The sequence below is a fragment of the Tachypleus tridentatus genome, chromosome 13 (assembly GCF_004210375.1).
Source record: "Tachypleus tridentatus isolate NWPU-2018 chromosome 13, ASM421037v1, whole genome shotgun sequence".
NCBI lineage: Eukaryota > Metazoa > Arthropoda > Merostomata > Xiphosura > Limulidae > Tachypleus > Tachypleus tridentatus.
In genome coordinates, this window is record NC_134837.1 from 164,455,393 (window position 1) to 164,527,481 (window position 72,089).

The 72,089-nt window shown below is 32.1% G+C and overlaps 1 protein-coding gene and 3 long non-coding RNA genes across 4 annotated transcripts; 3 read left to right on the forward strand and 1 right to left on the reverse strand.

Moving 5' to 3' along the window:
- The first annotated feature begins 9,597 nt into the window (after positions 1-9,597).
- Positions 9,598-19,780, forward strand: LOC143239846 (uncharacterized). Its single transcript, XR_013021403.1, has 4 exons — positions 9,598-9,771; positions 10,875-10,970; positions 16,876-17,024; positions 19,671-19,780. It is a non-coding gene; the product is annotated as an uncharacterized LOC143239846 (long non-coding RNA).
- A 2,916-nt stretch (positions 19,781-22,696) lies between these two features.
- On the forward strand, positions 22,697-38,944 carry LOC143239848 (uncharacterized). The gene is made up of 6 exons (XR_013021404.1): positions 22,697-22,832; positions 24,286-24,419; positions 24,877-26,289; positions 28,618-28,788; positions 30,146-30,182; positions 38,835-38,944. It is a non-coding gene; the product is annotated as an uncharacterized LOC143239848 (long non-coding RNA).
- Positions 38,945-40,287: 1,343 nt separating this feature from the next.
- Positions 40,288-55,399, forward strand: LOC143239847 (anoctamin-2-like). Its single transcript, XM_076481421.1, has 6 exons — positions 40,288-40,426; positions 41,850-41,902; positions 42,952-43,063; positions 44,973-45,078; positions 45,905-46,092; positions 53,471-55,399. The coding sequence occupies exons 3-5, from the start codon at positions 43,020-43,022 to the stop codon at positions 46,016-46,018; spliced, it is 264 nt and encodes an 87-aa protein (XP_076337536.1). The 5' UTR covers positions 40,288-40,426; positions 41,850-41,902; positions 42,952-43,019; the 3' UTR covers positions 46,019-46,092; positions 53,471-55,399.
- On the reverse strand, positions 49,134-52,273 carry LOC143239126 (uncharacterized). The gene is made up of 4 exons (XR_013021025.1): positions 52,045-52,273; positions 51,699-51,860; positions 50,131-50,248; positions 49,134-49,682 (listed from the first exon to the last, which is right to left on the reverse strand). It is a non-coding gene; the product is annotated as an uncharacterized LOC143239126 (long non-coding RNA).
- Positions 55,400-72,089: the final 16,690 nt, after the last annotated feature.

The following is a 72,089-nucleotide window of genomic DNA, read 5'->3' on the forward strand; positions in this document are numbered from 1 at the left end:
ATGTACATTTGAAGTCTTTCTGAAAAAGTGGAAACAGACACAGAAAACTGGAATTCACAACCATACTAATGATGCAAATTTTTAAATGAATTATACTTTAATATGAAAGATGTATTTGTTGCTGTAAATCAATATTAACTTTTGATCTGAGTGAAATTCAAAAACAAACAAACTTTCCATAACTATTTCTAAACATGTCGTGTGACCAATGAAAAGCTATTGAAAAACGAGGCATCTGAAACAATTACACATTATTGTTTAGGTTAGAGACAGGTAGCAAGACATTTTCGAGAGTATATTATAGAGCCAACATTCATTGAGATACAGGATGATACAAAATTAAATAAATACTGGAATAACATAGAAGATTGCTAGAATATTGGTTTTGTAATGTAAATAGAACAATGTTAAATGTAATACAAGTAAACAGTATGTTAAACATACTTTGATGTATGTCTGAAACAACTACTCGCATTTTCCCACTCCCATTTAGGAAAATAAATGGAGTAAGCAACAAGAAGTAATAAATGAAGTTACATCTTCTGTAAAACCTGAAATGTATATGAGATAAGCGTTATTTTAGGTTCAAAAAAATTTATGCCCCCTCCCTCCATCCACAAATATAAATGTATATATAAATATGAATGTAAAACCATTCAGTAGAACTTTGCATTCCCTTATTGTTCATCATTTTTTATTTTTTTGTTATTTAGCCCACAACACTCATGAGACAGAATTATCTCTGAATAATAATCAAGAAACAAGCTTCAAACTGTACCTAAACGTGTGGAGTTTGGTTTAACAAACCTTTTGAATTCTATGTTGTATAGTCATTCCTGGCAGATTGTTTTATTACCTATTAATTTATTGACAAGACTGAAATAAATTAATATACAGGCTTGTAGAGTTTTGTGGGTTTCTCAGGTATTTCATCTAAGTTGAAAGAGCCTTCAATAAGGTGAAACTAATGAGAATAAGACTTCTGTTAGCTGTGATGAACTGCAAACAGGACTTATTAATTATGGCTTACCAGTAGGACATCTTTGCCATTATCCACCAAAGTTATATTTTAAATTGTTGGGTGCAAGCTAACAAGAAAAATTTTTACATAAAATGTAATCTGTGATCTGCTGCTAGACGTTTTTAAGGAATTTGCTCACTGTAGGTCACACACATAAAACACTATTCATAAAATGGTCATGATACCACTATAAATAGCTATATACTTTTATGCATGTAAAGTTTATATCTTTCTCTTTCATTTAAAGCTATGTAATGTCAGTTCTATCAATCATTTGAAGTTGGCCAGTACATATTAAATAGATATTATTCAAAAATCATACATCCCACCTAAAAAGTTGAAAGTGGTACTTAGATTATTCAGACTACTTACCAGTAGCCAGACAAATGTTTCAAGGAGTTGTAGACATCTAATATATTTAGATATCTATCTGTGCCATTTGCAATAGGCATATTATTTCTTTATTATACCTAAATACAATAACCTCAAGATCCGCTTCTTCACAATTACAAGCTCTGGTAGGACTATTTCAGCTTGTCATTGGAAGATTACTGAGGTACTATTATTCTGGTATTTTTGCTTCCAAATAATTGACACATTTCCACAAAGAAGGCTATTCCAAATTTTCTCTGGTATGAATGAGGTTTCTTGGACCCTCCAAATCCTGAAACGAATTCATTGATGATTTTTGTTTTGCTTGAGTTTCCACTTCCTATTTGGTAACATAATATGCTTTTGCTTTTGTAGAATAATCCATCATAACCATGTGGATTTATATTTTACTATTACTTTGTGGCAGCAGACCAAGACAATTAACAAGAATTTTGTCAAGTGGTGGTGCTCCAACATCATAATGCTGAAGCCACCTGTACTGTTTCTTTTGTGGACTTTTTTGTTCACAGCATAGTTCACATGATTTATATCAATTCTCTACAGATCCTTAACATTCAACCAAATAAAAGGATAATCTTACTGTCTTCTTAATGCATAAGTATCTAGCTGTCATATCTCAGTGTTGAAGCAATTCAGAATGTAGACATTGGAAGTACCAACTGAAGTCATGTTTCTGTCCATTGGTATTTTTCAATTTTCAACATAGACTTTCTTGTGGGCATAATGAATCCCATTGTGCCAAGTACATCATTTTCTTAAGGTTGTACTTAAAAACTATTGGTATTGAGAGTTTTTCTACACTTCTTGATCTACTGAATAATTAGTTTCAGATGCATATCTTTTTCCTTAACATCTTCAAAGTTGAGTGTTGCACCACGTTAGGTCAACATCATTTGTGAATAATCTAGCTTTAGCTATTTCTACTGTAACTTGGGTTTGTTGTCTTCATTCTCGTGCATCTCACTTATCACAGTGCTTGCACACGTTCTTTATTAATAAATGGTTTTGTGAATAATGTATCAGTATTTATATAACTGTTCAAAGTGTTGCACAACATTTGAGTTATACAGTTAAAATGTTTATGGAGTCATCTTGCTGTATAGAACTCCGAACTACAACATTCCAGCCACCTACTTTGATCTTTCAAATAATAATAGTGTAGATGACGAGCTGTTTCAGAACAGTTTTACAGAATGACTATACTGAGAGCACAGCTCAAGAAATCCCCTTATTTCACACAGATTGAGTCTTAAATAGGTCTGTAAATGAAATTTATCTGCTGAATCTGTGTCCAAGGAAACTTTATTAATGAAATGATTCACACTTTTTCTTAAGATTTTCTATCTTCGATTGTTTCAGAAATGTTATTGGCCCGTTATAAGCATTAGAAAAGTTCACCCTGTATGCAGTGGCATTTTATGGTTCTTTAAAGAAAACACACACAATTAGTCAATGAAGTGCAGCAGGTTCATGACGTAATTCAAATGATTACACCAAAGATTGCCGTAAGCTATTCCCAGAGGTAAAGACTGTCTTCTCTCTACTTGCTTCATTGTCTTGAACTTACTGATATCCTCTCCAAAAATCCATTACTGAAAAACATGTTCATCCAGACAAACATTCCAATGTAGAGTAAATCCTTGGCAGTTGCTGGAATTATTCTTTGTGAAATTATACTTTTTTAATCTTAAAGATTGATTCATTCTTCTGTAACAATTCATAATGATGCACAAGGACAAGTACTCGGATTTTACACCCCTTGTTAATTAAAACCTATTTCTTTGTATGTCTCAGCCTTTTTTGCAAGTTGCTGTCATTAAGCCAACTGGCGTATTGTAGTTGCACTGCCAGTATTAATATTATGAGGTATTTGTTTTGCCTACATCATGAGGTCTAGTGGAGAAGTCATCTTTATTTTCCACGAGTAAGTGGTCTACATCGTTAATTAGCTGTAACTTTGCTATGTCTCCAGTAATACAACTCTTGTACAAATGATGGTAAATTGTAATTCAGTAAGGATTTGCCATCAAACTTCCTGCATCTTTCTCATAGGTGACTACTTCTGGCATTTTTTTATGTGGAAGTACTACACATTCAGTTTCAATTGTTTCTTTTAGACATGCTTCTTATTCTATGGTTTGATGAAATCGTGACCCAAATGGTGACATTATTTATTCTCTAGGTATTTGAGAGTTATACCAAGAATTAATCTTTCAGGAAATGTTGGAGTGTTTGTTTTTACTACGTCCTTGTCAGTAGTTGTAAATTATGGATAAAACGTTGTGTTTTTCTTGCCAAACAAGTCATGCATTTTTGTTGAAAAATGAAGCAAGTCATGTATTCCTGTTTAAACACAAAACAAAACAGGTAATGTGTTACTGTTTATTAAAGGCAAAATATTTTAGTTTGGTTTGTTTAAAAGTAAGCACAAAGCTATACAATGGGCTATCTATGCTTTGCCTACCACATGATTCAAAACCCGGTTTCTAGCTGTGCGAGTCATCAGACATACTTCTGTGCCACAACGGGCAAAGAAAAAGAAGAGACAATTTCAAATTTCCAATGATAGTGCTTGTTGTTTTGAAATCCTTTTAAGTGTTATTATTATATTCTTGTTGCAAAGTTGTTTCATGAACCATCCAAACTGTTTACCATGGGGAATCTCAAAACCAAATCTTAGTGCTGGAAGTCTGTAGGTTTATCACTGACCCAGTGAGTGGCAGTAGCAGTACTTTTCGGCTCATCGTCTGTTGTCACCAAGAGCAACTCGTCGGTAATACACGTACACGAAAAATACAGATTTATAACTAATGTTGATAAGGAAATAAACAACTAGCAGTGGCTCCATTTTCTAGTAGCACAGATAGCCCTCAAGTAGCTTTGCACGAAATTCAAAACAAACTATTTTTTCGTAGCGCAAATAGCCCTCAAGTAGCTTTGCGCAAAATTCAAAACAAACCATTTTCTCGCAAATAAGAGTGAACATGATCCAGAACGTGGCTCGAAAGCAAACAACAAAAATCATAGATTGATATAAAACTCACTTGTAGAGAACAATGTATATGTGAAAACGGCTTGTTTGGGTTGAGAAAATTTTTTACGTAGAGGAGCGAACAACGTTTCGACCTTCTTCGGTCATCGTCAGGTTCACAAAAAAAGAGGTAACTGACCAATAGCTGACCACATGTTTGAAGGGGTTGTGTAACTTAGCGTAGTAACGTAAAGGGCGTGCTTAGATGTTTGAAAGTGAAAGTGGGTTTTCTCGGGGTACTCCCGTTTCCCCCACAGCAAAATTTTGGGTATTTCTATACTCAGGCCCTGAAAAGAGGTACGTTATCATGTGTTGTACTATTTTTATACCTTTCTACACTCCTGTACTTCATGCAATACCTATGTCAATATGTTTCCCTGCCCTCTTTGCCTCCCCCCCGCCCCTGACACCCTTTTCCCTATTCTCAACATAGCGCGTCCTTCCTTTTCTCCTTCTACTTCATTTTTCTCCTTCACGATTATAACCAACCAAGTTCAAATCATTCTTCAAAAATAGTCCTAGACATAAACTATCGAAATATCCACTTTGCTCATTGGGAGGTCTTTTAACCCTCAGCCCCCTTGGTATGGATTCCTGTACGTGGTGAGGGGACCTCCAAGGGAAGGTTCTGTTCTTTCAGTTTACCTCCTCTGGGATCTAAACATCCACCCACGTGTTTACCGTGTGTGACGACTCGTGAAGGGGGGAGAGGATCCTGATGGTTGAGGGGTCCAACCCTAACACACTACTTTGGCCTTGAATTCCTGAAGACGTGCGGCCTATGGGTGGCCCCCCTTGGGTCATTCGGCAGGTCCAGTTGGGCTAGAGTCAACCAAGTACCAGTGTTAGAAGTTCTCAACAGGTGTTGTGGACATTGTGTCTGATGCTGGTGTTTGGGTATAGTGCTCACAAAACCCTGGCTTTGCTGCAATGTCCTTGCATGACATTGTAGTGTGTCCCCTCGTAGGGCTCCATGGTGGGTGGGGTCAGTGGGTACCAAAATTTTCCTTTTTTCTATGAATCCTCCAACAAAAAATTTAAATAAAATAGTGAAAAAACAGTCTATAGGTAAACGACCACGTCTTGAAGACTCTGAGCAGCAATCTTCAACATCTGTAACACCTGTACCCCATTTTCTTATATTACATTTTCTTTCAGAAAAACCTTTAGTGTAAATGTTCCCCTTGAATTCATCACGAGGAGTTATTATTGAGAGGGAATTCAAGAACGTCCCCGAGTCAGAGATTCTCGCTGGTCTCTCCACTCAAGGTGTTTCTGCAGTGAGGCGCATCTCCACTCACAAACACGAAGTTACACTGCCGACAAATATCCTCGTTTTGACATTTACATCACCACGTGCACCTGCCACCATCAAAGCAGGTTATCTAATTTGCAGAATACGGCCGTACATTCCAAACTCTCTTCGACGTTTCCAATGTCAGAGGTTAGGCACTCAAAGACGTCATGTCGTGGTTCCCTGACATGTGCTCGTTGTGGTGGCAAGAACCACGATGCCTATGAGTGTCACACGAACCCATATTGTGTAAACTGCAATGGTTCTCACCCTTCCTACTTTCGTTCTTGCCCAAAATGATTGGAAGAAAAAGAGGTGCAGCGTTTAAAAACGACCCATAATATTAGTTATCTTGAGGCTTGGAAATTGCTGTCCGTCACTCCATCTTGGACATATGCTGCTGTGCTTCGTTCCACAACTACAGTGGGAGTGCAGACAGATTTCTCTGTACTTTCAAGAGAAACGTTTTCAAAACAAATGAAAAGCCTTTTGACCTTCGTGGATAAAAAGGTTGATGAATCGACTTCTACACCCATCTCTGTTCCTCCCATACAGTCCAACAAATCTCAAGATCCACATCCTTCGGTTTCAAATACAGGCATTTCTTCTTATACATCTTTTTCTCCAACTCCACGATGCAAAACAATAATTTGTTCGCGTCCTCAGTCACTGGAATCCCCTTCCAACAACAAAGACCTGCCCAATCGACCCAGGGCAGGATTTATAGAGGTCGATAGACCTCCTCCGAATAAGGACAGTAAGGAAAAAAGACGTGGTCGTAAACAGAAGGGTTCTCCAGCCACTTCGCCTACCCGTCATTAAAAATGGCCACCTTGATACAATGGAACTGTCGAGGTTTACGTTCTAATCTGGATGATATCAAAACACTGTTGCTTCCTACCATCCTGTATGTCTTTCCTTCAATTTCTCTTCAATTCCCCACCATGTCTTTGTCACTCAACACACCCTTGGAGGCTGTAGCCATCCGTGTTTCCTTGGGTCATACCATCACTGTTTGTTCTCTCTACCTGTCCCCTGGAGAGACATATGATCAATCAGACCTTGATGCTCTCGATGAACAGTTGCCGTCTCCATATCTAATCCTGGGGGACTTTAATGGACATCATATCCTCTGGGGAAGTGCTGTTATTGATAGGATGGGTTGATCTGTAGAGCATATGCTCTCTGATCACAATCTTTCTCTTTTCAATACTGGTTCTTCCACTTACTTTCATGCACCTATTCAGTCATTTACTGCTATTGATCTCTTAGTTTTCTCCCCTTCATTATTTTCCCATTTTTCATGGAGGGTTGACACTAATCCACCAGGCAATGATCATTTTCCTATACTTTTGAGAGAGACTGGCCGTGGTCGAGGCCACCCTACCCGCGTGCCCAGGTGGAAGCTGGATCAGGCACACTGGTCTACTTTCACTGCTCTCTTAGAACTTGATCTTGCCATCGTAAATCAGCCATCAATAGACGACTGTGTGGCAGCGGTAACTGACTGTATTATACAAGCAGCTGCTCAGTGTATTCCTACAACATCGACACGTTTTCCACGATATTCTCGTCTGTGGTGGAATCCTGCTTGCCAATTGGCACAGAAGGCTCAAAAACAAGCCTGGGATACTTTCTGTAGACATCCCACGCTTTCGAACTGCATCGCTTTCCAACGGGCCCGTGCACATGCTAGGTGGGTAAGACGTCAAAGCCAGAAGGAATCTTGGATTAAGTTCACAACTAGCATATCTTCTACCACCAGTTCCAAGGTCATATGGGACAGTATTTGAAAGGTCAGTGGGCACTACAATTCTGTCCCCCTCTCCATATTACTCTCTGATGGCCAAGAGGTAGCTGATATCCAGAGCATCGCTGATACTCTAGGAGAAAGCTTTTGCCGGATATCTAGCACTTGTGCTTGTTCCTCCACCTTCTTGGCCATCAAGACTCGGGCAGAGCGTTCATCTCTTTCCTTTCGAACTGTCTTTTTTACTATAATTGTCCCTTTACACTGGTGGAACTGAAAATGGCCCATCATCGGTCAGGCAGTACATCTATTGGACCTGATAATGTACACTATGACATGCATCGCTATCTCTCTCCTGCTTCTCTTGATAGAGTAGTGTGTAGTTTGTGTAACACTCAAATCACTTTAAGACACATTTTACTTTCTTGTCATCATTATGACTTTCAACGACGGCACTATTTTAAACATGTTCCGTCCCAAGGTTTGTCTGCAACATTAGACAGTGTTATTGGTGACGGTGACTCTGTCCACCTTGATAAAGTTTTTAGTTTTTTTAATGGCTATTAATCTTTATAATGTCATTTAAGTGTTTGATATTTATTCATTACACCTTTTTAATTGTGGCTCCCTTTTAAGAGTCTCAATCTCTCTAGTTCAATTTGAAATTGGAAAATGGCCATAACATTCAATAGCTCGACAAAAGGACTGGAAAGACCAACTTCAGGTGAGTAACGTTGCTGTTTGAACTACCCGTAAGTCGTCCTGGCGAGTTGTTATTACAATTTTGCTGCATGTGTTTTAGCACTTTTATTACTTTACCTTTTGATACTGGCCATAATGTCACATAACCTGGAACCAGGACTGGAAAGGCCAACTCCAGGTGACTGACAGTGGTTCTTGTACGTACCTGTTAGTCTTCCTGGTGGGTTATGATCATTACCATTGTGCCAAAGAAAGTCCTTTACAACTTTGTAGACTGGATGTCAACATTGGTTTTATGCCATTTATGTTTTTAATTGCTGTTTTGTTTTTACCTTCATTTCCTTTTATGAATTTTACTACATTTACTTTACTTTTAACTTATTACTGGACATTTGGCTAATTATTATTACGATTTTACGACATGTCTTTTAAAACTTTTATTACTTTACCTTTTGATAATGGCTGTTATGACACATAACCCGGAACCAGGACTAGAAAGGCCAACTTCAGGTGACTGACGGTGGTTCTTTTACTTACCTGTTAGTCTTCCTGGCGGGTTGTGATCATTACCGTTATGCTAGAGAAAGTCCTTCACGACTTCTCTTACTCTGTTTTTTTCTCTTAACATTGTAAACTAGGTTTTAACTTTGGTTTTATGCATTTTCTGTTTTTCAATGCTGTTTTGTTTTTCCTTCGTTTTCTTTTATGTATTTTACTACATTCAATTTATTTTTACCTTTTTACCGGACGTTTGGTGCTGATAGCCTAGCTGCTTTGTACCATAACGCACTAAATCAACCAACCAACCAACCAACTTTTCTCCTTTTGAGACCTTTGATGGGCTGTTTCAAAATGAGTTAAAAATAAATGAAATGCAGCATGTGGTAAATTGGTTAATCCTCATGCTGAGGATAGGTAATAGGGCTTATGTCACGTTTTCAGTTATGTTTAAAGTGTAACTATCTCACTTTAATGTCATTGTATATGAATAAACGTGACATCAAAACATGTTTAATAATTAAAATATTAATGTTACATAAGTTTTGAATTCTTAATTTTATAAGGAAATACTTTTAAAAAATCTTCAAACTCCCATAGTATGAAAATTGTGTAATTTACCCTCTAGTTCTTGTCTCTTCTCATATTTATTTTTTTCTCCTAAAAGTAGAAGATGTGGTATAAATTATTTGTTGTGACATAGTTATTGCTCAAGCAAAGCATATTTTTAAAGCCTTCAATATAATTAGTTTACAGAGTCATAAATAAGAAAATCAGACTCACTTACCACACTTGCCTCTCACATTCTTTCTTTCACAAATTACCATTAGTTCTTTCTGATGTCATAAACTATATTTATTTATATGCAATAAAAAATCAAAGATTTAATCTAACAAATTATATATTATATTACATCTTTTTTTCTACAGAGAATTGTTTATTTTCTCTCCAGTTCAAAGATTATTTCTGTGTGAAACATTTTGATGAGTTTAGCTGAAGTTTTATATCGTAGGTGGAAAGCCAGAGAAATTGTGATAGTTGTAGGACATTGTGTGTTTTCCATGTTTTATTATTTTGTCTATGTAAGTGCATTAATTAAACAAATCAAAAATTTTTAATCTGTTTGTACTACCAATTCAAAACATTAGGCTTAAATTTTGTCGAAAACAAAAAAATTGAAGATCCAGTGAAGTACTGTAATTTCTTGTTTTTCACATCTATTTTTTATTCTTTAAAATGAAAGTAAATAAAATGAAAAAAGTAGAAACTTGTTAAATTGAAGAAGGTTTAATTAAGTAAGATACTACTTAATTATGTTGTAGTACAATAGTACTACAAATGCTTCACAAGGTATGCTTGTGAGCAGTTCATGAGTTGCATCATGTAATATATGATACACATTGTCATGGGATTTGCAACTTTTGTTGTTGGATTATTAGTTAGACACAGTTCAAAGAGCAAGAAAACAAAATATTTTAGTAGAAATTATATTATTACAATAATTAAGGTACTTATGATGAAATCGTAGTTTCTTGTTACAATTTGCAGTCATTATGGAAAGAACATAATGGTAATTTTGATTTGTTTCCTTTTTGTATCATGGTGGTTATGAGGAGTGTCAGACTGAACAAATGCATAGAGAATTAGGGTAGAGAAAACAGAAGATAAAATATGAAGCTTTACTGAGAAAACTTTTGATATTTATTTAAGAAGTTTTGGAGATTATACAAATGAAATTTGATCATTTTCAGATGAAGGAAATTATTTTTTATCTTATGTAAGAATCACTTTACACTTGGAGCAGTCAATACTTTGATTTCTTTCTGGTGTTTGTATACAAAAATCTTGTAATGTTTTCTGAAAACTTGGGAAATTTCAAAGATACACAAAAACATTAAATCACAGTATGAAAACTAAAGATCAGTTTGGGGTCACAAACAAAGTTGATTTTACTGAGCTCGTGGTAAGAGTGTTAAAATATGAAAAAAAGTTATTTACTAAAATTTAATTTACTAAAAAACATATTTTTGGACTATTATCATAAAATTTTCAAACTTTTTGAATTGTGTGAAATATGTTTTAAATTATATATGTATTTATATTTTTACTCAATACCATTTGTATTGAGAATAGATAATAAGAAAACTTCAGTAAGGTTACATCTTATATTTTTATGTTTCAATAGTGCACAGTTGATGTAAACTTTGTGAAAATTCATGGTCCATGGGAAGTTTTAACCCGATATGCTGAAATAATAAATATGAAAATGCCGATGAAGGAGGTAAGATGATTTAGTAATAGCTTGTTATATAGTTTACATGGAGTATTTGTTCATTGTTTTGTAAAGATATGTTAGCTTATAATGATAGACTGATGAAAATGTAATGGAATTTTTTACCAGTATTGAGAATTATGTTAAAAGCTTATACTATATTAATTATAACCAAATATTTATGTAATTATTCTTTTTGAACTTTGTATATTCTACTTCAAATTGTCTTACTGCTTCAACTGTATGCAAGTTTGAACTAAAAAATATCAAATCAATTAATTAATTTACATAAGTTAAGTATATTTATGATGTGATTAAAAAAGTATCTTCATTAATGGCTTGTTATCGTTTGTACCTCCCAAGCAAAACACAGCTTCACTGATATTATTAATCAGAGCTGAAGTTATTATACTATTACTGTATTTAATTGTGATACATTTATTTCTTTGTATATTCATGGATTTCCCTTTTTGTCTGGTGGAATGTGTTAAGTATGTTTCCTTTGCATGACCATAAAACACAGTATGATGTTCTTTCTTAAATGATGTTCAACAGCTGTGTGACACTACATGTTATCAATCCACCACTTGAAGTAATTCTTTAATTTGATCTTGTGATTGCACTGGAAGGCTGCTAAGGGTGTTAAGAAGAGATCAGCTTTTGATTTTCTCATTTTTGGATTTAGTAAAGTAAAATGCAAATAAATTCTGAGCATTTACAGTCATTTCTGAAGACATAATTTTAACATATCAAGGATCCTGAAAGGATTGTTTTTTTTTTCTCTACCATCACATCCATTCTAGTTGATAAATCCTTGTGTTGAAAAAATGTTTGTGTTGGCACAGAAATGTTACACACAAAGGATGGATTTAAAATCTTGTTTTTACATACTTTAATTTGGAATCTATAATATAAAATAAATATATTTAAATTAATATATTTGAGAAGTGTTTCAAATAACTGAAATGTTGTCAGTTCTTTCTTTACTGTTATGACAACACTTTATACAATCTTTATAATGCTGAATCAATTACTACTTGCCACCTAAGTTATGTAATACACTATAAAGCTGTGGTGTAAGATATGGATAGTTTTGAGATTTAAACTCTAAATGTAATATCTGTGCTAAGTTTGTTTGTATATAATTTATTTTTGACAAGTAGAAAGCTTTTATTAATAACAGATGAACCTGTGGACATTGGCTGGTAATTATTGGTTCTGAATTAAAGAATATAATGGGTGTTGTTGTTGAATGGAATTGCTTTAATTCTAGCATTGCTGCATCTTTTGCGTGTAATTAGACATTGATTTCATGGTATGGCTGAATGCTTTTAAACTTTCATGAACTTCATATCCTTGTTTATTATCTTTAGAGTAGAAGGGTACATTTTCCTAAGTCAAATTTTTAAGTTTGCTCTGCACTTATTTGGGATGTGGTTTTGAAGCTTACTGCTGTTTTTGAATGTATTCTTCCAAATTCTTTCATGGCTCTTAAATGGTTTTAAATTATTTTGCTCTTCTAAATATTCTGCATAAACATCTTTCCTCACAGAGGACTGTGATGTATTTCTTGAGTGTATTCAGTAAATCCTTTCACAGCTGTATTGCACTGTCAAATTATTTAAACTGTGTTGTCATTATAAACATTCCGTATTAACATTCTTCTTCGTAAAGGGCTTTGACAAACATTCTTGAGTCTATTCTGTAAGTATATTCATGACATTTAATATTGTCAAAGGACCATAGACCATAAACCGAATGTATAGAAGTTAATCATTTTACGTACAGTGCAGTAACTCAAAGCTGTCACATCATACTAGATCATTAGCATGCAGATCTTTCTTTTAAAGTGTGATTAACCATCTGTATTAGTGATAATAACTCTCATTCTTTACATTCTCTAAATTATAGCAGAAACCTATTTATATCATCTTTTACAAAGTGGAACCTGATACTTAACATTCACTTGAAAAGTAAATTACGAAGGAGATAACTCATTATTAAGCATTATTTTTTTGTACTGCAATGACTTTCATTCATTCTGAAGCAACTAGTGCTAAATACCACCCATATTCTTTAAATATCTTTACAAATGTAGGTGTACTGTGGTGAATAAAGGAAAATTCAATCATATAAATTACAGTCCCCTACTACAAGGAGTTTAGTTTTCTACTTTGCTCTTTTCTGGGGTTACTGATGAGAGGAGCTGATTTCCAGTAAACTGCTCTAATTTGCTGAGAAGTGATGTGTCAAATGATAAGCTTGGCTTCATGTTTTTTTCTTGCTGAAACATATGGTATATATATATGATAATGAGAAAAAGAGTCAACATTATTCTAAAGACCACTGTCACTCCTTGTACCATCCCTAATTGCTATGTAACATAATACATTCCACTGGTGGGAACTTATTCAATGTTACATCATCACTGTTTACAAGGAAGGGATGATAGGAAGATGTCAACAGTACAATGTGGAGTTGGTGTGATAAAAATTCTATTGTTGTGATACAATATTTTAACAGAAGGCTACATCAAAGTCAAGACCATAATGTAATTAATTTGAATGTCTGATACAGGGCAGCTGTTCGCATGGAACAGATGAAAATCAACTCAGTAATAAATATTGCTTATTAAATATACAGTTTTACATTTTTGCTTGTAATCTTTTTTTCTTTTTTTGTCATCAGTTGAGTATTGTTGTTTGTTAGTAATATTCTTGGCTGTAATTCCCCATGATAATAATTAGCTTAGGTGATTTATGATAGACTTAATTCCATATAATAAGCTAGCAATGTAAATAAAACAAACTCACGAGTACTGGTACCACAAAAATCCATAAAACAATTTTCCACTTTGTGCATTCAAGATTCAATAAATTAGTAAAATAACTAAAGTTTAAGCAACAACTATTTCTTTATTGCAGAACATAGTTTCAAATAAAAATACTCTGATAACAAGAACATTACTTCACTGTGGCTGTACATGTATGTTTGATTATATCTTTATTGATGTAATGTGTAAGTATAGGAAGTAATGAATAAAGTCAAACTGTAAGAAGTAGCTGGAAAGCTAACATCATTATTATTATTATGACTAAGAACAAGATGTAATACTAATGGTAAATACATTTACTGTGACAAAATTACTGTTAATACTGTAATAATACACCATGCAAAGAACATGCTTTAATTATATATAGTAAAATATTAAAGAGAAGTAAAGCTAATTGTGGCTGCAATATCACAGTGATTCATTATTACCTTAAAATTAATTTTAGATAAATTATATTGTTGATTGTTATGTATTATAATTTATCTCAGATCAGTCTCCAATTTATTATGTTACGTACATAATGTACTGCAATTTATTATGTAACGTACATAATGTACTACAATTTCAAACAGCTGGAAATTTAAATTTAAATGTTAATTAAATGTTGATATGTATTAAATTTGACATTTGTGAACAAGATTGACACACACAAAAGATATTTAGTGTCCTTGTAGATATACTGATGCCATAACTTAATTCACTGAAGTTAAACAGGTTGTGATGTTCAATATCTATAAACATTCCTGATCAAATTCTATAGTTTTCTGATTAATAAGCATTAATCACAATTTTTGCTTCTGTGGCTTGTAGTACACTGATTGTAATGATAAAAAAAAAATGTTCTTCCTTTTGGTGCATCAATTTATATCGTTTAAGGAGATATTCTTGAATGTTAAACCATTTTCAAAGATGTGTAAGCATTTTTATAAAACAAATATTGTTGATTTTTACTCTCAATAATCTTCTGCAAAGTCAGAAAACAGCTGGGACTTGCACTTACACATCCAACAATGTACACTACAAGCATAAAATTGAAACAAACATAGGCATCAGAACAAATGCAATACAGTACATCTGTTGCATGATGTGTGAAAGATTTGAAAAAAAGTTTTATTATTCTGTAAAACTGTTACTCATGTTATTGGCAGCAAAAAAGATTATTGGATTTCTAATAATGTTGAAAAAATATGGTGTCAGTGTTTTATCAGTTCTTCATTGGTCATTGGTTTATAGTATGATTTAGGTAAGTCATTGATGAGTTGCTCTTCAATTCCATTAAAATCCAAACTGATGTGCTAATGATGTGATTTTTTTTAACAAGAGGTTGAAAATTGTGTACACATTCTAGCCAGTGTTTTTTCCAAACTGCATTCGTATTTGAGGTAGTAACCTCTTTACATTCTTGATGTTGAATGGTTTCCAGAAACCTCTGATCTAGGTGTTTTTGTTGCTGTCCACTGCCCCTGATCATTTATCTGAAGATTTGTCAAAAGTAATATGCTTTAAAAGAGGCTATGACATATTGATTTATTGGTTGGATCAAACAACTGGTGTTTGGAGGAAGAAACTCCACAGAAATGTTTGTTGATATGTAAATTAGGTTATTAGGGTGATTTGGTGAGTTGTCATCAACCACTAGTACTTTATGGGAAGCATTTTCCATGGAGAAACATCTCTCTACTGCAGGGCATAAAAAGTTGTAAACCAATCCTCAAAAATTGTTTTTGTTGTTTAAACCTGTTCTGTCTGGCATCTTCTTCCAATATAGATTAGTGTCTCAAATGTTCAAAAGCTTGATGGGTCATATATCCTCTTTGTTCAGTAATATCTTTTAAAACTGGTTGGTACATTGATGTTGCTTCCATATCAGTACTTGCTGCCTTTAGGCTGTGTAAGTTATGCTCTTTTTTTTTTTAATCTGTCAAGTCAGCCTTTGCTATCCATTATCTTAAGGCAATACCGATTTAGTAACTTAACAGATGCAGGTATGGAAGACTTAGCACTTTAGATAAGTTTTTCTTTCTTGATAGTCACTGTAGTTGATGATGAGAACTTAAATGCTTTGGAATTTATTGCAAGTCTCTGGCTTTCATCAAACTTCTTGATGGTTTCCAGTTTTGTTGTTACTGAGATGGCTTTTCTTGCAGTTTTTTGGCTTACTGCTGGCACTGGAATCACTTGCAGTGCACTTATTAATCAGTTTGTATTTAAGGGCTTTATATTTGTACTTTATGAGTACGTTGGTTGACACCTTTCACAATTCAAACAAGACAGTTGGGATGTACGAACTCTTAGCACACAGGCTGGTTAAACTGACGTGTCATGATGTTTTAGCAAGTTACATTCAAAATATAATTGAACCACTTAACTACCATGATGTACGAACAAACTTGACAACAAACCATAGATGATAATGCAGATTTCAATATTATATAAATTTTAAGTTCTTAGTAATATAAGAAAATATTTAAAATCAATTTTAAATTACCCTGGTGTGAGAATTTGAATATTTGTTCTTCAGTTATTTCCTCTTTTGAACTTTCCCCTTAAACTATGAAATGTTATGTAAAATGTCATTAATCTTCTAAATCTTTATCTTATATCCTTCAATCATATGGAACTACAGAGCAACCAATGAAAATCCAAGAACCTCTTGCCACACCCACCTTCAACTTGCTCAAATTTACAAATTGCTAATACATTTTTCTGAGGCAAGGTCTTATTAAATTTATAACCAAAAGGAAGCCAGAATACAAATGATTGATTAAAGTATGATTCATCCTTTATGATCTTACAGATAATTGATAAACTTAGCTAATAAGAGAGTCAGAGACAATGAGATATTTTCTCAATGACAAACTGGGTATATCTTGCTTCAAACATAAATTATTGTGATATTATATTTTCCTTCCTTTCTTTCTCTCTCTTTTGAAGAATAGTTTCAGTTTTTCAACAGATTTTCCACTGGTTATAAATTATGCTGTGATAAATTTGTTATACATTTTGCATGTATTTCTGAGGAGTTCAGGATTTCTAAAATCATACACCAGTTTAAAAAATTTAATTTTGTATTTCTTTTAGGTACCAGAATTTCAGTATTCAAGGTGTGATGATAAACAATTATAAAGAGGTATAAGTGGTGTTTGCCATACAATTTCAAACCTCTTTGCCTCCTAAATATCAAAGAGGCAACAGTTTACAACTGAATATAGAAGAGCTAGAGAATACTTGTAAGTACACATGTTTAGGTTTTTTGGATTTTATTTGCTGTAAATCTTTGTGATTTTTGGTCAGGTGATATTCTGTACATTTAGTGTTTTAATATTTTGTTTGTTTGGTTAGTTTTGTATTTTGGCCAAAGCAACTTAAGGGCTTACTGCATTTGCCATCCCTAATTTAGCAATGACATACCAAAGAAAAGACAGCTTGTTAGTACCACCTACTACCCACTCTTTAATTACTCTTTTTATCAACAAAGAGTGTAATGGATTTTAATGTTACAACATCCCAATGGGTAAAAGTATGAACATGTTTGGGGACAGGGATTTGAACCCATAATCAACAGATAGTGAGTCAAACCATTACCATTATTTCTTTTCTCTATGGTCTTGGTTGAATCAACCAAGTTTGTGACCCCAAATTTATCTTTGTAGTTTCACCACAATAATTTCTAATACGTTTTGTATATCTTCATAAAAATCTCATCAACTGTGAATGATCATTAAATCATTTGTTGAGAAAAACATTATTTATAATAAAGTCTCTTTCACTGCAAGAGTCTGTGAATATGTGGAATCAGAAAATTGACCACTGTGGGTGCAAAGTGATTTTCATGTAGATTAAAAACACTTAAATCATCTGAAATTTAAATTTAAACATCATAAATAAACTTGAAACATTTTAGTCAGTAAAATTAGACTGTATTTTGTATTAATCTATCCAAACTCTGTATGAGGTTTGTCAATATGACCAATCTTGTAACCATTAAAATAAATCAAAATTATCTTCTTTTTTTTCTGTAATGACTTCAGATTGTAACATGAAACTACATTTGTTTATTCCAAATAGCTTTTATTGTAACAGTTTTATTGCCCTCTGAACTATGTTTAACTAATATGCCTACCAAATAGGTCGTAAATCACTTGGTAAACATGTAGCTCACATTATTTTAATGAACTACATAATGTGCATGAGCTACTCACAAATTTCTTAAGTGTACCTCAGGAAAAAATGGCTGCAATCACAAAGTAATAACTCCAGAGTTTCCATACTGTACGTTCTAATATGTTTTGCACATATTCACAAAATTTTGCAAGCTTTCAGTAAACATCTCAAATCTTTTGTACACAAAAAATAACATTTTTTAAAAATATACTACAAATACTGAAGATTTGTTCATGAATGGATGTGAAAAACAAAATATTGTTATTTCTGTGAAAAGCTTCAGGTATCATTTGTATAATGTCCAGAATCTACTAGGGAAATGTCAAACATATTATTTTCAGTAAAACTTTATAGTTTGATTTTCTTTACTTCTAACTTTGTGAATCCAGCCAATTTGACAAACCTTGTAAGCCACACAACAAAAATACAAATCTGATTTATCATTTTTTCTTTCTTTTTAAAATGACTGCAGATTGTAACAGAAAATAGCAATCATTTAACTTAAATAGTTTTTAAGTATGTAACAGTCTACATTCATGTATATGTAATTAAACTGCTGGCCAAAATCTTAGGCCAATGAACATAACGAAAGAATATGCATTTTGCATTGTTCGACTCAACCACTTATTTGCGTAGAGCTTCGAAAGATGAAAATAATAAAAGGGAAAATAAAAATAAAAAACCTTTTAGCATTTAATAGGGAAAATGTGAACATTCTAAAATTAGCCTAAATACTAGCTGGTCGAAAGTTTAAGACCATACTGAAACAAAGCGTTAACTGGTAAACACGTCACAAAATTTAGTCATTTGTGTTCAAGCATTATCTTTGTCAACTCCTCCCACTGATATCTCCTGTGTTACATTGGGTAAAAACATGGCAAAGACTAAAAAGTTGACAGAATTTGAACGTGGCAGAATTGTCGAGCTGCAAAAGCAAGATCTCTCTCAACATAATCTTAAGATTATGGCCAGTGGTGTATATAGTTTTGTTGCCCTTGATCTATGTCAACATGAATACACCCACCACACAAGTTATAAATAACTCAGGGAACATATAGCTCATGTTGTCATTATGAATGATGTGATACATGAGATGTTCATGAATGTACATTGTGGTTTAATGTTTTGCTTCATGATGAGTTTTTGGTTTTCACAAGTGAACACGAGTCAGTCAGTAATGGTACTTTTGATATTACTTGCCCTTTATGATTTTAAAAAAAATTACAGAGTAATAAATCACAATTTACTTCAAGAAACTAATAACTTGGATGGTAGTTATAATGTTGTGTAATCTGTAAAGTTAGTTAGAAAGGATTTTAGGTGTAACAAAGGATTTGTCTTTATTACTAAACCTGTATGGTTCATCAGCTTCTATATTAAAGATTTTAGATTGACAAGTAAGATCTATATAATAGTGCATGTAATGTTACATCAGAATAAGATTAATAACATAATTCATAACATCCTTTACTCGCCCAGTTCAGGTTTCCAGTAAGAAAAGAGTATTGTCATATCACTACATCTGTATCTATTAATAAATGTAGTGCATCATTATTCAATGTGTTATACATCTTAAGGAACTCTAATAGTTAATTACATTGTAAATGTGATTTGTTGCTCTAACAGATAAAAGAGGTTTGTAACTTTAAAAGTATTTTGTTCATGTATGGTTCATATTTGTGTAAAAGTTATTTTCACTGGTCTCGTTAAAGATTTGATGTTCCAGTGAGGAAAGAAGATTTCTTTAACCCAGCCAAATTGTGGATTTTATTTTAAAACAGAAAAGATTCAGTAATAATACAAGAGAATCTTATGCATTTGGCAAGTGAAAAAAATATATTATTTCCTGTAATATATTTTAACATAATATGTATTTAATTTCATCTCTGTATAATTTACTGTGCATCAGGATTACTGAAAAAAATTCATAAGCTAAATTTATACTTTCTGAAAATAAATTCCTTTATTATGAACTGAGTGATGACTAGCTACCTTCCCTCTAGTCTAAATTAGGGACATCTAGCACAGAGAGCCCTCAAATATTTAGTAAAATTATGTTAAGAAATCTGTTAATTAAAAGTTACATTGTGTATTTTTAGGGCTAACATTTAAATATCTGTGTCTTAAAATACTCTTTGGGTTATAATGATTCATACTTATCATCATTATATTTAGTTTTGACCTTGCACTGACCAGTTGCTGATTTATTTTCTCATGTATATATAAAATTCAAAGATGGAATGTCCACCTGAACTTTTTTGTCATATTAAGCTTTACAATTTAAATTTAGAGACTTGTATTTTTTAATGTAGTTTGACATAAGACTGTTAGTGTGTACTAGAAATTCTGTTATTTATCACATGATGTGAACAGGAAATGTATATAATTTTTATATTGCAAAGTGACTGGAAATATGTAATATTCATAAATTAATACACAGAAAACGGGAACCTATAATTATTAGAATGTACTGATTGATCAGTTGGCTACCTTTGCTTATTAACACTTGATAATATCTCATAAGTTTCAACTGGATTAAGTTTTAGTCCTAAAATTTAATAGTGCTGAATAATATTCATAAATATAAAAATTAATAGTGATAAATAATATTAATATTCTATGTGTATGGGGTAAGTCCAATAGGGAAACACCTGCTCATGTGGAGCTGTAAGTACTAATTTTTACTATAATTCTAAATTTATGACACATTCATTTATGACATTTGTCAATCTTTCAGTAGCCATAACTGTATTGTGCACAAATAATCAATATTTCTATAAAAATATTTCCCATAAAGATCTGTCTGTGAATTTCCAAAGCCTTAAATGAAACAGTCTAAAATTAGCAATGTGCAGTGAAATGAGAAACTGAAAAATATGTAATATAATGAACAAACATGTTTTTTCCTCTCTGAATGCTAGGTTTTCTATTTTCTTCAAAGTTTCAACTTGGCATTTTCCCAATTTAATTTTATGGTTTTACTGCCTGTACATAGAACCACTGTCTTCTGTCTAAAGCTTAGGAAGTTGTAATATTGATACATTAACTGATGTATAAATAAATAGCAGTACATCAGTAGAAAACTAAAGACGTTATGAGAACAGTATAATTATGATGTTAGAAAAGCATGCAAGTTCAAGAAGTCTTAATAGAAGTGAATAAAATCCCTGTAACCCTGGTTATTCCTGATACAATCACACAGAAATGGAAACCAATGCACAGTTAATTCAAATAATTTCAGCTATGGCCCACTCTGTATTTTATGTAGAAAGTAAGCAACTTTGCATAATGTTTAGGTCAGTCCTATATTGTTAGCATTGTAACAGACAAAAACATAACATTATGTGTTGTGATACAATACATACAGTCTTTTGATAATGAACAGTTTCGAAAGAAGTCAGTTAATTCTGCTCTTAGACTATAACCCACAATAAGTATTGGAGGTGTGTGTGCTTTTTTATTTGGACAATATACTGTACAGATCATTGAAGATGCTATAAAAACATGTAGGTTCAAGAAGTTTTGATAGAAATGAATAAAAACATCGTAATTTAAGCACTTTTGAAAGGTAGACCTTTCTTCAGTTACAAATTGGAAATGGTGTTGTAATCAAATGGGTGATATACAAATAAAGTTAGTTTAGTAACATCAGGAAGGTCGTCTGGTTTTCCAAGAAATGTCTATTTCTCTATGTTCTGGTGTAAATGTCTCATTTCCAGTATAATATATAGCCAATGGTGAGAATGTATGCGGAAAGTTGTTAGGAATATTTTACTTTAGAAATGGCTGAATATGTGTGCATTTAAAACTGTACTTAAGGATTTAAGTAAAGTAAAGGTGACACCTAGAGACAGGTTGAAAAAGATATACTAATCAGTTTGTAAAAAATTATATGAAAAATTATCTTAAACAAATGATATGTTTTAGTAAATTCAGCTTTCATGATACAAGAAGAAATAAGCAAAGAATAAAAATAATTTTTTGACTAAGATGAAACCAGTGAATGAAGATTATCGATTTCAGGTTCTAGATTAAGTCCAAAAGGTTGAACAGTATTTAGATTAGCAATCTAATAAGTTTCTTTTATTTCTCTGTAAAGTTTAATTTTGAATCCTGTTTTCACTGGTTCAACAGAACAGTATAATGAAACCTTATTTCATCAAAATAAAAAAATGAAAATTTTGTAAATAATATGGTTATAGGCTTCCTAAATTACTAAAAAAACTTAATCGCTGGCAACCCTGTAGTACCTGACGTGTGTTTTTGGGCTTGTTACATATGATACGTGGTTCCAATATACGATATGATATATAGTGAATAAAAGTCATTGCAATCACTCTTTACATTGTTTTATTAAATATTTCATGCCTTATGTATTTATAGTGTGTTTTTCTCCTATTTTTTAAGTAATAACCAAGCTTATCAATGATACTATGTATGAAGCTGCCTTTCCTTTACATGAGGTCAGTTAACTCATTGGATTCTTCTTTTCAAGTGTGCTTGATGTGGATAAAGTATTGTGAAAGTACAATTTTTCATATGTTAAAAGTATTGTTCACAGTTATTTCTACAACCAGTGTGTATTATATCAGGTTTATGACCTGATGAATTTCTATAATAGGGTTTATCCTGTAGTTTGTAATTAATATTATTTTCCAGTAAAGTGCACTTTAACAAATTTTTATCAGTTGTCATTATACTTGGAGATATTTCACTTCCTGTATCAGTAAAATAATAATTATGTTGATAATTTACTTTGACATATTATTCAGGGGAATGTGATACTTCAGATGACGAAGCTCCTCGGAAATGTTTAATGAACAACTGGGCTTCGTTTTTGGCAATATATAAAAACAACCTCTTGATGACATCAAGTGAGTGTTAATAATTAATTACCTGGACAAAATTTGTTTAATATAAAAATCACTTGGTAAAAGTTTTGAACATAACCTAAAGATTGAAATTACCAATTATATTTGAATGCCAAGTTTAGAGTCTCAGTTGGAGTTTTATTCATACTGGTTGTGTTTTGAAAGAGATCATTCCAAATACAATAATTATATATAAGGAGAGTCAGTCATGATAGGAGATAGAGAATTCTCTTGTGTTGCTAATGTATTATTTTTATTGAGCTATAAAATTCTATAAAGATGTGGTAATAACCAAAATAGGTGTAGATCTAATAGTACGTAGTTAATCAAATGTTTCTATTATATAATATAGTTTTAATTTCTGAATTTCAAACGTAAAATTTAATTTGTAACGTCTTAGTGTTCACATTTTTGTATCACGTGATGGCACTTGTTTGTTCCAAATTGCTCAACTTAGATAGTCTTTCCACTTGTATTTGATTGACTGAGATTGAATACAACTTTCAGACTTATAGATTTTCCTGATACAAAACATAATGTTATAGTTACCAAGCCATCCCATAAAGCTCTGTTCTCTCACATACAGTCTTTCAAAAATGAAAATAATTCTTACTCTCTCTCATTCTGTCTTTGACATTTGCTATTACATTATTGATAACCATCAGAAAATAAATATTTAATCTTCTGTTTTATGTATAATGCCATCTCGTTCACAGGATGGCTTTTAAGTTTTTCCGAACATAGATTCAAATCTGCTGTCACTAAATTTAGTTTAACCAGCTAAGGAAATTGTTTTGATGCACAATGTTTGGTTAGAAAACCAGTTAAATTGTCATACTTATAGGACATTGTATGCTTTGTGTTTATTATTGTTTGTGCTTTAAATTGTGTGTTTGAAATTAATAAATAATTTTGGAAAAAAATAAAAAACAGTCCCATTGAAAATTTGGGTTAGCATCTCTCAACACTTTAAATCTTTGACAACAAAACAAATTATAGCATTCACAATTAAATACTAAGTTTTTGTTATTTTTCTGTACATATTTGGTTTGTTATAAAAGTAAAAAAAATACTTATTAGGTAACATCAGAAAATATAAATGAAGAAATAGATTAATATTTTTGCAATATTTTTTTACATATGGAGATCGTGTGTATTGCATAATTTTATGCTGTAATTTGAACTAAGTGTATACAAGGTTATTTTTAGCTTGTTACATAGGCTTAGTATATAGGAAGTTGTCATATTTAACTGATGCAAGCCTGACGATAGTCAGGATAAATAATGATAAGCTTTTATTGTAATCTGCAGGGATTTTAGAAAGGAAAAATATTATTTCATATTTTTTTGGGTTCGGTGAAACAAATGGCCTTAGCTCATGTAGTGTAAGGGTAGACAAAATATAAGTTTATTTGATAAGAATCACTTCAGTGTTTGTTCCTTTCAATTTTTTCAGGGAATGTTTTGAAGTTAAGATAGGCCTGTACTTTGCTTGGTTGGATTTTACACCTGTATGCTGATTCCAGCTTCAGTAGTAGGAGCGTTGTGTTTTCTGTATGTGTGCTTTACCTTGTTGGGTGATGCTCACAGGTATGAATAAGGGGAAGAAAAAGATAAAAGAGTTATCAAACAGTTTGTTGTTTTTATAACTCATGTTTGATCATTTTCTAAATTATACCTTGGAAAAATCAGTTACTTTGAGCCATGTGATTGATGGAATGTGGTAAGTGATTAATCACTGGACTAATTAATCACTGTTTAGCTAATTAATTATTTTCACACAAGCCATTTGTAGCTGGAATAATTGCAAAGAATAATAATTGGAACCATTAATTTTTACTGGTTGATATGTTTTGAACCATTAATTTACCTTAAAATATTTTTAATAATTTTTGTGATAAATTGATTTAAACATAATTTCAGTTAATCAGTTATTTTATGTGGCATTATCATTGAAATTGATAGTTGTATATTATGATTGATTTAAAGTTCAGCTGTACTGTGTTTATTCTATAAACTTAAAACAAAACTGCATTTTTTTTTACAGTAAGGACATTTGTGAAGACTGCAAGGACACCATTTTATGTCCTTGGGTGACGGATGCAGATGTGGAAGATTAGGTCAGACATGCACTTTTACAAGAATAACTCATCTTTTCGACAATGGTGCTGCTGTATTTTTAGCTGTTTTTATGTCACTCTGGGTTAAGTATTATATAGATTTACATGTGAAAGTTGAATAAATAATATTATCTTCTTTAGACTCTGTTAGAGCTTTTATACACAAAATATCAATTTGTTTGTTATTTAGTGTTAAGGCTATTTTTAAGTAATGCTTTTCTTGTGCCTATTTTCTTTTTGCATGTTGACTATCCAACATGCATAGTAATTTTGATTTTAAGATTAAAAATACTTGTATGCATCACAAAATGTTCAAATTTCAGAGACAAAATTTTTATAATCTCCAGATAATTATCAAACATTTTTGTACAGAAAAAAAACTTTAAATGTTTTGTCTGTTATTTTTACTAATGAAACTCTGTATGGGCTTGATAGATTTGACTACTATAAACAATTAGGAAATGAATATAAATGATGCTTTTTTTCATTCTGGAATAACTACAAACTATAACTCATATAAAATAGCTTAAATTTGATAACATTATACATTTATATACAAGGGGAGGACAAAAAAGTGCTCCTACCTTGAAAATGTTGTTAATTTATTTGATATCATATTTAAACAGATCTTGTGAAGTGCATTTTACACATTTTTCTGTTTATTATTAAAATAAATATAAATTTATTATTTTTATTATATTGATCTTTCAACTGTGCCTGGATAAGAGTACAGAAGTTACAATGACATGGTGCATGTGTGCTCATGCTACCATATAAAGTAATATAAAACTGACCTTTATAAAAGACCTGAATTTTGGGAAGGTAACTCACTAAACAAATTCTCATGAGATGTGTAGTAATGAATGCCCATAGCAAATGGGTTACTTCAACATAAAAACGTCAAATATTGTATATCTGCAATATTTGAAACGGCCTTAATTTCAAACCAACATAAAGCACGTCAAATTTGCTACACATCCAAGACTTCAAACTTCTGTAACTGAAATCTTGCATCAAACACTTCAAAATAATTCCAAAAATGTGTTATTAGTTTGAGATTTCTTCATCTGTAATTTGGGACTTTTCAAGAAAAAAAGAAAACACTTTACAAAGTTTTTTTTATTACCAACACTTTGGTGAACAAAAATAGTCGAAATAATTGTTATGTCATATCAGTTTAAAGAGTAATTTATATTCTGTTGCAATTTCTGTCTTTACTGATGATAAACTTTATCATTTTTTTTAATTTACTTTCAGCTGTAATATTTCTTGAATTGTGAAAAAAGTATTTGGAAATAATTACCCACCACTGGGATATGACTAGTTTTGATACTTTAGGGGTAATGTGCACTTTTACCTTAGAAATTAACTTTATCACAATGGGCTTGTGAATTTAACATGGAACTTTTAACCATGGCAGTATGCCTACTGTGATTCTGAAGGTACCAGTTGTGTCATTACAAACTTTGACAGTAATCATAAAAATATTTTAATTATATGTTGTCAGAGTGTTGACTGTTCTGATTGCAAAGTGATTTTTCATGTTAAAATTAAAAATACTTCATTTCAAATTTTTCAAATTTCACTTATGTAGTTCTTTAAACCTCCTTAATAAATTCTGATGTTGTTTGCTGTCAGTTAAAAGTTTATTTTATCTGTTATTTTATAAACTATAACTCTTTAAATGATCAGTCAATTTAAACACCCTCATAACCACCATAAAAATTATGAAATAATTGTAAATTACTATTTATTTGTGCTGGAATGAGAGCAAATTGTGACCTGAAACTATGATAGTTTATCCTAAATAACTAAAAACTTGTGACAATATACATCTGTTTATTCTTAATGTTATAGTTTTATCGACTTTTGAACCACGTGTAACTATTAATCCATCCTCACAAGTTTTAAATCACTTGGTGAACATTCAGCTCATGTTACCTTATTGAATTAAATTAAACAATATGAAGAATTTTTATTATTACTATTCTTTATTTGTAGCTAATTTGACATAACTTTCTTGTTTTTTGCATTTTAGTTATTTTTATAGTAATAAATAAAGAATACTCATGAAAAACAAAAAATGTACTATATACCAGTGTCTGTTTTTGTTCTTTTCTGTTCTTTACTAATGGCACTACCACACTAAATGCACCCTGCTATTACAGTGGTAAGTCTATGGATATACAACATCTGAGAGAACTATTGGTAGCTTGTAAAAGAGAGGCTGTGATAGGTCTGCATCCCAAATGACTCTAATTTCCTGGTGTATGATTTTTATAACTTCATGGTCATTGATTTCTGGTTCTATGTTTAAAGTAAAATTGTTTTTAAAAGATGTACTTTGTAAACTTGGGAGGATTTTTTTATTATTTTCAGTGAATCCAGTTTCCAGTTTTCTGCAATATAGCATTCAAGACAGTTATTTCTCATAATTAAGTCTCCACAGAGAGGTGTACTGTATTTCAAGATGGCTGGTATGAGAATTAAAACTTTTATTAAAAGAAATTAGAGAACAATGTTTCAACTTTCTTAGGTTTCTTAGGCCTTTAGGATAACAAAAAGAGTTTTAATACCCAAACCAGCCATCTTGAGATACATTTTTACTTCATGTGGGTTCCTCATCATCATGAGAGAGACATAGTTTTTCAGTTGTTTCATCTTCTTCCAAACCGTTTTCAGTCGACTTCCATAACTACATATATTGGCAGATTATCTTGAAACTTGGTAGGGTCATACTTTGGTCCAATATATGCAGTCAGTATTTCCATTTTTTTATTTATGCTTTTTTAAGGGTCAGATGTCTAACAATCCAAAAATATATATTTTGGGCTCTTGTGTGGTTATATTTACAGCAGTCTAGAAGACAACTGGCACAAATGTAAGTATTCATGAGCTTAATTAATACAATGACAAACAAAAATAGCTAGATTTTACCATTTCGATTTTTTGTGGGGGGGGGGCAGTAAGACATCTAAAAAAAGCATAATTTAGAGATATTTGTTGATCATTTACTCAGCCATATTTTGACCAATTTACATGGTATCTGGTACAAAGATATTTTTGTACAGGTCCCAAACATTGACAAGCAAAATATTGTGAAATTGCCCATTTTTAGTAATTATAAAATGGGTTAAGATGTCAGAAAAAAGCATAACTTTAGGGTTGTTTGATCAGTTGCAGGTTTCATGGTTTTTATTTTATCATATCCCACAGAACAATTTACTGCGTAGAAAATCTAGGGAAAGACTTATTGAACTATTCCGTAAAAGGACAAACAACTTCCAACTGTGTGAAGAAATCTGGACTTTAACTGCCAGACTCCAGTTATAGTTTGCTACAGCAAAGCGTTTTTCTTTAAGTTCCTTAAAATTATTTTAAATTTACGTATATATTCTCTGTTACAGTAACTCTTGATGCAGTGATTCTTTATAGACTTAAGAGGATTATGTTTTTATTCTTAAGGCTACAGTAGCTCTTTCTGTACAGACCTAACATTTGTTTTTATTCTTCATGTTACAGTAGCTCTCTCTTTACAGACCTAACATATGTTTTTATTCTTTAGGTTACAGTAGCTCTTTCTGTATAGATTTAACAGACTGTTTTTATTTTTCAGGTTACAGTAGCTCTTTTTTTACTGGCTTAACAAATTATGTTTTGTTCTTTAGGTTACAGTAGCTCTTGTTGCTGTGGTTGGTGTGATTTTTTACAGAATATCCATTCAAACTGTTCTGTGCTTCACATTGAGTGGCAATCAGACACTTACCAGCATGGTATCTCTTACTACCTCAGTCACAGCTGCACTGTTGAACCTTGTGTGCATCATGACCTTTAACCTGGTAGGTCACTTAAATAAGAAAAGTTGGCGATATGAAATTCACATATTTCTGGTTGTGTAAAATGTACTTTTTATGGTTTTATTCAAGATGATATGGACCAAATACCTGCTTATAGTGGTATGTGTATGTAAGTGTGTGTTTGTATGTATATATCAAATACCTGTTTATAGTGTATACAAGTGTATGTGTGTGTGTGTGTGTGTATATATATATATTTATAGTGGTATGTTATCAAGTACCTGTTTATAATGGTATGTGTGTGTATATATATATATATATATTTATAGTGGTATGTAAGCATATTAGTTTTGTTGTTTATTTATTTTTTACTTTGATTTCTTAATGACTAAAAGGAAATGTTATGTGTAATTACATGTAATTTTTTAAGGTTGTTTCTTGCTTTTTTTATTAAGCTGTAAATAATGTAAGGGTTTTTTCATGTTTGTATTTTCAAGAATGAAATTAATATAGCTTGGAATTTTTTCATGAATGCACCAAAATAATCATAAGAAAATCTTTATACTTTGCATGCTAGTTAAATTATTAAAATAATGACAAAACCTTAGTATTTAAGTTCAGATGCAAGTAACACTACTATATATTTGTTTTGTAAGATCTTCAGTAGTACTTTTCAGTTTTGGCCATTTTAGCCATGGGGGCATTATAATATGACAGTCAATCCCCACTATTCATTGGTAAAAAGAGTAGCCTCAGGTGTGGCTGTGGATGGTGATGACTAACTGCCTTCCCTCTAGTCTTATACTGCTAAATTAAGGACTTCTAGTGCAGATAGCCTTTGTGTAGCTTTGTGCACACTTCAGAACAAACCAAATAACTTTTCAATTTTTTTATAATCACACCCGTCATCTTTGAATGGTTAAATACCAGGCACAGGAATTAGTGTATGTTAATTATGTATTTGTTCTTTTACCTTTGGGCTGAGCATGTATGTAAGTTTGGATTAGAAAAACTTGATTTAAACACCAAAAATTACAAGCCAGAGTAAAAAAATCAAAAGAAAATGAACACTGAACCAGAGATAAAATTTCCATATTTATATCACACTGATATCTGACACATTTTGGTACTGTTTCATTATTTGTATGTTAGGTCTAGTGGTCAGTGTGCTGAACTCTGAACCTGGGGGTTTATGGTTCTAATCCTGTTGCAGCAAAAATGGCCTTCAACCTTGGGTTATGGGAATGTTGTAAAAGTGATTGTCAAATCCTGCTATTTGATTAGAGTAACCCAAGAATTGGCAATAGGTGCCATTTCATAGTCTTATCAGTTTAAAGTTAGTGATGGCTAGTGTAGATATTCTTTCTGAAACAACTGACTAACTGTTAACCTTTTCTAGATTTATAGAAGAATAGCCACCTTCCTCACTGAATTGGGTAAGTTTTACCTGTTTCTAATTTTGGTAATTCCAAATGGACATAGGTTATTTTGTTCATCATTTAAAATAACAAAATTTAACCAGAATCTGACTGCAAAAGTTTTTATCCCTATTTATTTTAGTGCCAGATAAATACCGTTACAGTCATACAAAGTTTATCAGAATAATTTATACATCTTGAAAAACATATACATTTTATTGGTGAATGAATCCAAATTGTGCACATTTATCAAAAGAGAACTTATTTCTTTAAAAAATTAATTTATGCCACATTATGCATGTTATCTAAATTTTTAATTAACTTTTCTGTTTGTACAGAATGTAATAAAATAACATTAGAAAGTAATTATATATAAGTATATTAAACATCACTAACAGCACACTTTCTTATCACTTTACCAGTCTTAGTTTTATTATTGATCAAGTCTGAGTGTTTTGTTAAATAAACTAGTGGATCAGTGTGAAACATAGTAAAGTATATTCAGTTGTAATACCATATAGTCTTGTGATCAAAGTAGTGAAAACTGTTCACATTGCTAACAAATATATACAGAAAAACTTGAAAAATTATATAGTATTTAAACAAATATACTTATAATAGTTAGATGATTATTTGTAACATTTAATTTGGTATTATGTATTTGATTTGATGACAGTTCATGATGAAGAAGAGTAAATATCATATACAGTGTACAGGGATACTGAAAAGGAAAACTTGTAAATATACATTTCAGAGGCTCTAAAGGCAATGCAAGCACAATATGCAAACAGTGCCATGGATATAGTATTTTTAGTCTTTACATGAACATTAACATGTTAATATGTAACTCACATTGCCATCCTCAATTTTACCATCCTTTCTTGATTAGAAATACTTTTTCAGTGTATTTGATATTTAGCATACAACAGACTTGTACACTCTACTAACAGCTTGCAACATCTTGTGTAGATATGCACAATAAATTCAGAAATATAGTGAACATTCCATCTGTAATATGGCATTTGTCCAATAAACTGACCCCATGCATTTTATGTTAAGGATATATGTGTGTTTTAACATAATTTTTTATCACTTTAAGACTTGTGTATGAAGGCTACTAATAATATAAATTTTAAAATATGGAATTCCATTTTGAAATAAAAATATGAGATAAAATCATGTCAAAATTAATAATAAAACATCTCTTATTAATGCAGCCAGTTTTTGTGGATATATTATATAAATTGGCTTCACTACTGTATGTTATATATTTTAAAATTGTCAAAGATTACTAAAAATGTGTATAAAAACTGCCATAAAAAGATATTTCCTTTGTAAAACTAGAATGTAAAGCTCTTTTTTTCTGTTGCAATATGGAATGAAGTTAATCGTTTTGATTTAAAGATTAACATGTGTTTGCTAATTTCATGGAAACTAGTGTATCTAGACCACAAGTGTCTTGATTAACAGTCATTGGTATCCTACTTCTGACAACAACAACAAAAATGGTGGAAGCTAAGATTAGGCTTAACATTTATTTAGATCATGGACAAATTAAGAAGAATATGAAAAATTGGTCTTTAATTCCTATGATTTGTATTTTATTATGACTTCCTCTCCCTTAATACAAAAATATTTGGCCATAGTATTTCTAATTGTGCAAAAGTACATTGCAGAAATATCTCTGCTCCGTGTGACAGCAGCAGAGTAACTTAAAAGCTGGACCTGAACCAGACTTAGAAAGTTTGATATTTATCACTAGGGGAAAGTAATGAATTTTGTAAATAAGAAATAATTCACTTTCAGACAGCAAGATATTTATACACTAAAGATTTGATTTGAAGAATAGAACTTAATGTTTCACCTAAGAGCTCTAAACATCTCTGATATGAAATGTGTTAAATGACAAGTTTAATAGTATTATCAATTGGTTGTCATTAGCGTTAAGGTACAGTTTATCAAACAAACAATTTTTATTTAAGTCAACCTTTTTCTGTATGTTAATATTCGTTTTGTAAAATAGTTAATACTGTTCTGAAATATTGTATATAGAAATACATTGCACTCAAAGTGATTATGAAAATAGTTTGAAGATGTACATGTTGAAGTTTGTGAACTATTATTCATCAGTTTTTTATATTGTATTTTTTAAAGGAAGGTGAGTAATTTGTGTTAAAATATGAAGTGTAGTAGTTTACAAAGTACTACAAAATAAATAATACTAAAAGACAGTAATAATACATAGTTATAAAAACTAATCTTTTAAGTTGATTTCTAGACCAACTTATCACTGTTGATAGAAGTGCTTAAAAATCACGTGTGACATGATTTTTGAAACATTTTAATATCTGTATGTGTAGATGTTTAAATTATTTGAGCAATGTGCTAAACTTGTATTTACCTTTATGTGTTTATTTTTTTCTACTTTTGTTGGTTTTTAGTTTTTAATACAAAGATATTGTTACAATTCATATGCAAGAAAAATATGTCTTAAGCAGTAAAAAAACTTGTAACACCATAAAAATGAATATTCCCTTTCAAATTCAGATTCTAGGTAAATAATGAAATATTGAAGCACATTATTTTTTGTTCACCTATAAATAAACTTAGCATTATGAGGGCTCTTTATTTATAAATATTGCAGATTATATTAATGTCTAAGCTGAATAATATAATTTATTGATGTACCAGTCTAAATATAACAAGTTTTCATTTTAAATAAAACAACAAAGTCTGTACAGTGATGACGAGAAACCCACTTGTTGAGAAGTTTATATGCAAAAACGGCTCGTTTGGGCTGAGAAAACACTTTACAGGTTCTGTACAGGTTCTGTATGTGTCATGAAATTTGTGGAAAGTCAAGAAAAAATGTTTTATAGAACTTGAAAAATCAGAGAATTTTCATGAATTTCAAATAGAGGACAAGCTTCTTTCAGAAAGTCCATGTTGTATAATTATAGCATAAGATCATGTAACATTTTCTTCCTACATTTTCGTGTAGCAGTGGGTAATTCAGACTGTGGTAGTGTGGAAATTAGTTTCTTATAGATGTTTTGTTGTTGTTGTTATTCTTTTAATTGTGATTGCAAAATAGAATGTGAAATGATTTTGTGTTGTTTTCCAAGTTATTCCATCAGCTGATCAAAACAGGCTACATTTATATAGTTGAGATATTGTGTAACAAGGCTTATTTTACAAATTATAATTATCCAGCCACTTTACAGGTTTGGTCGAAATTAGTCCCAGCCCTTAGATGGAATCAGTTGTTTTGATAAAACATTTTCTTAAATGGCACATATTAACTTGGTGAATTGTGCTGATTGGCACTTAATGTCTAGTACAGCAGAACAGAAGATGCTGGAAATGAATTTTTAGATGACCCCTCAACCTCTAAACAAAGTATTGGTTTGCACATAATATCTTGGTGAGAGAAAAAACAAACTTACATGTTATTTTGACAAAGCTAAAATGTTTTTTCCATTGATTGTGTTTACAGTGAATTAAATGGTCATGGAAAATTTAATAATAACTTATTGAAATGAAATAGAATTCTTTATTTTTTCAAAATGTCCTAAACTTGTACTTCTTCCCCCAGTGACACAGCAGTATGTCTGCAAACTTACATAGCTAGAAACTAGGTTTTGATACTGGTGGTTGGCAGAGCACAGATAACCCATTGTGTAGCTTTGTGCTTAATTTCCCACAAACTCGTGATTTTACTTTTGAAATTTTGGGAGACTTGAAAATGAAAAAGGACAATCAAATAAGTGTCAATAGTTCATCAATACAGAATTGACTTTTTTAGATTCTATCTTTAAGTTACATGTGAAGACAGCTGTTTATGTTAAAATTTATCTTTTGATGCAACAGGTTTGTTGGGTATCCAGGACATTACAATTCATTATTTGGATATCAACAAGAGGAAGTATGTATAACATTGTCAGTTTTTTTGTTATATAAAAGTTCAGCTGTTAAACTGTTCTTTAAAAAATTTTTTTTTGTACACAGTTTATTCATAGTACTGTATAATAATTCCAAAACATACTAACATCTGTTGACACAGTAGCTATTTCTCAATCTCCAGTGTTATTAGCTGCCCGGTTCAGTGGTTCTTTGAAGACATTGTGTCAGCTGGAATGTGAAATACTTCTGTTACTCTCCTGTCTTGTTGCTTACATGATATGGCCAATTTCTCTTTTGATGGTTTTCCACTACTTCCTGTAGATTTGTTTGCCACATCTGCTTGGCTTTTACTAGAAATGAGTATTTTCCTCAGTCATATACTCTTTTATTTCCAGGGTCCCTTTATTTTTCATGGTATACCATTCTGGGGTGAGTGCTTCTGAGGCAGGTATGCTTTCTCTTTTCAACTTCATACTCGCAACTACTTTTACTATAATTACTACCACCAGTATGCAACAGGTTCTGTCAAAATGAGGTGCCCTGTAAGATCATTTAGACACCTACCAGATGATATTATCTTATTATGGATTGCCACTAATGGACATTCATGAAAACAGCTGAAGAGAATCTTACTATTCTTCATGTTGAATAAATTGTGATCGGTTTGCTTTGAAAAACATGTAGGGAACTTGATTCACCTATTGCAAAGTTTCCAAAGCTCCATCTTTCAGGATTCCCCAGTACATTTTAGCACCCCAGGCTGTATTAGTGGAGCTTGAGAATCTGTGGCAGACAAGAGGCTTTTCAACCAAAGTTTTTGAGTGTGTTCAACCACTCTTGGAGAAGAGGGCAAAATCAGGGGTCCTCCTTCTAGGGTTCCTGGATGTTTTTTTCATATTTCAGTAAGAGTGGCTCCAGCCTTCCTGGGAACCTACTCATAATTTTGGTTCATATTTTGCATACAGTTATCTTGTTGGGGAGTGCAAAACCCTTCTCTTCGATCAGTGCCAGTTTCAGTTATCATTCATGGAAGTTGGTTCATTATATCGTAATTCTGAAACCAAAGCAGTTCCATCCTAAGTCCTTGGTTGAGTGCAGGTTCCACATAATTCGAGGGTTAAGTAGAATACACCTTACCCACTTGGTTAGGGACTGAGAATGAATGTTCATAATTCCAAACCAGATGAGTTCTGTTCCTTTTTTGAGTATGACATATGGGATCCCATCATTCCGAGACTCAGGTGTTACCTTTTGGACTCGTTCAGGTGGAGAAGAGAATCTGTCCACTTAAGTGTTGCTTAATTTCTTGTCATTATTCTGATGGTGCCAAATGCAACATTCTGTGGTTAGTGTATATATATATATATAATATTGTGGTCTAATAGCCATTGCCAGCAACATGGGATATAGGTACTACAATCCCATAATTCCAACCCTGAGTCATAGAATCTTGGCTGTCTGGTCAGGGGTGGCCTACCTGATGATTACTCATATTCTGTTCTGCCTTTGATATAGGAACTAAGCTCCAAGTGAAGAGCATATATGTTCTGGAGGTAGAGTGTAATTTCCACACTCTTGTACCATTTTTTTTCTCTTGGTACACTCCTGTGTACCAAGTGCAAATGCTTTGTTTGTGGATCATGCCTGCATTGCCAACTACACTTTTATCAATGTGAGATTCTAGCTATAGTGTTGGTGGATGGTAAATATTATTGGAAACCATTTTCAGTTTAAGAAAAATGTTAACTTTTATTTTTAGATAACTTTAGAAAATAAGCCTTCTAGAGGCTTCTAATTTCCCAGTAATCTTGTGATTTTTAAGAAACTAAATCTGGAATGTAAATGCCACTTTTCTATTCTTTAAGCCATAATAAATAACATGTTGCTGTTTCCTTTGTTTGCAGTTTATTATTTTTAAAATCCTACTTTTTTATTTACTTTTGCACTACCAAAATAATTAAGACAACTTGTCATTTTCAGACTTTCATTTATATATCCTGGTAATATTGAAACATGAATGTTTTAAAGTGTCTTTAAAGTTGATATAGTCATGTGAAGATTGTATGCAAAAATGGTGGTCAGTTCGCAAAAATGGCCATTAACTTAATTAACTTATAAATATGTAAGGATATTATGATTTCAGAATTCAAATAATAAGTAACTGAAACATTGAAGGGAATATTTTACTAATAATTGTGTTGTTTGTTCGTAGTTTAAGTTGAAATTTGCAAATAGGATTTGATTTTATACTGTATCTATAAAACTAAATATGTTCTATAATTAAGAACTTTAGTGATTTTCTTTTCCAATGTTCTTTTTTTTTATGTTGTCTCTTAGACATATTCATAAGAATTTTTGGTTTTTGAAATTTTCTACCAGGAAATTATAAGTATCCAACATTGTCACTATGTTGTAGAAATGACACTAAACATAAAGCATTGGAAAACTATCTCCAATTTGCACATCTCATTCAGTGTTGCTAAGACCTGTGTTTAGGCCTGAGTATCATTAGGACACCTGCATTGTTTTATTGCTACTAACAGTAGTAGAGATCTAGGCTTAGATAAGATCTAAGGTCAGTAATAATTATTTATTTATACACACACAAATGTAGCTTAGATTAGAAAGTAACATACTTAAATTACTTCTTACTTGTTCTAATAAGCTACATTTGAATAGCATTTTAATATATGAATAGAAGCTCCCACATGACCTTACTAACCAGCACTGTTTAAGGTAATCTACTCTACACAGACAACATTGATCTATAACCTACTTTACCAATATGTATATGCTCAATCTGAAACCTGGTTTGACAATGTTTTGCTCAATAACATAATAGCAATCAACCAAATAACTATAAGATGTCCTGTATTTGCACTGGTATTTAGGACGTGAAGTCATAAATTCATGGTAAAAAATCATGAAATATTGATTTTTATTCAAAGTACACTTCCTCTTGGCTGACAAAAAATAGCATTATTAACCCTTTCTCCGTAGACAACTTTTTCTGTGCATGCCTCAAGGTTTTAATGAGTTACATTTAAAAGTTGATTAAACTATTTTCTTTTTATGATATACTAATAAATATACCCTGAAAACATAGCTCATGATCCATATTTTAATAGTATACAAGTTTAAAGATTTTACTTTCAGAAGGCAATATTTAAAATAGAAAAACTAGAATTTTCTAGTGTAAGAATTGTAACATTTTCTCTCTAGGCCTTTTCTTCTTTAATTTATTTACCACCTCTCCAAGAAGTAAAAAATGAAATTTAATGTAAATCACTTATTATGATATAATTTTGCTTAGGCATACTATAATTTTCATAGCCTTTGATATTACTTGGTCTCAGAGACATGAAATCAAATCCATCTTGCCACACCCACTTGTGATGTCCTCTTTATTAGAAATTACCAATAAGTGTTTGAGCTACTCAATATGGTGTTTCTTATAAACCAATAGAAAGCCATGGTTTTCATCTGTCAAGTGATTTATCATATTGCAATGTTTTCTGTAAATATAATTCCATATTTTGCTTTCAATTCAACCTTGATTGCCATGGGAAATGCAATGTGTAAAAATAGGAATCACTTTAGATCAGTTAGGTTAGATTAAGTAAAATAAGTACTACTGTTATTACTAATAATAATAGGCCAAGCATGGCCAGGTGGGTTAAGGCATTTAACTCATAATCTGAGGGTTGCAGGTTCAAATCCCTGTTACACCAAAATTGCTCGCCCTTTCAGCTGTTGCAACATTATAATGTGACGGTCAATCCCACTATTCATTGGTAAAAGAGTAGCCCAAGAATTGGCGGTGGGTGGTGATGACTAGCTGCCCCTTCCCTCTAGTTTTTACTGCTAAATTAGGGGCAGCTAGTGCAGATAGCCCTTGTGTAGCTTTGCACAAAATTAAAAAACACCAAAAAACACAAACAAGCAATAAACTAATAATAATAATATTTTTAAAAATGTTGATGAGTAGCTTGTGCCTTATGGAATTCAAAAGCATAACAAGAGCTGCATATTTGTCATATGATTTACAACTTATTAAGGCATGAATAGTAATTAGGGGTTATAAAGGCAATAAAACAATAAAATTTAACAATTTATACATATACACACATTATTATGATCATAAAACTATTTAGTATAAATCTAAGTAGTTTAATATCACAATTTAAAGTCCTTCCAGACAGTGTTCTTTACTGATTCAGGGGTAACACCAGTGACAAGGCTTTAGGTTTAGATATTACACAAAAAAAGTTTGAAATTTTTAAGTCTAAGTATTTTTAATCTAAACATGGAAATCAACACTCAGACTTGTATACGGAAATTCTATATTTATATATCTATACAGATACATTTTTAGTAAAAATACTCCATTACAAAATATAATCTTTGGTGTGCAAAAAACTTTTTATGTTTACATATAGCCTGACAAATGATGTGAATATATTGTAATACTATAACAAGCACAGAATAATTATTAGGTCAGTTCCTGGGATTGAGCTTGTCGTAAGAAAGTTAAACTATGAAGAATCAATCTCTACACAGTTTTTCATGTTAGTCACACACATTCTTTATATTTTTAGGTTTGAAACATTATTTTTTTGGACCATTTGGTCCTGAACAAGTTATTAGTGCTCTTGCTCACCAACTTGTATCTTATTGTACTTTTCAGTCTTGTGTCCTTTCTTAGATATTTTATAAAGTGGTATTGCCACAGTAATTTTGAAACTGTTTTTCTACATTTCCTTCTAGTGTGGAAGAGGAGGGTGTTTGTTTGAACTCTCTTTGCAGTTAGCTATAACTGTGGTACGGAAGCAGTTTGTTAACGCCGTGGTGGAAATGGGTGTTCCGTAAGTTTTTTAGTTAAAATAGATATTTATTGTAATAATTTCATGTAAGAACATTTTCTATGACAGTTGGCTCATTTTGAGACTTACGAACTGTGTTGTAGTGTTTTTTCAAAAAGTGATTTTCATGTTTTCAAGATTCGTAGTTTATTAATGTTCAGTCAAACATGTAGTAAGTCAGATTGTATGTAAAATTACATTATTTATACATTCATGTCAGCAATAAAACCTGTTTTTATTTTAAAACTAGGTAAAAATATTTTTGTATTTATCTTGATGGCTGTTACGGCTTTACAAAAAATGGTCAGTGTATAAAAAGGGTGAGTGTGTTCATGAAAACCATGCACCCACTCAGTGGGAGGGTGACTACAACTAAATAAACCAAGAACAAATGGGTCTTTTTGGTGTATATCTTAAAATGAGTAAGGCTTAAGTTGAACTAAAATAATGATATGAAAATAATTACATTAATAGATAAATATGTTGTACATAAAAACTTGAACACGTTAAAATTGTACTTTTTCCATGTCTGTGAAAAATGTTAAATCTTTGACAATGACCTTGTAGTTTGTACATCATTTAACAGCCTTAAAATCAAGTTATTCTAATTTAAATTAACTGAGTAACTGACTACTATGGAAATGAATGATATATTATTTTAAGTTCCTCCAATGTAGTTTAAAATACTTTTAGATATTTAATGTATAATAAACAGTAAATATTAAATGTGTGATATGATGATAATGTATGTGAAAACAGTAGTTGGAGCAGCATTTAGAAAGTTTTTGATGATGTAGAAATTGATATGAACTGTGTTCATTGCTAAGCCTGAAGGGTTATAATGCTAAGATTAATCATTTGATTCCTGCTGTGGTTATGGGTCAAATTCCACATTGTACAACTTTGCATTTAACAACAAACAAATAAATTGTTTTTAGTTTTATGTGTTTCAGCTTTTTTTCAGAACAGTGTAATGTATAGAGGAAACATTTATTAAATACCTGTAAAACAGTTACACCACCTCAATGATTAGTATTTTCTGGAACAGCAATTTTAAAGGTCCTTGTCTGTGTTTTAGTTTGTTTGTTTTTTAAATGAAACATTATTAATATGCTACTTGATTTTGACATTAATGTTTCTGTATTTACTTTTATGTCAAACTAGAAATTAAATCTCTTATTCAACCACCTCTAGACCTGAATCTACTACATTAGGTTAGATTTTCTCTATTATTAAAGTTTGATACTTCCAGGAGTCACCACGTGTATTATAGTTATTGTAGTCAATTAATTACAGTAACTTTACATTATATTTAACTGTCTAAATCATAAGAACTTCCTTAAACATTAAATGTACAGTTTAGTTAATAAACGTTTCTGTAATATATTATCCTTCTCTTGCTCCATTGTTTGCTATGCTGAACATCATCATAAAAATCAGGCTCGACGCTAGGAAGTTTATTACGACGACCTGTGGCAGAAAGAGTTAAGAACATTGGTGAGTGTACAGTGTGGTGAATACAGTAAGTCTGTTAAGGAGTTAAATTAACAATGTTATACATTTTTTATTTCAGACAAGTCTCTGATTTATCACGTTACGTACATTATGTATTATTGCTCTGAATAATCAGTAATTTGAATGAAGTTGTTATTTAAATATTAGTATGTATTAAAATATAATATTTGCCAACAAGATTGACATGTACTATTCTCTTTTTTGACACAAATCTATTAAAATATAAAAAAATAGAAAAACGATACAATTTATAATAACAGTTATTACAAATTAGGGTTTAGGTACAAGAGTTTTAGAAACAATACTGAGTTTTATATATGATCTAGAACTCGATGTTCTGACAGTCCAGGCCCATGACAGGGAAATTCAATCCAAGTTAAGACTGTCACACCTCTCTTAAGCTGTCTATTTTGGATGGCTGTGCACTGGTTAAAAGCTGACTTTTTCCAGGAATGCTATTTAATGTCCTTGTATAAAAAATAATATTCCAAATTAATGTGCTGAAATTGAATGGTTTGTAAGATTCAAAATATACTACGTACCTGGTCTCCAGTTTTGTAGTTTTATGATTAATTGGTGTTAATCACAATTTTTGCTTCTGAGGCCTATATCACACTGACTTTAACTGACTAATAATATTCTTCCTGCTCTTGGAATGTTGGTTTATGTAGTTTATTGTGAGTTTCTAGAATATTCACCAAAGTTGGAAGATGCTAGTGTTTTCCTTAAATAAATAAATATTAAATCTTACTCTTATCAAATTTCGAGAACAGATGGGACTTGTGCAATACATGGCCAACAATATACATCACATGCAAAAAAGAAAACTATAATGAAACAAGCGTAGGTACTAAAACAAATGTATAATGGTAAATCTGTTAAAACAGAGAAATCACACTCTGAAGCTCTTAAAATGTAGACAATAATGTTGTGATACAAAACTTCGTAACATACAAACACTCTTCCATTAACTGAGTGAGGCCTGATATTAGTAAATAATAACAATCACTTTGACAGTCATGTGTGAACCAATCAGTTGTAAGAAATATTTGGATTTTAGCCTTTTAGGTATTTTCATTTTCATTATGACATTCAACTCACCCAGATAGTGAATTAATGTAATATTCATACTTTGAAGTTTGTTTTATTTCAAACCTTGATTTTTTTATACTAAATATACACAGAAGAGTTATTAGAGTTAATTAATAACTCCTGATTAGTCTTTAATGATAAGTCTTAATTCATAACTTAGCTGAGATATATTTGTATATAATCCATTTTATACATGAATATAATGTTAATGAAAGAGAATTGTTTTGTAAGCAAAAAAATAATAAAAAGATTAGACAGTAAAGTTATTGAAATATATTCCTGTTATCCTAAGAGTTTGATTCTATTTTGATAGGAATATGGTACAGAATTCTTAATTCTGTTGGAAAGATTTCTGTCATCACAAATGTAAGTACAGAGAATTATGAGCAATGTTTGTACTTGTTCTTAATACTAACTGTTAGTAATACCACGTACATTGATTACAGTGATAAAGGAATACTTCATACACATGTATGATATTGGAATCATTATAAGTGAAATAAACTCTCTGCATTTCCTTTCAAATTTTATCTGAATTATAAAATTATTTTGAAAAACGTTTGATGTTCAAGGTGACTATTAAATTACTGTAATTAATGTTATAAGTATAGGTCAGTTCCAAAACTGTTACTCAATATGAATTCATTTAGAATTTCTGTGTATTTTTTCTGCAATGATTTTCTGAAGCACCTTTAGTTGGTTTATAAAATACATTGATGTGATTTCTTTTTATGAGTCAGTTTACAGGTTTACACCTACTGACCATCGGTTGTTATTAATTAAAGACCAAATTTTGTGCATTAAAGAATTGTCATGGTGTTGATCCATCACAATTTTGGTGTAATATGAAGACTTAATTGTTACTATCATGAAGAGACAGGAGTTTATAATGTTTTACAATTAATGTCAACAGAAACAATAAATGATTTTTAACCTTTGTGATCACTTGAAGTACAGTGTCACCATATTATTACTTTATTTTGGAATTATATAGTATAATAATTCTACATAGTAAATTGATGTTCATTTAATATAAAAAGTAATGATGTAATAAGAAATTTAAGATGAAAATGCTATTATTTTCTGCTCTATCAAGCATGGTTAGTGATGCAATAGACATTTAACACAGTGAATTTTATTATTATCCACAATGTGAAACCTAGTTAACTGTGTACTATGACGTTTACATATGTGAATATTTTTTTCTACATTGTCAAATCCACTTAATGATGTGAAACACTTAATAAGGTTTGTTCCTACACTATCAAACTAAATAATGATACAGTATATTATTTAAGGTGAAAGTATGTTATTTTCTGAACTGTTAATTCTATATTCTCACTTTTTGGACATTGATCATCGCCTTTACTTCAAGTTTTGTTGATAAAATATTCTACACATTTTCATTTCACCAGATGGGTCACTGAATGGATTTCTGAACTTTACTCTGTCAGATTTCAATATCAGTAACTTTTCTGTTGATATGAATATTCTTTCTGAAACTGATACTAGTGTGGAATACTGCAAGTAAGTGTTAATTTTTGCTTTATTGTTTCAAAGTAACTGAGCATAAAAAACAATGTATGTGTGATTAAGAACCAATGTGGTGTCTCTTTAACCCAACTAGCTTGGGATACCAGTGTGGTGTCTCTTTAACCCTACTGACATGGGATATCAAAGTGCACCAATCACAACCATTTTACATAGATTCAAACATTAATCCTAATGACATGGGATATCAAAGTGCACAAATCACAACCATTTTACATCGATTCAAACATTAATCCTACTGACATGGGATATCAAAGTGCACAAGTTACAACCATTTTACATGGATTCAAACTTTAAACCTATTGACATGGGATATCAAATTGTGCAAGGTGCAACCATTTTATTGAGTTAGTTTCAAAGTTATCATCCATGGAAGTATTTTCCATCACTGCAACAACATTTTGACCATAATGAACCAGATGCAAGGCAATTGAATGCAACATGATACATTTGGCATGTATAAGTGGGTGGAACTTATGCCTAGCATGCATAGATAGATGGGTACAGATGATGTCTATCATGTAAAATGTATGGATGGAAATGATGTCTAGCATGGTCAAATGTATTGGTAAAGATGATATCTAGTATGCGTAGATATTTCAATGAAGATTATGTCTCGTATGCATAGACTTATGGATGGAAATGATGTTTGGCATGTGCAAATATAATGCTGTAGATGATATCTAGCTTGTGTAGATATATGGGTGGAGACAATAAAGGGTCAATTAAACTACTTAATATCAGTATATATTATTAAACTTGGTATGAAAAGATACCTTATAACTTAAATATTAGTATTACATAAAATTTAATTCTTAACTTAAAAAATGAATATTTAAATACGTTCTCAGTCTGTACTTCTCTACACAATCAGATGATGCTCTGACTTTTCATTTACAAGTTGTTTTTTTTCTCCTCTTGTGAGGGCTTCAGATTGTTCAACCAGTTAGAAACATATTTATAGTAGATACTAACAACCCAGAATATAAAATTTCAACCCAAATAACAAACCCTTCTGTTTTTCAAGAAATCTGTGTAACAAAAAATGTTGCTTTAAGCAGTAATGAATTTGTTGTTTTTTTATTAACCTAATTGAAGGTTAGTTAGAAATTACAGTAGTTTTACAATTCTTTTCAAGTGTATTATTCAACATTTTTTGATGTAACATAATTATTCATAGTACAAATTTTATTATCCTTCTATAAACATAAAAAATAATTACAAGAGATTTCATAATATTCACCATTGGTTTCATTTTTTATTCTAAAAGAAGTAACATTTGTACAAAACTTTAATATATTTTTCTCCGAGGAAGATGGAAGGATTGTTTCTAGGTTCTGTTTTGTGTGCAGTAAAAAAGTTATACATCTTCAAGAGAGAGAACTTTACTGACTTCATCTTCAGCAACATTTGAAACAACTACACTAACTCTTTTAATGACTGTATTTCAGGATTGATACACAAATATTGTTCAAATAAAACACAAATAGAACTTGAAGACAAAACACTTGGATGATGTTATTACTTTTCTGCTGGTACAAATCTATTAAAATTTTCCAGACATCAGATTCACAAAATTCCAGCAAAATCTCCTCACTCAATAGGATTTCAAAGAAACTTTTTTGGAAGAAAACTATAGAATTAATTTCTAACAATTAGATATTGCTGATAAACTTGCATATTGCTGTTCATATAAGAGCACAAAATGTACTTAGTTGTTTAAGTTAGAAAGTTAACTTTATTTTTAGAAACTTGACTGAGTACAGATAACAATGTTAAGGTAAAGTTGAAATTTTATAAAATGCAAAACATCCACTATAAAATAAATTGTTTAAAATGCTGGCTTCTATTTTAAGGTCATTTTATTTCATGATTTTTCATTTAGGTACCAAAACTATAGAGAGCCCTCAACAGCAAACAACAAATACGAATATAAGTCAACATATTGGCAGCTTGCTACAACTTGCTTGGTTTTCGTTTTTATTTTTACGGTTTGAAACAATTTTTCAAATTATAGATCTTATTTTTGATTAAACGTAATTACATTTACAGTTCATTTTTCGTTTATATTAAAATAAATCAATTTACAGTAGCTTTCACTTTAGGACATAAAATACAACTTTCTTTCTTCAAAAGATAGAATATTTTTAAATGTTAATTATAGAACAAACCTGAGACTTTTATTTACCCAAAGTTTTCAAAACAAATATGAAGTGTGAATAGCTTTTATTAAATCACTTTTTATTTGTAATTTAAATGTTTTGAGGAAGCTAAGCACGTGTTTTGGTGTACATAAACCCACAGAACCAGTTGAGAAATGCTTTATTAAATTAACTTCAAGGGAGTTGGAAACTTTTTAACATTTACTGCAACTGAAAATGTATAAACATTATAACTATGTACAGTTGTTTATAATGAAGCAACACAAATAAGCTATAATAGGTAATACATTTTACTACAGCTAGGACAATCCTAGAATGTTTTTAAAAGCTTCAGTAACATTTACTAAGTTATCCTTCACAAAATGGATGGATTAATCATTTTTATTATAAAACTATCCTTTTTTATTACCCAATTCTAAAAGTGTTAGATTTTTTTTGTAGCTTCTGTTCATCCAGTATAATGTTTTTCTAATTGTGTAGCACTGATACTGTTCTGAATGACTGTACATGCTCATTAGTAATTTAAGAAAAATTCATGATTTAATCATTGTTCATAAAGTTTTATAATCTGTACTGGTTAAACAGTGTTATGTAAAAGGATTATGTTTTAAAAACTGCTCCAGTGAAACTTATCATGTTTTTACTTTTTTTTTAGTGTCTTGTATTTATCATTTCATCTTTGATTTGTTGGTTGATCCCTGACATTCCGAAGTCTGTGAATCTTCAGATTAGGCATGAAAATCATATCATCAATGATATGATTTATTGAACATGAACTAAGAAGAGCAGAGTATCTTGTTCTGAATGAAAAAAAAAAAAAAGGAGCCAGGTAGGAAGATACAAGTAAGTAGATCAAAAGTAAGTTTGTGAATATTCTGTTTGTTACTCAGTATATATTTTTATTTGTGTGTGAATAAGTAAGAGAGTATGGTTAGAGGTTATGGCTTGTGTAGGTGTGCATACTGCATGTTAGCAGGTTCTTCAACTGATCAAAACTTGGTAAAACAAGATTCTAAACTTCAGTAAGGCAATAAGGTCGGTGGGTCATTCTATAAAATAAAATAGCCAGATAGGAAGATACAAGTATACCAGTAGTAAGTTTGTGAATATGCTGGTTTGTGTGTGTGTGTTATTGTTTTTATCAGTGTGAGTATACAGTGGTTGTCAGTTGTTTTTTTTAAGTATGCTGTCAGATTATCAACAGATTAAATTTCTTTATAATTGTAATGAAGAGTAAACTAAAGTTATTTGATTAACTCCAAGCATTAATATTTACTTGGAGGAAAATTCTTTGAACTTAGTAAAAACTTCAGTTTATGAATTGGTACTTACTATTATAAATGTGTGCATTATTAAAAAATATTGAACATTTATCTTGATGTATTGGATACAACTTCGGTTTTAAACAGATTTGTGTTAAATTATGTACTTGTTTACATCCTTTAATAATAATTTGAATCACTCATTAGGGTGAATGAAAATTATAAAGTACAAAACTCATTTTTTAAAGTAATGGAACTTTAGTTTTGTTACTTCTCTTTAAGATGGGCTGATTTTTTTAAAAGCATTTTTGACATAAATGTTTCTTTAAACATACATTTCATGTAAAAAATTTCGTGCGTATTTCAATCATCAGTAATTTATAGATTATATAGATGTTTACACACATTCTCTCTTGTCATATAAAATTAAAACATTTCTATTATGCCAGTTGTAACTGTTACAAAATATTTCTTTATGTGAATTTTAAACCAGTTATTTTAATTCTTACAACTTTTACTTCTGTATATATTTTATTATTTAAAATTTATGAGCATTTCTGAAGAAATATTTGTTGACGTGTGCGTAATTATGAAGTATTTTTTCCTTTGTAATAAATGAAATTAAACCTGATTTACCAAAGTATTTAGTATTATTACCTGATGTAACATGTTCTATAGCAGGACTTTATAAATGTCGTAGCTTTGTTTCATATATTTCATTTATAAAATTACCTACTAACATCTCGCATTTAAACATATTTTTTTATTTTGAGTTTGAAGTTCCCAGTTCGTGTAACAAAGATAAAATCAAAATTCTGAATATATTATTATGAAAGACTTTTGCCTTTTTTAAATTCATCCTTTAATCTTCAGAACTATTTCATCTGTTATGCTTCTTTAAATGTCCAAACTATGCCCCATCGATGGAACGATATCGAATTAATTCATTTCTTTATCAAATGAAAACTGTCGTTACAGGCTACATTTAATTTTAGGCTTAACTTCATGTACACTGGCACAAATAACACATCTCGAAAACTATTGCGCACCGACATCACACATATATATACAAACCTTACTTGTTGGATTGTCATCATAGACTCATGTTAACTCTTAGTTTATATTCGGTCCATGTTGATAAAAGAATATTTCCAGAGTTGAGGGCGAGTGACGTTGTTAAGTCACCCTCCCTCTGGTATGGCCAGGTGGTTAAGGCGCTCGACTCGTAATCTGAGGGTCGCAGGTTCGAATCCCTGGCACACCAAACATGCTCGCCCTTTCAGCCGTAGGGGCGTTATAATGTACGATCAATCCCATTATTCGTTGGTAAAAGAGTAGCCCAACATTTGACGGTGGATGGTGATGACTAGCTGTCTTCTCTCTAGTCTTACACTGCTGAAATAGGGACGGTTAGCGTAGATAGCACTCGTGTAGCTTTGCGCGAAATTCAAAAAAACAAACCCTTTGGTCTATCGAGTTAGTTTAATAAAAGATGTAACAATAACGGAAATACTAACAGCTATCAAAAATACAAAAAACAAAGCTCCTGGAGAAGATGGTATACAAGCTATTCTAAAACATGGTACTCAGAAATTATATGAACACCTAACAGCCTTATTTAATTTATCATTATTAGCCGGATATATCTCTGTTTCTTGAAAGGAAACAGTGATATTAATGTTCCAGAAAGAAGCAAAGAAACCAAATAATTACCGCTCGATTAGCCTAACCAGTTGCATCATCAAAATTTTAGAAAGAATAATTAGTAACCGACTATCTATATACAGTGGAGCGCTGTTAAGCCGCGGTATTTGGGGGGTCAACCTGCTTAACCGCGGCTTAAACCTTTGTGACTGAAAAGCCGAAATCGCCAATAGCTCCGCCGAGGAGCCTCATCCGGGCCATTGCGTGATCATTATATCGGATTATCGAATTAAAAATAATACTTTAATTATTGATCACTTTTTTCACGGATTTACCGCGGATTAACTTTAATGTATGGAGAGGTGTCATTCGGTAACAATGGCGGCCTCCATAAAGCTGACATAGGTACAGACTTATCAGACCTCAATAGTATCGAACATGTATAGGTCTGTTTTGGAAGAAGAATTACATGTATTCAAATGACTCTGAACGCATGTTTTTCTGCAGTTGTGGATGCCTCAGGCTCTTAACAACACTTATTGTAAGCAAGCAACATCGACATCATATTGATCACACAGTTTGACACAGTATACATTACATTAAAGTGAAATGTTTTTAACTCTACCAAATATTAATCATAAACGTAATATGAATGAGAAATTAATTCAATTTTGAACCAGATACAGATATTCACAGAAATTAAATATGAGAATGGTTGTAATTATTTTATAACAGTAATATTGCATTAACATTAATAATGTATTATTAATTCCATTGGCATAGCGCGTAAGGCGTGCGACTTTAGGGTCGCGGGTTGCTCGCGCTCATGCTCGCCTCCCAGCCGTGGGGCGTATAATGTGACGATCAATCCCACTTTTCGTTGGTAAAGATATATGACTATATACATATAGGGACGGCTAGCACAGATAGGTATGCGAAATAAACTTGCAATATATATATATATGTAGGTATAAATAAAATTGTACGAAGTGAAAGTTTAATATTAAGAGCACAACCTTGTTATTAATGGTTATATACTTATGCTGTATAATACTGAGTACTATAAAGTAAAAGAATTTTAAACGTATACAAACCGTTGTCAGTGAATCAGATTTTAATGTCTCTTCAGGTTTGTCATCATTCACGATTGTCCTAACGCGTGTCTTTAATTTAGTTTTATCAGAACCTGAAGCAGGCTTGCTCACGTTTTCTGCTCTTTCTGTTTTCTTTTCTACTGAGTGATTTTCATTTATTGTCTGCAAGATGGTTGGTTCTGTTTGATTTTCCTTTAACACCATATTAGTTTCTCTTTTATTAAACTTATTTGTTGGGGCCTTCTCACACTCGGGGATCATTGAAACAGCTTCCAAAATGTCTAATTCCCTGGGGGTGATCTTTTCAGTTACAAGCTCCTGGTCTTCTAGCTTTGTATGAGCAAAAACACCACAAGACCCGAGGATGCGGTTTTTTAGAGCTTTCCATTTGCCCCGGGCTTTTTTATTCACGTTTCAGAAGCAACAAAGAACGCTAAACAATAATAAAATAATAATAATAAAAAATTAAAAATAAATGAGAAATAAAAACGCGATTTTTTTCTTTCAGTTTTCTATATAACCAATACTATTAAAGATTAACTCTAAATAGTTGTCTTTTTTGTTGGTTTTTTCGTAAGCAATCAGATCTACAAAAACATTTGATAAATCACCATATAGAAGTTTCGTAAGAAGTGTTAACTATAATTGAAAAGTTATTTTGACCTTATTTGTAGGGTTAATTAAACATATTCAGCTTTACAAGGTTCATATTAGTGTTTTCACAAATTAACTACCAAAGGGGCACTGAAAACACTTGACATTTTCAAATATCGAACCCTACTATTCAATTAAAAGATAACTGCGTTATGAGGTCAGATGCTCTCTCACCCCTGTTCCACATACTTTAATTATCAAGAACTGGAAGATAACTTGTAGCTTACCACAAAGCAATAAGACAAATCGAAATTAGTGTTAGCTCTTCCATCCACCAAGGAAATCTTACAACTGTAGGTTTGGTCGCCCAGGGGAAAGTAACCTTGAGAACCACTTCAGTTGGATCTTAAGAGAGAGAGTTGTTTTTAAAACCGTTTTGCACATTGTATCGATTACATAAAACAGAAAGAAAACTTCAAATGTAACTTTATAATAATAACAAAGTGTATAATTCTTTAAATTAAAAATAAACTTGATTTAACATATTAAACATTTTAATTAAATAAATATGATATTTCTTACATTTATAATGTATTTTCATATTAAACATTGATAACAAACTTTACAATTTGACAACTGCATATATACATTTTTTCTTTACACTTTAAACGAAAATTAGCAAAGAAAAATGACGCCTGTTATATTAGTTGAGCTCCTTACTAGTAGACAAGTAGTACAGTTATGTAATAACAATAACTATATAGTTATATATATAATCAGTCAGGTTTTCCAACATATTTACATTGTGAGACGATATATCACAAAACCTACTGACTTTCCATTCCATACACACGTGATCAGACGATATAAGAAAAATCTCGACATTTTCTTTACGATAATTTACATATTATACAACTCAGTATAACACAGTGAGTTAAATCAACTTCGATTCACTTAAATTGTAAGAATATATAACACAAATTAAACAAACCGTCTTTCCATTGACTACTTAATAAAGCCAGTTTGTTTGATCGCTATTCACTTACTGTATTAAGTTTTATAATTAACTTCTTCACTTATTATGGTACATAATTATATTTTGCTATCGAATCTTATCCATTGAATGGTAGTTTCTGCGTCTTTATAACACTATTAAGAATAGTAATTTTTACAAATTTGTCTTTACTGTAAATTTCCCAGATAAAGAACGATACCATTTTGATCATAAACACTGAACGTCGTACGTCACTGCTCATGAAGTTTTTTCGCTTACTTGGTAACAATTCTTTCTAATAGTTTTGTTCAGAACCTACGAGACGGTGCTAACGTTTTGATAATCCAATGTTATTATAATCTTATATTAAAACATTTGTTTTGTATTTGGACAAATTATTTTCTTTTATTACAAAAACGACATTATGTACACAAAATAAACGTATTAAACACAGATTTAAGTTATGTTTTGGGACATACACTGTTTTAGTTACATATCTTTCGGTCTTTTTAGTGATAATGTAACGCACACAGATGTGCTATCGAGACGCCGTTATATTTGTTTGTTTTTCAATTTCGCGGATAGATGAACGAGGGCTTTCAGCGTTAGCCATTCCTAATTTTGAAATGATATACTGGAGGTAAGACAGCTATTCAATACTATTTGTCGTAAATGTTTCAGCCCATCTTTAAAAATGAGTAGTATGATTTCTCAGTAAAAGCAAAGCTTTTTAATGCATTAAAAACCATGAAAGTTATGAAGAAGTATCGTATTATAACAATCTACTTGAACAAAAATAAACATCTTTAAAATGTTAAGAAAACAATAAAAGCAAACTTTAAAACCCTTTTGTTCCATTACTTCTACAAAGATCTTTATTATCAACTCCTTCTTCATCACTAATTTCATCTTCAGGACAAGGTATGCAGGCGTCAGCGGCAAAAGATGTCATGTATGTCCTTCCTGGGCACGGCAGGCAGTGAGTTTGGAATCCATTGTCATAGTGACCAGGAGGACATGTATCTAAAAGCGTTAAAAGTATATAGCTAAACATTTATTTACCCAGTGTTAATTTTTATTCTTCTAACAACGTCTTTAGTGTCAAAAAGCGTATTTGTTTAACTAAAATTCCATACTTTTAAAAGTCTTTCATCTATTTGTGTTTAATGTGAACAGTTTAAAGTAACTGAGTATCATATATACTTACAACACCTGTTAACATCTCTTTGGTATCCTCGAGTACAGTTGAGATTCTCGGCTGGAACCTGGAGAAAACAACAGAGAGTTAATATTTTTGTTAGCACCTTTTGTGTCACCGTTGGAAGTTTAAGGTTTTTTCACAATGAGCACGACGCACTAGTTATAATATGAATTATGACGCACTCTGTAAAATAACAACATAAATGTTACTTTTCGTGAGAAAAATAAAACGTGTCAAAACAGTTTCTTAACAGTTGACTTTTGTTTCTTTATGTTCTTCCTAATGGAGTTAACTAATGAAACTAATCACACAAACTTGGAAATTTATGAAATTACACACGATCTTTGTTTTTATTGGTACATTTGATTTCCGTTGGTGTTTCCCTTGCAAAATTCTTATTTGTCACAGTTAAACGTAAAACTGTTGTCACTGTTCATGTTAATATCAGTTATGAAAATGCAGGTTCTTTTGGGAATATTACGTTGGTAAAATGTATCAGTAAATGATTGTGTCTTGCAAACAATAAAATATCAAATAATATCCTTATAATGCAGAAAATGCATGAAATTCATTCCGAGAAAATCTTTCATTTGAAGTTAATATAAAAGCAAATACTTAATTTTGTGTGGATTTATCAAGCTAAATAATATTGCGATCTAGCACCTTTCACTGTAAATTTAAAGTATTGTTTATTCAAAATACTTTCTTAAAAAAACTTCGTAGATATGATTTGTATCTTTATAGTTCATAAGATTTTGCTTCAACATTCACAAGTTGAGTTCATTATATCAAAATAACTTTGGAGCCTCATCACTTCTCTCTACAGGTTTTCCATAATCCATCTAGTCTCTGATCACATAGAAATCTATAATTCCTACATCAGTGACGTGACTGATACGTCTGTGTGTACAGTAATATGCATATCTATCTAATTACTCTTCGGTTAGAAGACTGATATATTTTTTTACGTACCGTCGCCTGGGACACTTCAGCGGTTTTTATCTCTGACATTTGTGTTCGTACGACTTATTGCAGGTCTTTTTCCGAATTGTTCTGGCGAACCAAAATTATTTTTTCGATGCTCTTACGTACAATAAATATCTTTGTTTCGAAAAATTTTAATTCTCATTTGAATATATTTTCATGATTTGTGCATATAAAAATTTACATTGAAAAGGTCTGTTACATACCTTTCCCAAAAGCAACCAATTTTCGGTTACATCACACCATTTACGAAATGTTAAGCTATGTTACAAAGTTGTTCTGATAATTTCTGTTCTGACGTGACTTCATATCAGATTGAGTCACATTATATGCCAGGTTGCATATTCAAAACTATAGTTTATAGGGATTAGTAAGCCACATCAAAACAAACTATTATTGCTATGAATATCAGTGGCAGCCTTTGACGAATACTGTCTGTTTATTACAGGAGTACCGATAAGATTACGAGTTCGTCTTCATCACTGCCCTGAAATAGCTCTTTTCATGTCATCTTTAGCATCAACTGATGGAATGTGATGCATCTTCCAAGAGTATATTATAGCTGTCAATATCAACATCTGCACCTTGGAGTTGGGCAATATCACCCATTACTGGACTCCTGATTAGAACCAGTATATGGACGAACAAAGGGTCGCAAAATTTATCTGTAGAATGTGTAGTATTGATGGTAACATTTATAGTAATTAGAGGTCGATATGCTTACCAATAGTTACCCCTGCTCATACCATACTTCAACATCGACACTTCCTCTCATGAAAATTAAGAAAAACTGATTTCATGTTATTTCTAAAGTAATAATTCCTTGTAAGTGTATTTAACATTATTGTAATAATCTCTTTCATGCATTTATATTTCTGGGGAACCCACTTGAAGCTAATAAACCTTGCAGACATTCTACAATGGGTAACTGAGAAATTATATTCATGTTTATGTTATGCATAATTTAGATTTAATAAACAATAACAACTTGCCTAAGAGTTCAACTTGAAATTTAGGTAAAAGCAAATAAAATTTATACGAAGTTTTGCTTTGCAATTTCTTCTGACAATACAAGTCTTAGTCGGTATTTATGATATCAACCATAATAAGACTGCTAACAGATGTGTCATGATGCATATAAATTATAATTGAGTAATTACAAATCTGCAAACACTGTAACAATATTTAAATTAAAAAATCAGTTAAAGAATATTCACATATATAACTTATGTGACAAATACTGCATTCCACGGTGTTATATAAGGATTAATAACTACAATTAACTGTATCAAATATTTTGTTCTTCAAAACTAATAAGATTTCAATAGTTTGTTTTTTGAATTTCGCACAAAGCTACTCGAAGGCTATTTGTGCTAGTCATCCCTAATTTAGCAGTGTAAGACTAGATGGAAGGCAGCTAGTCATCACCACTCACCGCCAACTCTTGGGCTGCTCTTTTACCAACGAATAGTGGGATTGACCATAACATTATAACGCCCCCACGGCTGGGAGGCGAGCATGTTTGGTGCGACCGCGATTCGAAGCCGCGACCCTCGGATTACGAGTCGAACGCCTTAACACATTTGGCCATGCTGGGCCAAGGTTTCAATAGATCTTTTGTCCTAAAAACGGTGATATGTTCATTACGCTATCAGTTTTGTTGTGCTGTTGCAATAAAGTTAATACCATGAATCAAACAGGCCTAAGATTTATAATAAATATTATGTAAATTGCAAATGCTACTTTCCCCTCAGGCCCAGCATAACCAAGTGGTTAAGGCACTCGACTCATCATCCGAAAGCCGCCGGTTCAAATCCCCGTTATAATGTTACGATCAATCCCACTATTCGTTGGTGAAAGAGTAACCCAAAAGTTGGCGGTAGGTGGTGATGAATAGCTGCCTTCCCTTTCGTTTTACATTGTTAAATTGGGGACGGCTCGTGTAGCTTTACGCGAGATTCACAAACAAACAAACCTATCTCTTAATTTAACGTTAAGATACATTTACTTCTAAATTTTTAAGTTGTTCATTTATCAGTTAAAACAACTGAAAACTGAGAAGAATAGCATGCAAAACTAATGTATAAATCAATTACAAGATAGTACATGAATGAAATCCTTTGTTAAATGTTATTTTTGTTACTCTGAAACTTTGGTTTTTGAAACGTTGCTTTATATTTCTATAAATCTTCAATTTCATAAATATCTTGTTACGTATTTCTCTTCGTTTTTGAAGTGTGTTCTTGGATATTAAAGGAGGTCCACATTGCAGCTTAACAGTGTGGGGTTCACTATAATGGGGCTTTATTTATATATGTACAAGTCTTTGGGCCCTTTTTATTATGGCTGACATTTTAATAAATATTTCTGAAAAGATGTCTATGAATTTGTGTCATTCGCTTATTCTAGATATTTCCGCAAGCCTATACAATGCGCATGCACATTATATATTGCACAGTATAAATCTGAGCATCACTTGCTGTCAGCAGCAGTTCAGTTTTTTCATGTTAAGGACGGGTGTATACTTTTTACAGAGATCCTTTTATTATGCGTGAGAAAAGAATGTGTGATGATACCGAGCCAAAGAAACCTAACTCGCACGAGACAAAGGAATAAATTAATCATCTGTAAGACTGTTAAATGAAAGAACCAGTAAAAACAGTATTGAATGGCTGCCAACTGTTTTGCCTCGAAAACAATCGTAAAGAAAAGGAGCTCTCTAATGGTGAATATGGAACGTCTGCTATCAATATGATTAGAAAATTGTAATCAGAAGCGAATTCCTTTAAGTCAAATGGAAATTCAAACGAAAGCTACGAATCTTTTAAACGCCTTAAAAGAGAACGATGGAGAATGGGGAACCAATGAAATATTTTTGGCAATCCGTGATTGGTTCTTTCGTTTTAAACAAACACTCTGGTTATCATGATGTTCATATTGCAGGCGAAAGTTCAAGTGTAGACAAAGATGCTGCTGAAAATTTTCCTAATGAATTTATAGAAATTGTTAAAAAGTTCGGTACAAAGATAACCAAATATGAAACGGGTTTATTTTGGGGAAAAAATGCCTTCTAGAACTTTTCTATCAAAAAATGAAAAAAACTCGGCCACGTTACAAGCGTTGAAAGATCGTTTGACACTTGTTAGGCGGAAATGGATCTGGTGATTTCAAATTAAAACCTGTGCTTATGTATCGTGCGGAAACCCCCAGAACACTAATCAGCTGTGCAAAGAAGACTCTCCCAGTTGTTTGGCGATCAAATAAAAAAGGCATGGGTCACAAAACCTTTGTTTGAAGACTGGTTAAAAAAAGATATTTTTGTCCTGCAGTTGAACATTATTGCAAAAGAAAACAACTTGGACTTTAAAGCCATCCAACGGGACTTTGTGACTTTAATGAAAATGTCAAAATTAATTTTCTTCCACCCAATACAACATCTCTACTGCAATTAATGAATTAAGGTGTCATTGCGACGTTTAAAGCTTATTATTTGAAGCGAACTTTTCTCAAGCAATAAAGGCTACGACTACAGAAGCTGCACTATCTTCGACTAAATTCTGGAAAAATTACATCATCAGAAGTGCTATCGAGAATATCAACGAAGCGAGAGTAACATGAGAGCAATATGGAAGCACGTTCTGCCTAATTGTGCAAGCTTTAAAAATTTTCCACTGGCTGGTTGAGGCTGAAAAAAATGTATAGAGCAAATACATTGTAGAGAAAAGTTAATTGCCACTTGACAGCAGTAGAAAGAACTTCGGGTTACTAGATTTAATCAATGGACTGCACAAGGCACAAAAATGGCAAACTTATTTTCTTCTAAAATCTTTTGCCGCATATCCTTATAACGCCCATACATGTTAGCAGCATTGTCATAAGACTGACCCCTATATTTTGTAAAATTAAGTTTGCAAACTTCACGTAAGTACTGCAATACCTGGTTTGCCATTTCATCAGTCATATGGCTTTTTAGTTCCAGAAAGGTTAAAAAGCATTCAATGGGCTGCCCATTTTTTAAGTATCGAGTACAACTCTTAACTGATCTATATGTGATAGATCTGGCGTCGAGTCAACTGACAAGCTAAAATAACCAGAAGAATTTACTTCATCAACAACGAATGTGTGGACCTTCTGAACCATTGGTTCAATGAATTCTTCACAGGCGGTTTTGGACAAGTATGAAGGATTTCCTTTTCCAGAATTTCCATATTTATAAATGTGCCCTGCAAAAAATGGATCAAACTGACTTATGAGCTCAAGTAGCTCTAAAAAGTTCCCATTCTGCAGTGAACCAAATTTCATCTTTTCAGTGAAAAGCCAGGCTACGTTCAGCTAACGTACAAATAATAGCTATTGCATGCTCCAAGACATCTTCCCAGTAATCGCACTCTTCTTTTAATTTGTTTTTCCAACTCTTGTTGCAAGCCTAAAGCTTATCTATAAGTTAAGCATGTTAGCATAGAATCTCGGTGAGTAGTGCTTCTTTCATGATGATCAATTACAATAGTATTTCGCCAGTCACTGAACCCTTCTCTTTCAACAAAACACGAGGAAAATTTAGGGACAAAGAGTCGATAGTAAATACAATAACCACTCTTTCTTGTATTATTCACTATTGGCTTTTACCCCAAAGAAAAGTTTTTGCAAACAGTATTTCATTGGTTTGCTACTATTGAAAATCCAGCAAGATTTAACAAATGACCCATTGTGGTGTTAACAGTCAGTGGGTCCACAAGCAATCCAATAAGTCACATCAGCAGCAGAGAAATCGAGCCACAACCCTGGATCTTTTGCTTTAGTTTCTTAATCTTTTGTAGACTGAAGCATTTTACCATAGTTCAGCAATTTTCATTTTCAGAAATTATTTCAACTTCAAACTGTCTTGTAGAGCAACTTGCATCAACATTAACACTAGAGATATCTGGAGAATTTACAGGCAAAGTAAGATCAGTTGTGAAAGTTGTTCCAGTTGAGCAAGCCTGTGACACCTCAACGCCACCATGATGTCCCGACCTTCAAGTGGACAAAGTGGTACTTGTAGGTGTGAAGCTTGGTTCAACTTTAATCATGTCAGAGTCAGATACAGTACAAGTGACTTCTCATGGCAGAGATGGGTTTTGATTTGGAAGATCTTGTTGTGTAAATTAAATGAAAAAATTAGTCTGCTATCTAGTCTTGGCCACTAAACCCAAAGACTTTTGTTGGTTCTCTTTTACCAGTTTTTTCTTTTCTGCACCACTTAAATGAACATGTTTCATCTTGCAGTCTGAAAAATACAGAAAAAAACACAAAATAATACGGATCATATATAACAGGGGTGTGCAACATTTTTCGTCGGTGGGCCATATAACCAACTTCATCAATCAAGCGGGGCCACTTAAAAAACAAGCTTATTCGTGTACATGCACAATAAATTTAAAAAAATTCTCAAAATGCAAGCAATAATATTTTATATTTTTGCATGAGTGATCATTTTAGTGCGACACTTGAAATTTAGAGTCCTTGCAGAGCTTGTCAATATCAGCTTTGACAGAAGTGGTTGCCACTCTTAACTGACTGGTCAAATGTTCATCAGTCAGCTGACTTCTACATTTGGTTTTGATGAGCTTCATTTTGGAGAAAAATTGCTCACAGCAGTAGGTGCTACCAAAAAGGGAGGCAATTCTTTGTGCATGACGGGACAAATTGGGAAACTTTTCACGTACACAGAGTTTGTAAAGTCTAGCAAACTGTTTTCAGAGAATTTCCTTTTAGTGTCCATGTCAGCCTGCAGTTCAATGAGTTCCATTTGGCAATCATCAGGACTGTCTTCCACTGCCAAATCAAAAGGTTGAACGAACAATTTCAATCTAATTTCAGTTTGTCTGAAATCTGGAAATCTGTTTGCAAACTCATCACGCAGCTTTTGCACACTGGTTCCATATTTGGTGCAATCCAGATTAGGAAATTCCAGTTTCCTGGTTGCAAGACATGTAAAATGGGTCAATATGGCTCTTCTCAACTGAACCTGGAAAAGTTCCAATTTCTTCTCAAAAGCACAAATATGCTCAAACAACTTATTCACAAGTTGACTTTTCCCTTGTAGTTTTAAGTTTAAATCAGACAGATGCTGTGTAATGTCTGTGAGGAATGCTTAGTCATTCAGCCAGTTCTCATTGCTCAAGAAGTCCACATTCTGACGTTTGCTCTCCATGAAGAACTTAATCTCCTCTCGCAGATTCCAGAATCTCTTCAAAGTAGCAGCTCTACTAAGCCAACGTACAGCAGAGAAGTACAAAACATCTGAATACTCACTGTCCAGCTCATCTAAAAGTTTTAAATTGTCGATGATTTAATCCTTGTGTTCGAATATAATTTACGCATTGGACGACATTTTTCATGACTTCTGCAAAATCAGAACTTTGGTGCACAAGCTCTCTTGGTGAATAATGCAATGGCTTACAACTACGTCTTGTGCTCCAATTGCAGTTAGAAATTTCTTGGTGAATCCATTTGTCCTACCTGTCATGGAAGGAGCACCATCTGTTGTAACACCACATAATTTATAAGGATTCAGTTCAAACTTTTCTACAACCTTAAGCACTTGTTCACAAATATCCTGTCCTGTGGTTGTGGAGGAAAGGCTTGCCATATCTAGAAACTCTTCGAAAACATCAAAGCCTGCAGTAACAGCTCTGATGAAAATGACAAGTTGGGATGTGTCATTGATATCAGTGCTTTCATCCAAAGCCAGACTGAAAGCTTCACACGAATTCAATCTCTCTTTCAAAGTTTCTTTGATGTCCTCTGAAAGATCTTTTGTCCTGCGTGAGACAGTAAAGCGGGAAAGGCTAGTTTGCTCCACCAAATATTTTTTCTCTGGACATGCATATTCTGTGAATATTGTTAAACAATTTTAATAAATTCTCCATCACTGAAAGGCTTTCCCTTTTCTGCCATACATTCACAAAGCTTAAAACTCAGTTTTGTCACCAGTTTTGAATTTTTCTTCAAAGTGGTAAAACACCTTGTTGCTTTTCAATGGATGTTTTAAATGTTCAATTTTGTCCTTTCGTGCCTGACCAACAATTTCATCAAACTGGGAGGAGTGCTTGGTTGCGTAATGTCGCTTAATATTGTACTCTTTCATGACTGCAATTGTAGTTTGACAGACGGGCAGACAACACCTTGATTATGTGGGACAACAAGATATTTTGTGCACCATTCACTGTTGAATAACCTTCCCTCATCATCAATTTTTCGTTTCTTAACTGCTGACATTTTACTAGCCCTGAAATCAAAACAAAAATTATTCTCACGAAAATAGCAAAGTAGAAAAAACATAGAATTTATTTACACATGGAACCTCTTATGGACAGAAACACGTTTCTAAATTGGCATCCCGATCATAGCCTTCCGGTACTTAAATTAATTGAGAATAGCAAAATACAGTGTGACCTCGCCTATTCGCGGTTCGCCATTCGCGGCCCACATATTCGCGGGTTATGCGCGAACTGCGTTTTGTAGGTCACAGAGACTGAAAGGGCTTTTCGAGGAGATTTCTGTTGTATTTACTCAATCAAGCCGTTTTATCAATTGTCGTCTTCACCAAACAAGATTGGACTGCTATTGGCTGACTGCCTCAGCTTCCCCAACAACGCAAACGGCAAAGCACAGCCCGGTAACGCACGGTACAATTTAGTGAAATACATAACAGTATGCAATATTGCTACATTATTACTGCATCAATGAGTATAAGTATCATTCGTGTTTGGGAAGCATTTCATATAGTATATAATCGCATACATATACGTTTTAAAACTGCATCCAATATTCGCGGTTTTCGCTATTCGCGGGAGGGTAAAGAACGTAACCCCGCGAATAACGAGGATCACACTGTACATAGAATCAGATGCATCTGAAAGCAAAATTTTAATAAATTCAGTAAAGTCACAACAATATGCTAAATAATAATCAATTTACCTTCAATCTCTTGTAGTAACTGTAAAAGGTAATAAAATTTTCACCAATAATGAATGACGGACAGCAGAGGTTAGGGAAAATTGTCGCCAGCGGGCGAAGGCGAGGTTCAGGACATGAAGTTGAGACGTAGACAATAGTGCTAGTGCACGTCACCTATTCATGCCCTAAGGAGGCCGACCAATCGAATTCGGCCTGCTCCTCTCTAGCAAAGATAATTTTAGAAGTTTGTCGAGTCGAAGCCTGGGAATCCCGTAGGATCGATGCTTTTAAAAATATTCCATTTGCGTTGGATTACAGATCAGGCCACATGGTTGAATTACAACAACTAGGGCCACACTAAATGGCTTGGCGGGCCGGGTTGTGGCCCGCGGGCCGCCTGTTGCACACCCCTGGTCTAGTTGCTTTGCGCCATGAAACAGCAAACCAAACTATTAATCTTTAATACACCTAATCGTCTGTTTTCTGCATTCCACACATCAAAAAATTTCACGCGACACTCGATAATCTCTGCATCAATGAGCTACAAACAATGCGTACGTCCCCTATCGAGTTTCGTAATTAAATTTGTCATAATGTTTACTTTAAATTAATTGATTGTGACTCTCATGTTATAAATAAAGCAAAACAATCATTAAGTATTTATTCTTAAAATAATTTGTATAATTCATTTGATAAACATATAATCGTATGTAATTATATACATATATGACTTATCCTACGTTACGTGCCCCGGCATTGTCAGGTGGTTAGGGCACTCGACTTGTAATCTGAGAGTCGCGGGTGCGAATCCACGTTAAACTAAACATGTTCGCTCTTTCATTCATAGGGCGTTATTATGGTCAATTCCATTATTCGTTTGAAAGAGTATCCCAGGAGTTGCTTTTCCTTTTGTCTTACTCTGCTAAATTAGGGACAGCTAACGTAGATCGTTTTCGTATAGCTTTGTGCAAAATTCAAAACAAAGAAACAAACCTACTTAACGTAATTACAACTTCATAAATAGAGTATCATATTATCCAGTGTTTGTTATGTTATTAGAGGCAATATTACCCACTTTCATTCACATCATTCTTGGGTTTGTATGCAACTACTTGAGCATCTGCATGATATAAGGTTCTACTCACATATCATTGGGAAAGTATCTGACATATTACTTGTTACTGGGGCCCTTATCTTCACTTCTAGTGTTTTTAACTGAGATGTCCCTTGTCATTATCACTTCATCAACTAACACAACACTAACATCCTCTGACTCTGAGGTATCTGTTTATTTATCTGTTCCTCCTCAATTTTGTTTTTGTTTTTGAATTTCGCACAAAGCTATTCGAGGACTATCTGTGCTAGCCGTCCCTAATTTAGCAGTGTAAGACTAGAGGGAAGGCAGCTAGTCATCACCACCCACCGCCAACGAATAGTGGGATTGACCGTCACATTATAACGCTCCACGGCTGAAAGCCAAGCATGTTTGGCGCGACGGGGATGCGAACCCGCGACCCTCAGATTACGAGTCGCACGCCTTAACACGCTTGGCCATGCCGGGCCGTTCCTCGTCAAAGGTAATTCAATCTCACTTGAGTTATCGGTTTTTACTTTGTAACAGATTTACTGATGTACATTTAGTGTTGTACCTTCGCTTCTTTCAGTGTAATTTTATTTTTCTTATAATGTTTACTGTGGGCTGTGTAATTCACAAGTCCTGCCTGTTCTCGAAATTAATAGAAGATTGTCGATCGTAAGAATCAACAAAGTACTAGGTGTGTATGTAATGCTAGCGATTGACAATACTTTTGCCAAGCGACCTTCGGTGTATAATCTAGTTTTGTATGATTTATATAAAAGCAGCACACCAAGAGAGAAGAAGAATATTGTTATTGGACATCTGCAGTCAATGGAAACAGGTCTAGGAAACTATAATTGTGATTAATGCCCATTAAGCGAAAAACTATAGAATTTAACCACCAGCATTTAAAGATTTCGAACATAACATATTGTTCAACTCAGCAACAATTTAGCTTCAGACACAACAAGCTTGGACTCATCAGTTAACCAATCCATCTACAGGTCTAAAGAAGTAGGATAAAATAAAATACATAACGAACAAAGAGAATCCAAAGCCTTGCGTTAAGAATTACAAGTGGCAATTTTTTCATGGAAGAAACCATAGTAACAAAGAGACTCACGCTACTCGCAGAGAGAGAGTACAGTTTTCATCTTTAAGAACACGGTTTTATATTGTGTTTCTAATTCAGTTTGTACCTTATATTTTTCAAAAGAATAATGCAAGAATATCTTATCTTAATCAATTAAAATTAATGAGTGGATAAAATTGTCAATGTAGATGAAGTCATAACAAATGTAAACACGTGTAGTTCAGTGTTTTACTTCTTGTGATTGGTACATTTTCAGTCATGCAGATTGAAATATTTGTGAAAAACAAACAATTTTATTACTTTTTTTTTCATTAGAAGGTGACAGATTTAAGCTTCAAAATGCTTGGTGTAAGCGTAATAAGGGGAGGCATTGACACTCGCGTGGTGAAACCTTGTAATTTGTACTGCAACTGTTAAATTTCGTGTGAAATGGTTTTGTTTGTTTGTTTTGGAATTTCGCACAAAGCTACTCGAGGGCTATCTGTGCTAGCCGTCCCTAATTTAGCAGTGTAAGACAAATGGAAGGCAGCTAGTCATCATCACCCACCGCCAACTCTTGGGCTACTCTTTTACCAACGAATAATGGGATTGACCGTCACATTATAACGACCTCACGGCTGAAAGGGCGAACACGTTTGGCGCGACGGGGATGCGAACCCGCGACCCTCAGATTACTAGTCGCACGCCTTAAGACGCATGGCCATGCCGAGCCTGTTTAATGAAAAAAAACACACACATGTATATTTGGGTATTGTGTGTTTTCTAATTACAAAGCGATATCGGGCCATCTGCTGAGCCCACCGAGGGGTGAACCCTGATTATGGCGTTGTAAATGCGTAGACTTACCACTGTACTGACAGGGGCGAAGTAGTTGGGCCACCAGTCCTAAGTTTCTCATTATTAGTGTTTCGCTCACTTTCCATAATAATTTATAAAACTGTACATAAATAAAATTACAGCTTTTGAAAACTAACTTCCCTTTTAATCTGTTTCGTGGTCATTTAAAACAGTTTTTGTCAAAAGATATTAAATTTTAATTTATTTATTTGCTTGTTAGTATTTTTCTAAAATCACAAACATGGCTTTAATTTATTTCAGAAACATTCCTTAAGACTCATTTCTTACTAAAAGAGTGTATTTATTGTACATTGCTAGATATCAATACACAATCGATGTTCAAATGTTATTTTCCCAAAGGCTAAGCGGAAAGTCTGGGGGTTAATAACTTTCAAAATCGGATTTTGATACTTGTGGTATTCAGAACGCAGATATCCTGTTGTATTGTTTTGTACTTACCAACCAACCAAACAACGAAGAGTGATTTTATTTTTCATAATATTGCTTATTAATGCATATTTATAATTTAAAAAAATATGTGAATATAACGTTATACAAAATCTAACCACTATGTAGCGCAGAGGTCTTTTGTAGACCGTAGTTCATTGATTAATACCGAAATATGAGGATTTTCAATAGGAAATTTACAGCTTTCGGTTATCACAATTTAGATAACTTTAGTGTTAATGGTGAGTTTAAATGTTTTATTTTCTGGTTGCCAACTTTCTTGGTCGTTTTGAATGTTCTCTTTTGCAAAAGACAAAATGTAATATGCCGAGTGATGTAGCCAACTCAACAATGTAATTCAGGACCAGGTTATTCATACTCTTAGAGAATTTATATTTTTGCTATACTTTGTTGGCACTAGTATGATGCATGCAGAAATAAACATCAGCATAAAGATACGTTTGTAATCAAATGGACAGTTGATCCGAAATAGAATCACAAGGGGACTAACAAAACAAAAACGAAGTTAGATGTTAGAATAGAACTTTTTAGAAGTCAGTTTTCTCAATACCATATTCTTCTATGTTGAATGGTCTTACTCTCATTCTCAGTACCATAGTGAACCATGTAATACTAACAATAAAGCTGAGTTAGAAGCCACATTGTCGACAAACGTTTTATTGTTGCATTAGAAACATATTAAATCTTCTGGAATTAGACTGCAGTCTGAAGCACTAGACATAATACATAACGTTTTGGAACAGTATGGGATCTTTTGGTCCATCCTGGCTCTTACATCCTCTAATTTAAACAATAAATGTTAATGAACAAATTTTTAGAAGTCTTAAAGCCAACAGTTATTCATATACTTATCGAGCTTTCTGTTAAACTTGTTTAAATTTTTTGCTCCATAACATCCAAAGAAAACCCACTTCAAAGGCTAACATCTTGTAAGAAAAATAAAGTTATCGTAGCTGAAGGTGACTTCTACTCTGCCAGTGTTTATACTCGAGTCCCTTAGCCCTACTATTCTCACTGTTAAGTATGGATAATGATGATGCATCAACATTATCAATTCCCTTTACAATCTTCAACACCTCAATCATATCACACCCCTCCTCAATTCTTCTTTTCCAAGAGAAAGCAGTACAAGAGTTTTCAGCCACTCCTCATATGACAACTCCTCCATCCCAGACACCATTCTAGTAACCCAACTTTGAACCCTTTCAAACAATTCAAAGCCCTTCCTAAGGTAAGGATACCAAGACTGAACACAGTACTCCAAATATGACACAACAAATGAACCATACAATGAAATTATAACTGCTTTAGACTCTATTGAAAATCTCTCTATATATGACCTGAAATTTATTTGTCCCACCACCAGCAATAGCACAATGCTTGGATAGCTTCTGAGACTGATCAGCTATTACATCAAGATCCCTTTCTTTCATGATACTGTTTAGATTATTCCCATCCAAATTATTATTCAAATTATGATAACCCACCAGCACTATTTTGCATTTATTATAATTAAATCCCATCTGCCATTTATTTGCCCAATTCACTGAATGATATAAATCCTTCTGTAAATCAGTAGCATCCTCTTCACAGGTAGTAACACTCTATGTCTTAATGTAATCTGCACGTTTAAGTAATTTATTGACCATTCTTTCATGTATGTCATGGATGCAAATCAAAAAGAGCAAAGGTTCTAAGACTTGAACCCTGACATACCTCATTTGTGACATTAATCTGCTTTGGTTGTTCTGCATTTGTGACAATCCTTTCTTCCAGATCTACTCTTGCTCTCATTAACATAAATAGTAACCTTTTGAAAGAATGCCAGAAGATTTCATAAGGCAAGGTTTTCCATCAGTGAAACCATGTTAGTTATCCAATAAAATTCTTAGCTTGGTTAAATAAATTTTTGGATTTTTTTTTTAATCAGACTTTCCAAGATGTGTTCCACAACTGATGTAAGACTAATGGGTCTACAAGTATTGGGACAATTTTCATCACCTAATTTCCAATTTATTATGCTTCTCATTAATTTTATTTCAAATACTCTTTGTGAGCCAACATTGTTTTTACTTGCTGCTTCCCTGTTCTTTCTGTAAGGAAAATATTTACCTTTAATATTGAAAGCATTTTCTTTGAAGATTTTCCACATTTGCTCAGTGTCTCAGCATAACTCAGCTGCCCAGTTAACAGACAATTCTTGTTGTTTCCCTTTAAAAATTGAAATCAAAACGTTGTTTCTCATTTCAATATGCAGGAAAAACATCAAACCTAATACAGCAGTGATCACTTGTACCCATGTGTTCCCCAGTTTTCTACCTATATTTTCAAAGTTAGAACAAATCTAACATAGCAGTTTCTAGTAGATTCCTTGACCAATTGGTAAAAAAAGCCATTATGAACAGTTGACAAAACCTTTCTCTCACAGGTTGACTGTAGCATTTCCCATTTTGTATGCTTGAAATTAAAATCACTCATAATTATGGCTTCACTAACAGCTGAAACCTTAATCTCATTGTAACTGTTCGAGTTTTGTCAATATCCTTTGGTTGTTTGTAACAAATTCCCATTAAATGTCATTTCCCTTTATATCCACTAATAGAAACTTCACTGGATATAGTCTCATTGCTGTTATCTTTGATATCTTTAACTAAAACAGGATGTAACTTGCATTGTACATGTAAATCCACTTCTCTCTTTTGTACTCTAATTATTAAAAAGCCTTTAACACTATATTTGAAGGAAATTTTTTTGTCACACATCATCTTTGTTTAACCACATTTCAGTTATTCCATTATATCAAAATCTTTCATTCCTACTAATGCTCTAAAGTTATCTATTTTATATCTTTTACTTCTGTTATTATGATAGTAAGAAATAAGTCTACCCTTATAATTACTTCTATACTAATTTCCTCAACTAAACTTTTCTCTGCCTCTTATTTATTTTTCATTAGTTTATCGTGGACCTCACTACTATCTAGTCATGTTGTGTATGTCACTAGTAACAATAAATATGAACTTAATGAATTTTAGTATTTAGGTGAGACTTTCCACATTTTAAGACAGAGTAACCAAGAGGAAATAAACATGTGGCTTCTATCAACACTTTAACTCCACTGCATACTTGTGTAGATTTTTTGCATTCAACTCATAGTCCAGATTGCATACGTCAAAGTTTTAGGATTCTTCTACAGTAGATGTCTGTGATTTGTTAGTGATAAATTTGTAAATAACATGCAGCAAGCAATCCACTTATTTTAAAATTAGATATTTAAAACAAGTTAAATGTACCTACAAGAATTCTTTAGACTATGATGACTACAGTTGTATCTTAAATGTGACAGTTCTCTTCATGTTAAAAGTCCACTTAGGCTGATTAAATTAATTTAGAATCCATTTCACAAGTTGAGACTAACTTAGAATACCATGTAACAAGTTATTCTCCATATTTCTATCAAACTGTTAAATTCATTTTTAAATATCAACCAGTTTCAAAATGAGTATTGTTATAGATTTTAATGGTACATTATGATAATAAAATGAATTAAATATGTTAAAATAATTCACCCAGAAAGTTCAAAGAATACAGGTATTTTCTTCAAAGTTAAATAGTTATTTTAGTGTTGGCCTGCTGTATACTTTGCATTTCACCTCAGTGTTATTACTATATCCTACTTGAGTTAGAGCAAAGAAGTTTTATTAAATCTGTACCAGATTAGGTTAGAAAAACTACTTTCTTTCCCAAGAAATGTTTAAGATGCATATGTAATACAGACCCATAATGAAGCAACAGTTCCATTACTTAGTAAATTTAAAAATTTTTTCTAAAACCCATATTGAGTTACATTGTCCTTTATGAGCAGAAATATATCAAACAGCTTTACAATTTTCAACAAGAAACATATTGAAACATGTTTACAATCAGAAAGAATAATCAGGTTTGTTATTCTTCTGAGAACAAAAAGATAAGAGAGTGTTACTCAGGAAATATGACTGGTTAATTGGTGTTTATTAATTTTAACTTAAAGAGACTCACAAAACATTTGCAATAAAATTAATATATTTATTAGAACAGTACTTCTTTAAATACTAGAGTAATACAAAAGAACTCTTATCACATACACCAAAATTCTAAGTCCACTTGTCTTAGGCCCCACGTTTGTTAATCATTTATTTTGCATACATTCTTTCTGCTATAAAGAAATAAATTACCACTGTAATTTATGTATATTTTTTGGTTTAATTTTGTTAGGGCTGAACTTTACCATACTCAAAACAATAAATAAACTTACCATGTTATTGTATGACTTATTAATGTTAGACCTTTTTAAAACTTTGATAAGCTTTTAATATGTGTTACTTCAAAATGTTGACTGAAGTATATTTACACCTGCCTTTTGTTTATATCTTTTAAAATGAAGTGCACATAAAGTTTCAGAACAGTATTATTATAAGAGATAATTTAATGTTACTTAATACGTTTTGTTAGAATATTTGTTTTATGTGGAAAGAAATGCAAGTTGAACATCTGTGCAATGTGGCTAACTGTATTTCTATTTGTTGTATTAAGATGTGTCTCATTTTAACATTTAGAAATTTATATTATTAATAAAGTTTTGTTTGAACTGTAATGTTAGTGCAACTTATAGCAGTTTAAATATATTATAAGAATTTTGATATTGTATTGAAACTCAGGTTTTTATAGTTGAAAGTGATTGATAATTTGTTTTATTCTCTGAATTACACTTTCATGTAGTTGTAAAGTTATATACTTTAATATTAGTAAGACAGTAGTAAATTGCTTTTGGTAATGTTTTGAATAATATTTTAGTTGGTATTTCTCAAGTTAAATTGATTTTGTTTGTGTTCTGGATGGAATTAACTAGTGTGTTGATATTTTCAAATACATATTTCACAGATGAGAATGAGTTTTCAATGTTGTAGTGTGGTTAGAAGATCAAGAAATAAGGTTTTATAAGATTGAAGACAGATAAGAGTTAAGAAATATTAAATCATTCAAACTGGGAAAGTGTGCCTAATCAAGTGTGTACATGTTTGTATGTATTTTAATTGATAGGTACTTATATCTTTAATTTTAGGAACTGCTCTGGTAGTTTGTTTTCTAGCAAGTAATATTGAGATGCTATTTCAAAGACACATGTTTTTCTGTTGAAGGTTGTGGAATAAATGAACTAATCAAATTAATCCTAAAATCATTGATAGATTACTCTCTGTTTTATAAATACAATTTTTAAGCTATTTTTGCATCTTGAATTTGTTGACTACAAAATCACATAAAGCTTTAAACAGAAACACTGTCAGTGATGCAGTTATTTCCTTTTTTTACTGTTTAGGTTTCCTGTGTAGATTACACTGTATATATGAAAACTGAGAGGTCATCCCATAAATAATATCATTTTTAACACTAAGATTTAAATGGAAGAAAAATAACTCGAATAACAACTTTAATCAATTACATATTTTTCATCTCTTCTCAATAACAGTCTGGAAATGTATCAAAATATTTTCAATATCACACTTATAAAAATCAAGTTGTTTTGAGATATAAAAGGTACAAGAGTTACTTTTAACAAATCATAGAAGTAAACTGTTTTCATTCAGATGATGTGTCAAATTTTGAAAAGATTATAATCTGAAGGAGCAAGATCAGGAGAATAAGGAGGATAGGGAAGTTTCTTCCAGCTAAGCTGTTCAGTTTTTTTAAAAGTATCCCCAGCAATGTTAGGATGTGCATTGTTATTGTGGAAAACAACTCCTTTCTGATTTACCAAAGCAGGTCTCTTTTTATTCATTTTTAGTGCAGCTTTCAATTAATCCAGTTACTGCTAGTGTCTCTCAGCAGTTATTGTGTGATTTGTTTGTAACAACTGAAAGTATTTCACCACCTGAAGTGCAGATTCACTTTTGACTGTGGTGTAGCTGGTTCTACTGCATTAACCCACTGTTGGCAGTGCATGACATTTTGATAGAGTATCCATTTCTTATCTCCAGTCACTAACTAGGTGGTTCAAAAGAAGCTTGAATTTATGAGAGTGAAGAGATGTGCAGATATCTACTCATTCTCTCAGATTGTAAACTGACAACTCATGTGGTACCCATTTTCCAAACTTTAAAACTCTACCAAATTGCAAATGTTGATGGACAATGGAAAGAGATGAATTAAGTTTCTGGGCTAATTTTTTTCAACAGTTAAGGCACAATCTTTCTCAAGTGTTGCTAGAAGCAAGTCATTGTCAAACTCAACAGGGCACTCAATGCGAGACTGCATCCGTCAAACTGTAGTCACCAGTTTTAAACTTATTGGGAACATCTTTGACACTTCCCTACATTCAGAATGTCATTGTTGTACACATCCTGAATGCTTCTTCAGTAGCACTCTTTCATTTTCTGAAGTTGTAAAACATTATATTCCTTATGTGCTCTTCTTACACCTCCATGACAATTGGGGCTTCTAAAATAAATAAAACAAAATTAGTAAAAGAAACAAATTGGTTTACTCTGAATGTTATCATTTCATCCCATATAACTTGTGTGACTTTGAGAATAACTTCATTTAGCCAAGAAATATGCATTTAAACTTATCCTATCCCAAAAAACGACATTACTTATGGGATGACCTAATATGTATATAAAAAATAAACTATTCTATGCAAAAAGAATATTAATAACTTGTACACACACACACATATATATATATATACGTTACTGTTTGTTTATGGTCGTTGGAATATATCTACTTGCTCCTTTTCTATGCATTTTTCAATAGCAAATATTTCTATCATGTATTTTATTCTCAAATATCTGATATATATAAAATAAGTAAATTACTGTGAGTTGCACATCTTTCATATAAAACTTACCAATTTGTGTTGCTGTGAATGAAATTTACTACATAATGTCTTGAGGAGGAAGTTATGCTAGAACCTTTGTAATTAATACTTCATGTCATATGATACAGTTTTGAATGTTCAGGAAAATAACACACCTACAATGTCATGCATGATGAAAATAATGATGGGTGTTAGATTAAAGTAAATTTTCATAAAGAAAGACCACACTTATGGATATTTATAGAAATTTAAAGATATCATTCCACCTTTTATAATATTTGCTGAGATGAGTGAAAGAAAAAATGAACAAATCAACTCAAAAAAACATGTACATTCTAAATGTAAGTGATACCATTATCAGTACTGGTAACTTGTAATATGAAACAAATATTTTAAAATGGTGATGATAAAGTTTAAATTGTTTATCATAATTAATGGAGAATTTCACTAATTGTTTGAGAAACAAGTAGAAAATCTTATTTTTTTGTTCTTCAAGTTTAATTCCAAAGTAAAGAACATTCTGTAATATCTTATCACCAATAAAATTGGGAATTATTGGAAGAAATTACAGTAAGACTCTTGTAAGACTGTTAATGAGTCGAGGAGTTAATTTTTGTAATGTTATTTTTTTGATGCTTTTTATGATAAAGCATATGTAACATTTTGTCAGTAGAAATTTCAAGCTTGAAAACATTTTCTTACAGAAATGGTTAAGTATGAATCCCTATAGATTCTTTCACAATGCAAGTCAAATTTACAGAACACTTACTTTGCCCTTGTTTATACAAATTGTGTTG

Bases quoted from the DNA above. Each gene is read 5' to 3' on its own strand.
- LOC143239847 (XM_076481421.1), top strand. From the start codon at position 43,020: ATGAATATTCTTTCTGAAACTGATACTAGTGTGGAATACTGCAA. The intron at 43,064-44,972 runs GTAAGTGTTAAT...TTTTTCATTTAG, and splicing joins ACTAGTGTGGAATACTGCAA to GTACCAAAACTATAGAGAGC. The intron at 45,079-45,904 runs GTTTGAAACAAT...CTTTTTTTTTAG, and splicing joins TTTTCGTTTTTATTTTTACG to TGTCTTGTATTTATCATTTC.